This window comes from Marmota flaviventris, chromosome 10 (assembly GCF_047511675.1).
Source record: "Marmota flaviventris isolate mMarFla1 chromosome 10, mMarFla1.hap1, whole genome shotgun sequence".
Taxonomy (NCBI): Eukaryota; Metazoa; Chordata; class Mammalia; order Rodentia; family Sciuridae; genus Marmota; species Marmota flaviventris.
In genome coordinates, this window is record NC_092507.1 from 73,846,318 (window position 1) to 73,918,406 (window position 72,089).

The following is a 72,089-nucleotide window of genomic DNA, read 5'->3' on the forward strand; positions in this document are numbered from 1 at the left end:
GAGATGGCAGATTTCTCAGAAATTATAAGGTGAAGCTCTTGTATGGAACCTTTCTACTCAAGTCATCAAATGAATGGCTTTTTCATAAAGCAGATAGTAGTAAGAACATAGGGGCTGCTCTGTTTTTGTTTTTTTTTTTGATCTGTAGGACGGTGGGGCCAGGGGTAGAAATGTAGCTACCTCTATCACAATCAGCTTAGGAGAAGAGAGAGTGATTGTCTTAACCTTCACTAGCACAGTTTGAATCCACATTCTTAGAGGATGAGCTAAAGGCTGAATTCTGGATCTTTCTGTGTAAGAAGGGGAAGAAATTTGCTGCCAAGTACAGGAGCATTGAAGCTTTGAAATGGAATCCAAATACTGGTTGTGGATTTGGAGCAACGCCTCATATGGCATCACCGTTCAGAGCCACTTTGGGGAGCTGGGGGTTCATCATGGCATTGCTTGTGATAATCGAGGGCTGTCTGAGATTCAGGAGGTGAAGCAAGAAGATATGTGTGCCTAATGTCGAAGAAAAGCATTTTTATGTCTGTTAACATTTATGGTGTCCGATTGAGTGGGTTAGCAAAATAAAGACAGATGGCAGCAGATTAATGCGAACACTTACAATACCTACAATATTGCGCCCACTCCAGCTGAGGCTCTCCAGTTCAACTTCCTCTACAACTCACAGTCAAATGTCACTTAGTGACCCTGAAGAGAAGAGCAATTTATGATGGATCGGGAATCAGGATTAACCATACATTTATCATGGAATGAGGAATCAGAAACTTCATTTAATGTATAACTGTGATGTTTGTCTGGGGCTGGTGGATCATTACTTTGCAATCACTCCTTGTGTTAGGAAGCAGGAATTGATTAGCCCAGGGTCATTAAGTCCATCCCCTGCCTCCAGGCTGTACAGTTTGTGTAAATGGTTCCAGCTGGATATCCCTTTATGCTGTTCTTAAGGAGCTCCTGAAGAGGAAATTACGAGATGTCCCAGAGGAGCCTGTTGTGAGGGTCTCACAACCTTAAGTGCCAAGACGTTCTTTTCCATATTTGAGGAAAACATTGGACTGGGGGGGCCCTGAAGCCTGGGCTCTCCCATCAGTTCTGATAATAAGTAGTGGACAAACCTTGGTAGCCATTCTTTGACTTAGTGTTTTCTTATGTAAGAGAAAAGTAAAAGTAATTCTCTTGACACTCTGCACCAGACTGCTGATAGGGACCGAAGGACACAAGGATATGTACGGCACCTCTGTATTTCTGAATTAAGTCATGATTTGCCAGTTCAGAGGTACAAATTGAGATCAGTTAAGTACAATTAAGGACTTACCAGGCCAAGGAGAAGCAGAGTGATTAAGAGTGAAAAGTCTTGTTGACTTTTGATGGAGAAAAAGGTATAAGATGGAGTCGATTGTGTCTAACATCGAACATTGGGTGCATTTGACTGGATTATGTTCAAGCCTATTTTTCTCAACATGAGATAACAAAGGTTACGTTACATGGTAAGGGGGTTTCAGTTGTCATTGTTGGGTTTAAGTACCATTTGGAATAATTTTTTATTTCTGGCTTTAAGATGCTCTGTGACCCAGGGTGCACCAGCCTGTATTCGGCTGAATCCAATTACCAGTGGGACAATGTGGTTTTGGTGTTGAACCAGACACCCACCCACTCATTGCACATGTGTTTCCATATCACATAATGAAAAATACATTGTAGCTTCAAGCCTCTGATAAATGATGGTAAATTTTTTCCAACATTGGAATTTTTCTAATGTCTGATAAATGTCTTTCATAATTCACTGAAGCTTTTTGAGTACAAGAGAACATCCATTATAAAGCAGAGATATGAATTTTCCCTGTATGTGCCTTCTGACACCACCCACCTTTGCATTGCTGGCATTTGAGTTGGGGTGGTTTAGTTGTCACTGCCCAATGGGCTACGTAGCTGCACTGGAAGAGTTGTGACCCTCTCTCCCTAGGTACTTGGATACAATTTGTCCTGTCTCTTTCACCCTTGGAGAGCCTCACAGCTGGTCTGCATGATACCCAGTATCATTTTTATGATAAATGAAGGCCTTTCTTAAAGTACAGTATCTCTGTCCTGCTACGGCAAACAAAACGCCTCCTCCAAGGACAATAAGGCTCCTGTGAGCTGCAGCTATTCCACAGTCACTCTTGCTCTTTGATTTTTGCCACATCCTAAGTTTCTTTTCCTCATTTTTCTGGCTGATTCCTGGGAATCTACAGCAGAGTGTGTTTGAGGCTCCTGTCTTTCAGAGACATTTTAAAATTTTAATCTTTAAGTAATAAGGGGTATTTATAAATAACAAATTGTGAAGACTAAAAACAATGCAAAGTATAAAACATTTTACAAAAGCACCTTACAGTACTTCCATTCCAAGATCAGACCTTATTTCATTTATCACAACAATACTGTGAGGTAGATAAGGGGAAGGAGCAGAAAACTAGGGCTCAATGAATTTTAGGGTTTTGTCCATTTTCATATTTCTGATAATTGGTAATGCTAGTGTTCAAACTCGAGTCCTTGGTTATTTATCCCATGTCTTAGTATTAAGTAAAAATTACAATGATGTTTATTTGATATACATTTAACAACACACATAACGGTTATAGGGTCATCTTGTCATTAGACTTCCATGGTAATTTACCTAACAGGATGCTTGTATTATAGGCACAGCTGAGGTCAGCATTTGTAGGACTGGATGGGGATTGAACAGAGAAGAAGAGAAAAGATGTGGCTTCCAGCAGAGACAGCTCTCTCTTATAGAGTTGAGGGGCTTCAGGCTTAGAAAGTGGGATAAGGTTGAGGTTGGGAGCACTGACCTTCACTTTCGTTAAGGTTTTTTTTTTTTTTTTTTTTTTTTTAGTGGTGGTAGGGGGAGGATCCTTCAATTCCAGACCCTTCTACTTCTAAAAGGGAAGTAGAAGACTTCAGAGAAGCTTATTTTCAGGTTGGTAGGTGGATATCTGTGATAGTCAACTTTATGCATCAACTTGATTGGGCTGGGGGTTTCAGATATTTGGTCAAACATTATTCTGGGTGTTTCTGTGAGAATATTTTTGGATGAAATCAACATTTAAATTGGCAGCCTGGGTAAAGCAGATTCTCTTTCCTAATGTGGGTGGCTTTGCTATGGTTTGAATGTGTGTCCCAAGGTTCCTAGGCTGGGAACTTAATCCCTGATGCAACAGTGTTGAGAGACGGGTCTTTGAAGAAGTGATTAGGTCCTGTGGGAATGGATAAGTGTCATTATCAAGGGAGTGGGTTTGTTATAAAATTGAGTTTAGCTCCTTCTTCTTCTCTTTTCCATTCAATGCCATCTACCATGTTCTGATGCAGCAAGGAGGGCCTCAAACAGAAGCAGCTTTCTATCTTGGACTTACCAAGCTCCAGAATGATAAGGAATAAGTCTCTGTTCTTTATAAATTGTCTAGTTTTAGGTATTCTGTTATAGCAGCACAAAATGGGCCAAGACAGCCCCCATCCAAACAGTTGAAAATATGACTAGAAGGGGAAGGCTGACCTCCCCACGAGTAAGTGGGAACTCCTTCTGCCTGACTGTTGGAGTTGGAACTTTTTTTTTTTTTTTTCCAGAAGACTGAACTGAAACATTGGCTCTTCTGGAGTCTCATACCTGCTCAATTTCAGACTGGAACTACATCATTGGCTCATGTGAGCCAGTACCTTATGATAAATCTCCTGGTCTCTGGAGAATTCTGACTGATATAACATCCTCCAATAAGATAACAAGTTAGTGGCCAATAAGCCACATGTGGCTGTGATGAGTATACTGTGGTTGTCTTGGGGAGGAAGTTGGGGTCCTGGCAGAGCAGACACTGGAGAAACAGGACACAAAAATGCAAAAACTCCCAAACTCACTATTTGAGGTATGGGTGCTATTTCTCAGCTTGTACTATGACCTCTCAGGGAGGGATGTGTTGATGGGAAGTTTGTGAATGGGAAAAGCTGGAGAGTTAAAGCAATTTGGGATCACGAATAAGAAGGCCTGGGGTAGATTCCAAGTAGAACAATCACAGGACAGTACAGAATATGCCAGAATGAGAAAACAAGAGAACTCTAGAGAGGCAGAGAGGCTGCAGGAGAGCCACCCTGAGAGGGTAAGAGAAGGATATGCAGAGTGAACATTCACAGACTCCGAGATTTGCCTTGAGTGAGCCCTGCTTGCTCTCCTTCTCGAGATGAAAATGACTGCCATTTAACTCTGTCGAATAAAATTTTACAGTTTTTTGAACTTGAGCCGGTAAACATTTACTCATGCATTTATTCAACAAATATTTATGGAGTGCTTAGTATGTGTTAGGCAGTGCTCTAAAGTGCCAGGGATACAGCAGTCTACCAAACAAGCCAAGTTTCTAGCTCCTGGGGCTTCCCTTCCTATATTGTGCCCTGGCTCTGGGTTACCCATTTGAGACAAATAGGCAGCTCCCCTCTGTATTCCAGGTTTGGCTCCTGTTTTATGAAAAGCCCAAATTCTGAACCAATTTATGATAAAATGACAGCTAGTATGTGGGAGACACTTTGGGAGAATGAGAATTATCCTCTCCTAATTTCAGTTAGCCCCCTTTTAGATCTCGCCCTTAAACCATATCATTATATAGTGCTTAAAAGACTCCAAACTGCACTTGACATCTATTATCTCACTGTATGCTCCAAACAATCCTTTCAACTAGATAAAACAGGTCTAATTATTTGCAAGTTTGAGCAAACTACTGCTCAAAGGTGAATTTGGTACTGTCTTCATGCAGAATTTCGTATTTCTCTTTCCATTTCATGTCAGACCACATGTGCTGCCTTCCTTAACCTCTCCCTGCAGGTGGAAGAAAGGAAGTGTTGAGTGCAAGAGGCTGGGTGAGCCAGTGGCAGGGAGCTGCCTCTGAGGGTTACTAATCACAGGAACTGGGTGGGTGCAGAGGGAAGTGTGGCGTGGTGGTGCGGGAGTGGTATTTCATGCGGTAATTGGCCACGCGTGCCCAATCTATGTGTAATGCAATGTGGGGGAGGAGTGTTATAGGATATTAAAATTTTCTAGGGAACATTTTTTTTCCCCTCCACCTACGGACAACCTTTAATGTGCACAGATGTATGGGTTTTTTTTTTTCCCTATCAAGCTGATCCCACAAAGGGGAGGCTGAACATTGGGAAGGCAGGCAGCCAGGGAAAAATGGAAAGCTTCCTTGTAGTCTTCTTCCTCTCTTTCCCAAAATATGGGGGCAGGAGGACTGGCTGTCCCAGGATGCTCACAAGACAGACCCAAGGAACCACAGCAGTCCAAAAATGAGGGAGTCCACTGAAACGAGACTGCCTTCTCCAGTGACATGTGTTTAGAAAAGTTTGCCGGTCCTCTTTAGTCTCACCACAGCGTGAGAGGTGGATGGGGCAGGTCCTATTAGCCCACTTTATGGATGAGAAACCAAAGACAGATTTTAAGTAATCTGTAGAGATTTTTACAAATGGGGTGGATATTTGAATTCATAGTTGTCTGTGATTTAAACCATGGATTTCTTTTTCTGTGCTGGAGTTCTTTTCCCCTATGAATAAAAAGCGAGGAGGAATTAGTGATCAAATTAAACAAGTAACTAGTTACATATGGATGTAAATTTAATTATTTACAAGCCAGCATAGAATTTACTCACAGTGCTATTTTGTCTCTTCTCAAATAATTGAGATTTGCAGAGTCTGGGGCTAAGGGTTCTCAACCTGCTGCCAATTTGGAACTTTTCAACAACATAAGGTTGTGTAGGGTGTGTGTGTGTGTGTGTGTGTGTGTGTGTGTGTTAAGCATAGATAAGGTTAATTCAATATACCTTCTTTTTTTTTAAAGAGAGAGAGAGAGAGAGAGAGAGAGAGAGAAAGAATTTTTTTAATATTTATTTTTTAGTCTTCGGCGGACACAACATTTTTGTTTGTATGTGGTGCTGAGGATTGAACCCGGGCCGCACGCATGCCAGGCGAGCACGCTACCGCTTGAGCCACATCCCCAGCCCAATATACCTTCTATATTGAATTTAGGGGTGGAATTCTCAAGTGCAGTATTCTGCTGGACAACCAGGTTTGGAAAATACTTTTAGGGCTGGTGCTTAAGCAGAGGCTGGTTCTGATGGTGCAGTTCTGATGGTGAAGGTTTCCCCAAATGATATCCAAACAGTGACCATGCTTGTATATGCTCTTGGCTTAGCAAGGCCCTTACCTAGTTGGCACATAGGAACCACCTACTTCTGATAGTGGAATTCTGTAATGACCCCATTGACTCCTGCCCTGAGTGTCCTCTCTACTGGAGTGTGGACTTCACCTATGAATAAGATGCCATAATATTAACTCTCTTGTTTCAGTTCCATGAAGGACAAAGGTGAATAGATTTTTCAGATGTGACCAGTGTCCCTAACCAGTTGTCTTTAAATGAATCAAAAGGAAGATTATCCTGAGTAAGTCTGACTTAATTAGGTGGAACATTTAATAGAGAATCCAGAAGTCAAAATCAGAAGGAACAACAGAGATGCTGTCCTGCTAACCATGAAGACACAAAAGGCCACAAGGTTAGGGAGGGTAGGTGGCCAGTAGGGGCTGGGGCCTGTGATCCTGTAACCTTAAGAAACTGGAGTCCACAAAGAGCCAGTGAACTTGTAAGAGGACTCAGAGCCCCAGATGAGAACTGCAGCTCTGGACAACATCTCAGTTTCAGCCTGGTGAGAACTAAATAGTGGTTCCAACTACCCAGTGCTTGGACCCCTGACCCCAGAGAACTGTGAGATAATAAATTTGTGCTATTTAAAACCTCTAAATTCATAGTAATTTGTTACACCGCAATAAAGAATTCTAACATATTGTGAAATCAAAATAAATATTTTCTACAATAGCTAATAAACTGCAAAAATCTTAGAACTATTTCAGTGCTTCTCTTTTTAAATTTATTCTACATGGAAAAGAAGACAGGGAAAAAAAGGCTCAGAGTCAGACATACATGTATACTTCTTAACTAAGTTTGGGCTGTGTGTGTGTGTGTGTGTATAAAATATGGATAAGCTAAATTTATTATAATTTTAAAAATTGGGATAAATTTTCATATCACAAAATTTGCCCTTTTAAAGAATACAATTCACTGGGTTTGGGCATCCATCATCACTTTCCAATTACAAAATATTTTCATCTTCTCCCAAAGAAAGCCCGTTAGCAATTACTCCCTATTTCCACTTCTCTTTAACCACTGCAACCACTTACCCACTTCCTATCTCTATGAAGTTGCCTATTCAGGACATTTAATATAATTGGAATCATACAGAATGTGGTTTTGGGGGTCTGACATCTTTTACTTAGTAAGTTTTCAAGAATTTTCTAATATAGTAAACAAAATGTTTTATATCCACACAATGGATATTATTCAAACATAAGAAAGAATAAAATCAAATTGCTTCATGAATTTTGTCTCTCTGTTGTTAAATTAACATTTAATTTGTCACAATTTAGTTTATATTAATACCAACTTAATTTCGATAACATGCATAGAATTCGCTCTAATGTAACCCTATTATCTCCCCTCCTTGTCATATTATTGTCTAATGAATGACATATTTATACATTATTTGCCTATTAGCAGTTATAATTGCTTTAACAGTGGTCATTTAAATCTTACAGAAAGAAACAATTGCAAACAGAAGATATGTTTACATTGTCTTTTGTATGTACTTATATCATTATCTTGACCAATGCTTCTCATTTCTTCAAATGAATTGACTTACTTTCTAGTGTGCTTTCATTTCATTAGGAAGGATTCCCTTTAGTAGCCCTTTCAGGACAGGTTGGTTAGCTACAAACTCAGTTTTTGTTCATCTGAGAATGTTTTAATTTTTTCTTTATTTTTTGAAGGATAGTTTTGCTGGATATAGAATTCTTGCTCAATAAGTCTGTCAGCTCTTTGAATATGTCATTCTACTGCCTTCTGGCACCCATGGTTTCTGATAAGAAGTCAGATATTATTCTGAACAATGTCTTCTTGTATGTAGCAAGTCACTTCTTGCTTCTGTTGAGGCCCAGGATTAATGAGAGGTGAGAGCGTAGGGCCTTCTCCAGTCTCACATGGGCATGTGTATAGCCATATACGTATATATGCACATGACTTTCTGGATTTCCAGGAAAGAGCCAGAGATTTTCAAAGCCCTACTTGACATTTCACTCCCTAGCTTTTTCTTTTAAGATTTTTGGTTAGCTTATTTGTCCTGACTGTTATGGTTGCCCCAGGCAACTGCAAAGTTACACAACTGCCATAGATTGTTTTGATACATCCCCTCAGAGAAAAGCCTCATAATATAACCAAACTCCGAATCAGGTCGAATAAAGACACATTTTCACCTGGAGACTGCTCAAAGAATTCAATTCTCTGGGAATTCACCAGTGATTGTTAAGATTCTGGATTTCAAAGTCATTGTGGAGCTGTTTGGTTTCAAGGCTACTGAGTGCAAACTGTGATATCATAAAACTTGCTTTTCTTATGAATATTTAGCTGTTTTTGCTTAAATAAATACTACTTAGTTTGTTGCACTCCATTTGCTTCATTTCCAAAGTTATGAACATTTTGATTTTGACACTTTCTGCCAGTGTTCTTTTTGCTTTTATGAAAGAGCATATTTTTCGAGGTCCTTACTCTGCTATTACTACTGATGACATCCTATTAAGTCATGTTTATCCTTCAACACGTTTCTTAAGATGCCTAACTTTCTCTTTGTGTAAGGTAGAGTGATAATACCTGACCTGCCTCATTTTAGGTTCATGGAAAGAACTAAATGGGATATTATATCTGAAACATAAAGAGTTCAAAATAAGGGCAAGTTGAAATTGAATATACACTACTATAGTTCTTTTGTTAAGATACACATCAGTCAAGTGCTGTGTCAAAGAAGCCTGGCTCATGTCAACTCTTGGGCTGCCTCTTCCAGAGTGTAGAGTTGCAGGGGAATGATTTCCTAGCCATGGACTATATTTTAGCTCCCTACCCCTTATATCTAGGGGTTCATGCAGCTGGTTTTTTTTACCAGTGCTTCGTAAGTAGTATGTTAATGTAAGTTAAAGAGGCTAAAGAATGTTGAAGATAGTGTACTACAAGATGGAGGAACCTCAGATTGTTACTTAGAGAACATCCATGTGGGGTTGGCTTTTTCTTTATTCCTTTTTTAAATAGGAGAAATAAACTTCTATTGTATCTGATCCATGTTTACTATGGTAGATAGGATTAAGTTAATATAAGAGGTAGTCCAATATAAGCACTGGTGTTAGAATAAGGCTAACTTTATTATATAATCAGTATATAATCCTATACGTAGTAGTGCCACTGCTGGTAAAATTTATTTTACCTTATCATGTAGATTTGACTTCTCAGAGTGAGGGTCCTGGGTCAGTCAACTTGGGTGGACCTGATATGTCCTATCTGGGCTGGTGAAATGAGCTGGTCCCACTCTTTGGACAGAGGGGAGAATTCATAGCTATTAAGTTGGGGAAGAAGACTTTTCCCCCCAAAGAGAAGACCCTCCAAGAATAAATGGCTGGCCTTTAACTTCCCAAATAATATGTTAGACGGAGAAAGAATGGGTTTCTTTTATGTAGGTCCAAGAAAGCTTCTCTAGGCCAAGGTCAGACTCTTAAAAGAGACAATGTCAGGGTGAAAATATCTGACTAGAGGATTGATGTCAATTTTAACATCTGGAGAGTCATTCTGGGAGTCAGGAATGACAGAGAAAGTAGAGAAAATGCCATGAGGTGGGAGCAGAGGACACTTGCAGTGATTCGGGACACATGTGAGACACCCCCAGGGACCCCTTGAATCAGAGAGCTAAGGGCCAGGGATTCATGAGATTTTTGCCAGTGAGGGTTTTACATAAGGGACAGCTCTTTTGTTGCTTTCTTATGACACACATTTCTGACTGAAGCATCAGGCTTTTGAAACCTGAGGAAATGCAGCCCATGCATATGCTAGGATGAGCTGGGTTACGCAGCTTATAATGCAGGCAGAAAAAGATACTGTGATTTGCGTCTGTCCTTTGCTCATTCTCTTTCATTGTCTGAAGTCTACCTTTTTTTTTTCCCCCTCTCTAATTGTATGACCACTGGGACTAGAGAAACCACGGATGGAGTTCTGAGAACTCCAGGGGAATGTTGTAATAAGAAACTCATTTCTATTGATCTTCTCTCCTCCCAGTAAGCTCTGTATTTGGATTGCTTTGGATGTGGGGGGAATGGGGCAAGGGCAAACATCCAGTAACTTACATTTTCGGGAGCTTTGTGGTTTATACTCAGAGACTCAGTGAACTGATAATGATGGCAAGCAGAGGTTAAATCCCCATCTCATCTTCAAACTGGGAAGAATAAAGGATTTGTATTCAGTCACACAATGTGGAATGAGGGCAGCTCTTAAAATGATTGCTCAGGGTGCTTTTTTTTCCCACACAGCCTCTGTCTATCGGTATGTGATAAAGTCTGCTCAAAAAGAAACTTTTGACTAGATATATGATAAATGAGAAATGCCCTTGGGAAAAGGGAAACACCTGTTTTCCCCCACTCTGTTCAATTCCTCCCAATTAATTCCTCAGGAATATCTGGGTGATAGACATCAAGAGCATAGCACCCTCCCCCCATCCCAAACCCCCCACCCCAGCACAAGTACCCTGGGCATTTTAAAATTGAGAGTTTTTTTTTAATTATATATATTTTCAGTTGTTGATGGATCTTTATTTTATTCATTTATTTATATCAGTGCTGAGTATTAAACACAGGCCTCACACGTGGTAGGCAAGTGCTCTACCACTGAGCCACAACCCCAGCCTCAGGAGTTATTATTATTATTATTTTTTCTGTTTTGGCAATCTAGTTTGCCCTCATATTGCCTCTGTGGAGCTAAGGAAGTATCCTTCCCCTGAATTTATACACACACAAGTTTGAAAAGCCTAATGTGGAAAAGGTCCATAGAAACAAGGCAATGCCTTTGCTTTTGACCATACATGGATCTCGGCACTGCCATAGGGGGAATTCTCCTGGGTGGTACCCAGCCTCTGCCCTGTGCCCTTGGCAGGCAGGCAGCTGTGCTTTCTTTAGCATGGATGCTTCCAGAGAGTGACTGGTCAAAGCCTCAGATGCTTTCTTCTCACAACAGAAAGGCTTACCCTGGGCTTTTAGCCAGAGCAGAAACGACCCAGAGGGAGATGTTTCTGAATACCAGCTTCCCTGAAATCCACTTCTACTTCTCACCTTAGTGCTACAAGAACCTCTCTTATGGCCACCTCTCACAGAAGTTTGAAATTTTTCTTTCCACTTAATTTAGTTTCCAATGTCTTACTCATACTTGGCTTCTGACTTTATTTTTACTTCAGTGAGAGTTGAAGGCAATAATATCATTTAATAGCCACATATACACCTTCCCACACATAGGCTACACCTTGTTACATTACAAGTCCTCAGCTTCCCATTTTATTCCTCGAAATCAAGAGGAAACCCCCCAATAGAATGTGCTAGACAATTAACTGGGCTACTGTTGGCTGTGGAACACATTTTTGGTTGGCTCTGGTCACTGGGTTCAGTGGAGAGGACAGTCAGAAGGAGCCCTACTGCAGCCAGACCCCAGCTCCCTCGCCAAGAGCCCTTGTTTATGAATCAAGGTTTTTCCAAACAAATCTACACATTGTCTGAGCCCTTCATCCCCACCCTCGGAGGACATTCCAGCCAGCACATGAATGTGCAACATGGGGCTGTGCTCTGAAAAGTCTTATTCTATCCTTGGCAGAGCTGGTTGGAATTTGAACTTTTAAAAAATGAACCTTAATTGGAGCACCAGCTAAATATGGATTGTTTCTGATGGCGTGTAACTGAAGGTACAGGTGTCACTACTGAGAACTTCACTCACATCTCTTTGCTCCCTACTCCAGGGGGACAGTGTCCATTTCTGCTCCACAACTAGTCTTCAGCCCAGGAAGACAGGAAAGCCCCTGTGGAAACTCCTCCTAAACACACACTGGATGGAGCACTCCAGCAGGAATAAGCCAACAGTTGCTGTCTGGTATTTGAACATCATTTAATGAGTGCCCAGAATTCATCTGTAAATGCACATTGTTAATTTAGGGCCTGCTATTCATTAATTAGGGGTTTAGTGGCAAGTGCCATTGAGCTATCTGCAATGTTTAAGGTTACGTCAGGCCCTAGTAAACGGCTTGCTGATAACAAGATGCATCCATCTTCATTACTCGGCCACTCCTGTCTGACTGTGCTCAGCATCTTCGAAGGGCTGTGCCTCTTGGAACTGAAGAATTAAACTTTTATCCAAACCAGATTCTGCTCTTTCACCTCTTCTGATTCCTTGAGTGCTTCTCATTTATTTTGCCCAAATGACATCTGATTACCTAACATGGAATGAAGCAGGGTCTTAACCTAAAACAGTCTGCAGATCTCAGTTCTCAGCTGGAAAGTTCCAGTGGGTTAACGCTAAGGAAGCCCTCACTTTTCCATTTCATCTGATACTGGGCTGGGCGTAAAAGAAATAGTTTCTGATTTTTCTTTTCGTAAGGTGGCAGTTCCAATAGGAATTTTTTTTTTAAAGCCAGAGAAATACAGGAAATTAATTTTAAACCTGAAGAATAAATGTCCCAATTGGTTTGAGTTTACTTTTGCAGTGCTTCTCTAAAAATATGTATTATTTGAGGCAATGGTGGTGCCAAATGAAATAATTCCAACCACCTAAAGAGTCCTACATGTTGAGCCTCAGCTGTACAAACGCAGTCATGTTGGAGGTGCATGCTCAGTTACCAGGGCTCCAAAACCTGCCCTTCTGTTCCTTTTCTAGTCCTGCAGTCAGAGCAGGCAGCGAGAGTTGACATGTAGGGAAACGCTGCCCTTAAAGGAAATTATATAAGTACAAGTTTGTTTATCCTTCAAATGCTAGGTTAGAGGACTTGCATAAAAACGAACTTCTATTGACAGATGGTCTCTCTAAGTAGCTGCTTCTCAGAAGGGAGAGCGCTACCTGGCATGGCTGTTTAACACATTAGGGCGCTTGCAGGGAGAGCCTACTGCTCCCCTGAACCATGGTTCAATTTTAAGCATCACTGGTTGGGCTGGGTTATTGTAACTATGTTGAGAAGTGAGCTTTGAGAGCCTGACGCTCAGTGTGTGCAAGGGAGAGGGGAGGAGCAGGAGGAGGAGGCGCTGCTTACTGGAATGATAGCCCAAGGGAGGGTATCTGAAAACCTTTGCGCCACTGAGCTGGCACACTTATCACAGGGTGACAGTCTATACCGCGGGCCTGCAGTGCGTTGCTGTTTGTGGTGCATGCTGCCAACTGGCTTAGAAAATGCAGATCCCTCTCTAAGATATAGAGAGCAGGAGGCAAAATGTCAGCTGACTGACATTCCCAACAATAGGTCTTCCTCGGCTCAGGATGCTGGAGTGTGGATCCCTGCCCTGTGGGAGTGAGGCAGCTCTTCCCCAGCTCTTCCCACGTACCCACCCACCCATCCAGGCTTGCTTTCTGCTGGAGGGCCCCTATCCCTTCTCACAGGCTGGTGGGAATGTAAAAGCCTTCTTGCTTTTACTCCTTTTAATTTTGTAATTAAATTCTACAAATCTTAAGATTAAAAAAAAAAGTGAGTTGTATTCATAGATCATCTTCTTGTCCTACATCTTACTAAACACAAAATAGATAATGTCCCGCAGACTGTGGTGAAGCGGGGTGGGGCAGGCAAACAAAAGGCTTGGTTTCTTACATTTAGTCATGAAGTTATCTACATTATACGTGATTGAAAGAAACAATCTTAAGCTGAGGATTTCTTAAATTTACCGGGAATGATGCACTGGACACTTGAAGTAAGAGCTTTTTGAAGCTGAGGTGCTGCTGGATAAAATACATTCTTTCTTTGGAAAAGAGAAAGCCAAGATATTGTGGGGGCACAAGGAACAATGGAGCCAATGAAACAGAGGTCAGAGCTGAAGGTTTCTGGTAGAAGCAAGAAGCAAGCTATATACAGGTATTTTATTTTATTTTTTTTTTTAATTCAGAGAGAAACTCTGTTCTAGGACCCGGGAAGCTGCATGCAGATTGATAGTAAGAAAAGCACTCGCTTGTTCAATTTTTATCATTCAATATTATATTAAACATTTTTAGGCTCTTCAGGTCAAGGAGACTTTTAAAAGGTTAAAAGCTATTCAAAAGGGTTACCATATCCATAAAAGCAAATGAGATTAAGCCTAAGGACTGATGGAGGAAAAACAATAATTTAGATAAACTGCCACTGCCTCAAAAATGTTTTGACTTTTACCAGGGAAAAGAAATTCGAAGATTCTTGGATTGGTTGTCATATCAAAGATTCATTAAATATGAAGCAATTATTTTTGTGTCTTACACTGTTGGGTGTATTTTAGACTAGGTTCCACCTTTCTTCAGTTACATTCTTTCTAATGGTTTGGGAGAAGTAATTGCATGGGTCCAACTTCCATCTGTCAACTCTTGACCTTGCTGGTTGTGTGTCTGTAACATCAGACACTGTTGTCATGGAAAGAATTATGATGTTTCAATCGAATGTATTGCAAAGTTAACAAATCCATAACATGATCTGGATCACATGGAAGGGGTTGGAAAATGTGTTTCAGAGACCTTAGAGGAAAGTGACCGGAAGGATATCCACATTAATGTTCATTTCCACCGCTTACTACTAATTGGGAAAATTATTATATTACAACAGAAGAGCTAAATTTGGACCTCAAACTGGAAGTGAGTAAGTACTCAAAATCAAAATGTGGGGTTCAGCAATTGAGACAAAACATTAAACATTCACATCATCATATGACTTGGTGACAACTAGGGAATGTCTGGCCTTATTTGAACTCTTTATTTTTTGCTCACAGTACTTAAAAATATGGTTCAGTCTGGTTTTTGTTCCTAATCTTAGAAAACTAAACTGCTAGGTGGATCTCTTAGAGCAGGTAGGTCAGCCAAACAGGGAAATGCAGCAGTCAGGTCAAGATGATATTTGCTAGAAAAATCTAAGGGTATAGAACAGTGAATTTTCTTGAAAAGAAAGTGAGAAGGGAGTTGATACTAAAATTTAATTTGATCTGTTATGGAAACTGAATCTGGCCTAACAAAATTAAAATGGATAGAAACAATATTCTGGTCATTTGAGGTTTGTTTCCATTGTCCTGTGTCTGAACAAATAAGCATTCCACATTAGTAAAAGAGGCTAAAATTTCCATTTCATAAGAAATAGTCCCTAATAAAGAGTTTTCATTCCACATATCTTTTACTTTTATAAAGTTGAAAAGAAGAATGTTGTGAACACTAAAAATTGGGCTTTGGGATCCAAAAATGGCAAAGCAAAGCTGACACATCTGAGATGAGCTAAAAAAAAAAAAAATTGCAATGTAATTGACCCTGCCTGAAGAAAATCTACTAAATGAAACCCAAAACTTACAGATGAATAAATTAAGTGATGATTATTCATATTGTAAAAGAGTCTTTAAAGAATTCCCCTAGGATTCTTTTAAAGGCTGAGCTCCACTAGTTCATGTAAGTGTTTGTATACAGATCATTAACTATTTGACAGGCAGGCCAGAAACACAGGTAGAGGGAGCCAAGGGAAAGGGAGGGAATGTTCAAGTGCTAGAGGAATCACTGGCACTTGAGGATCACAAGTCTCAAGATAAACGTAGATGAAACAAGAATGAAAGTCAAGCAAAAATATGACATTTACTTACAAGCAGGCTTTACACATCAGAGCTCTTGGATGTAGATTGCTTGGCCCCGCCACCTAGTTGGCTGATTTTGGACAGGTTGCATAACCTTTCTGAATACCAACCTTCTGGGGCTCTATGAGGATGGCATGTGTTAACACATGTAAAGCACCTTACAGTGGCCTGGTATGTAGTACATACCATGTACAGGTTTCTAATATGATCCTGGATCCGTGTGTGTGTGTGTGTGTGTGTGTGTGTGTAATAGCAGGTATTCTTCAAAACAGAAACTATGAGCATGAACAGGAGACCAAAAATGATTTCATAAAAACAAAGTGCCCTCTAGCCCCCCAGAGAAAAATAAGCTCAAAACATCGAGGAGAGAATTCTGCTTTCTGTCAATCTATAATGAACTCTCCTTGAAATAATTGTCTTGTCTTTTGTTTTTTAGGGGGTTGGAAAAATTTGTGTGATTGGAAAGTACATAGAGACAGTCAGCAACTTAGTATCTGTTCATTTTTTTTAATGTTAAAAGACCTAGATGCATCTGTCATTACATCTGTCATTTAAAGACAATAGTATGCTGAAATACAACTTTCTTATTTGTGGGAAAGAAAACTTCTTGCTTGGTTGACTTCACTTGGGTTACACAAGAATGAACTTGTTCTGTGTAAGCTACTCAGTGCATCTGCTTTGTATGGATCTTTTAGCTTGGGATCAACCTTAAACGATACTCTCCAAAGGAACAAACAGTGACAATGTGTTCCAATCTGCTCTCCTGGTTTGACCAAATGGTTGAGTTTCACAGGTTGCCAAACTGGAAGCACCAAAAATGGGTATGAAAGTCAGAGAGTAGGTGTGCAGATTGTATAAAACTAAGAGCCAGGTAGATGTAAGGAAGAGTTCAGGCTCTCTGGGGTTGAGGTAGCCCATTCCGGAGTCCTACAGTCTATTGTTAGATTTACCACATTGATCCTGGCGTGTCTAGCCCGAAGTCCCCACTGTTTGGAGGACCAGAAATGACATTTTCATTAAACGATAAACGAGCTCCTATTTAGTGTATTACCTTGTGTACATGCCCTCTGAAACTTCTCGTCCACTCAGGTTTCCCTGCCTGGCCAGCCTTCTGCTCATGCTATAGGACTGTCTGTTCTCCCATACCCTATCCTTATCAAGGTTGGATACAGGTTGAATAAAAATTTGCTTTTGGCTCCTCACACTTGGTTTCTGTGAGTAAATGCTGATGAAAATGGGTAAGTAAATAGTTTTTAAGTGCGAGAGATCCAATTACTTTCTTTAAAACTTGATGTTCTTGACAGTTCTGGAAATACTATACTTTTTTTTTTTTCCAAATATTAAAGTGGATTGATCTTTCCCTAGCCTCAGAGCAGATTGCCAAATTGCCAGCTTTCAATATATTATTAATTTTTTAAAATTTAAGTGACTTGATTCATTTCTGGGGGGAAATTTTTCAAGTTCAGAAAACTCAAAACCATGAAAATCTATAAATGCTTTTATTTATGACTTGAGTTATAAAGAATAAGGGACAGAACTTTGCTTAGTGGGAGCTGGATTAGTTGCCTTGAACAACTGTCTCTTACTGGGTATTCCCCAGTGTCCAGTGGCTATAACATTAGTACTAAGAAGTTTAACTTAATTAAACTTGCTTTTTCTCACAAAGGAACCTGATCGTCTAGACTTCAGTTCTATCACCTATTCTCACTTACCCATTGCAACACTTAATACAATTGAGCAATTTATGTGTAACTATTTGTTTAATGTCTATCTATGTAGGCATAGAGTAATCTCTCTCATGATAAGGCCATGGGTCTTTCTGATTCATTATTATAGATCCAGAGCACACACATAGTAGGTGCTCAAAAAATGGTGAATAGACAGATACTAGTAAATTTTCTCTACTTACTTTATTACTGGTAATTTATATCATATATATATATATATATATATATATATATATATATATATATATCATATATATACAATTGAAAAAAATAATATCATATTTTACTTTGCTTCACATATCACCATGAATTTGTTTTACTTCTGTATTCTCATGTATATTCCCATCCTCCAATCAACACAGATCAATATTTTTCATAAGTTTCTAATTTCCTTCTCATTTGTACTCATTGCTTTCCTGGATTACTGCTCATTTTAAGACTCCTTTCATTATAGCTCTGTCTCAGCCTAAACTGTTGTTGGATTCCTCTTCTTCCTCTTTCTTGGATTATTTTTCATATTACTGGAAAATATACTCCTAATATTTTCCTTAGCAAAGAGACAAGAAATAGTCACAAGACATGACTTTCATGTCTAATGTCTTTATTTTCTCTTAAGCTTTAGCTAAAATTGCACTTAATATAGAATTATTTGTTTAACATTTCTTTATACTTTTTTTTACATGTTGATTAAAAAACAAATGTTAATCTGATGCTGACTTCTTTTTAGATAATGCTTTTTTTTTCCTTTCTAAAAGTTTTTGTGATTTTTCTCTTCTTGCTTGATGTTCTAAATTTTATAAAGTTATATTTAGGGCATAGTTTTTCCACTTGATATTTGGTGGGGTTTGCCAATTATTGGGTTAATAATTTTTTCCCAGTTGAAAGAAATTTTCATCTATTTTCTTTTGCTATTTCTTTTATTATTTTGATTCCTTCATTATTTTTATTGTTTCCTTCTAATACACATATACAAAGATATAGGGCTTTCTAAACTTATGTTGTGTATCATTGTTTTATGAGTTTTAATGCATAAAAATCCATTTTTTCTAATAACACATAGAAACCTCTTTTTATATTACAAATACAATACATTTTTGAATTTGAATACTGATTAGACATTTCCGATGTTCTCTTTTACATTATCTCTTACATTATTTCTTTAGCTCTAATATTTATTCATGTTTTCTCTCTATACTTAGTTTCTCTTTAGTGTTTAGTAATCTTTGGTCAATCACTAATTTTGTGCAGAAAGAACTATATTTATTAGTATAGATAGGTGGTACGGGCATCCTTTGAGATTAAATGGACCATTTTACCCAAAAGGCCACTATCCCAAGTGGAAGGGCTGCCTCCAGGATTGGTGTCAAAAGCAAACTCTATGAAAAATAGATTTTTATTTCTAGTACTTGAACAGGGTTGGGCACCACAACTGCCAAATAAACCAAATACTCTATAAATGAAGGGAGAAAAGGGGCTATTTAGGCCAGATTTCGAAGGATGGACTTTCCGTTATAGACCCTTGTTGCCACTTCTGCCTGTATCTGGTTGGAGACTCAGGGACCTTTTAAGGAAAATTGTTCCCACCTCTACTACATGGTTTTTCTATGTTTTGAGTTGTGCTTTACTTTACAAAAGTTTATCTAACAATATAGACGTATCTGCATCTTGTCTTCCAAGGACGTCATTGAACTTTCTGGTTTGTTAATGCCACTCCCTTTCTTCTCATTTTTTAAAGGGTTATTTAAAAGTCTGTCAAGGATTTATTTGTTTTATATGTATTTCCTTTCAATGGGAATTTAGAATGGAGAGGAGGTGAATGTGGTTCTGTCCATCCTCTTGAACTAGAAAATTACATAGTTCTATTAGCCTTCCTCAGAAGGGTTATCTGAACTTGACTAAAACTAATCTGGCTGTTCACAAATAGATGGACCTAACTGTAAATAGGTAAAGTCCCACACAAGTTCCCCAGACCTTGCTAATTATTCTTCATGGATCAAGTAGGATTTAATAGTGTTAAGGGATTTGCATGATTCTAAATTGTTCTCTGAGCCTCTTGGCAGTTTCACGTGTGTATAGAAGAGCATGATCAAAAACAAAGTAACTATAGAGATATGCCTAACCAAAAAAGGCTAAGCTAAAAACTGAAGTTGAAGAATTTGAACTGGCTTAGAATTTACTTAGGGGCATTACATATTTTTATGTCAGTTGGGCTTGACCAACTCTACCTTAGATTTGCCAAGAAAATAATTGATGTAATCACAGAGCCAAGAATGATAACATGTGAAGATCTGTGGAGGATTGGCAGGACCCCAGATCACTGGGGAAAAGCCAATGGAGTACCTATTTTTAAAAGGCAATAAAAAGTTGTTTGAGAATGAATGACCTTTTATGTAGAGGGAAAGTAGTGCATACTGATTTCCTTAACCCAGATAAGTTTGAGACAGTCTTATACAGTAATGGTAGTAATGAACAGAGAAAACTGGGACTCTTGTATCACATCAACAGAACATTAAGGATCCAAAACCCAGTCAAAGCTTGTAGTGGAAAAATATTAGATTTTATTCATTTGTTATTACCATTTGATCAGGATTTTAATCTATCTCTTGTTAAGCAATTTAAGACTTCTGGATTTTGGCCACATTTTTCCACTTTTTGTCAGATAAATGTTTTCATCTAGATGCTCCAAATAACACACAAGGATGATATTAAACTGACAAATTTAAAAGAGTCATTATTTAGAGGTCAATTCCTTCCTTAATAGGTACGAAGGCTGTCTGTCACAAGCATGCTGGTAGCTGCCTTACTCTAAAACTTAAAATAGAATGAAAAGATTTCCATAGATGAAGTCACTCTTCTAAAATCAAACCGAATAAAGTGAAACAAGGGTTGGTTTAAGGTGTTTTAATTTGTAAGGCAAAAAAGAACCCCCATAAATTTGAAATGATAGAGAACTATCAGGCAGTGATTGAATGGAAGAAGAAGATTGGGGTCCCTCAGCATGCCCAAAGGATACTACTCACTGATTCTGTAATTCAATGGGATCTTCACTCCTCTGCTCTTTGTATCTAATGCTTCCACCACTGGGATCTATTTTATCTTGCAAATTCTCTATTCATTCTTCAAATCTGAGTCCTGGGAAACCCTCTTGCCTTACGTTTTGAGTCAGTTTCTCTGTCTTCTGTGTTTCTTTGGTGATGTTTTTATTAATGTAATTTAGCTGTACATAATAATATGGTTCATTTTGACATGATTATATATGCATGGAATATTTTTTTTCCATTTCAGTTCCTAGTACCTCCTCCCTTCCTCTGCTTTTCTCCTCAGCATTCTCCTTCCTCTAGTCCACTGGCCTTCTCCCATCTGTTTATTGTTTTTTTATAAACTGGTGCTTCATAGGTACACACGAAGGTGGAATTCACCATGGTACATTCACACATGCACACAGCATGACTTGGTCAACCTCATTTGACTGACTGCTCCTTCCCTTTCTGGTCCTTCTCTGCTTCCTTTCAATCCCCTTCCTTCACTCCACTGATATTTCTTACATTTTCATGGTTGTCCCCACCCACCACATTTCCTTCCTTTATTTCACTCTAACTTTCACATGAGAGTATGCACTCAACCCTTAACTTTCTTCTATGTTTTAAACTCAGGTACAACCCACATTGAGTGTTTATTACCTGTGCTACACCATGAAATAACAGCTATATCATAGGGGCAAAATCTAGATATGAATATCCATATTTACCTAACTGAGGAAGCTGACAAATTTAAAAGAGTCATTATTGGATAAGTCACATATCTGGAGAAGATATGTGACTTATTCAAGGTTACACAACAAAGAAATAGCAAATATAGATTTCAACTATATAATTATTTGCTTACAATTTTTTTCTCCACCACTGGACTTTACACTCTTCAAGGGCAGAAAAAATATGTTATTCATCCCTCAATCCTAGGAGCTGCACAGTGTCTGGGACATGGAGAAGACCTATTTGCTGAACAAATAAATTAATGAATAAACAATGTAGTGAACTTGCATTAAAAATGAGCTGCACTTAAATGTAAATAATTTACTTGTCTCATCTGGTAAAAGTCATCATTCAATAGGTTTTCATTAACATTTCCACCTCCACTTTACTCAGAGTTTGGTTTACGTAGAAGCATTATAAGGAGTGATGACGAAAACATGCACCATAAAAACAGTTAAAGAATAAGGTGTGCTTAAGGAGAAAGCAGCACGTTGATGAGCTGGTCCTAAAGCCCGCACACAGTCATCAGTTCACTCTGTTATGAGATGTTTATTTATATTTTAATGTAGATGAGGTACTTCATCAGTTATTTTAGTGGTAATAAAGTCATAAGGACACAATCCCAGACTCCAGATTCAGAATTTGAGTGTGAGAAGGATATATGTGTTGTTCAGAATGAAAACACAAGGTACTACTTGTCAGTGCTGCTGGAGTTTAAAGTAAGACACCAAGCAATAAGAGAAGATTCTGTAAAGGTTGTGATCTGAGCTAGTCCTCAGAGAGAGGCTGTTAGGTGGTAGGTGCCTGATGTTTGTTGAATATGGAATGGCATTTTGAAGGTTGAAGTTTAGGGGACAGTCTGTTTACTCTTGCATGTAGTCATTCACTTAACATATACTTCGATGCACATAAGATACCAGACATCCTCTCGGCAGACCTTTCTACAAATATATTCATACTGTGCTAGATTCTTAAAGAAGAATCACATTTCAGGTTGGTAAGGACCTTTAGAGGTCATAAGGTCCAGTTTTAACTAGTTGTAACATCTGGAATCCTAATAACTAACAGAGGATTAATATAGATACTGAATTTTAAGCATATATTCTTCACTCAATTTTCATAAATTTTACCAAAATAGCAAAAAAAGAAAAACACAAATATAATCTAGATGCTCTTTTGCATGGTTCCATCTCCATGGCAAACCACCACAAGTGAGAAATTAAAGCTTCACAAAGGTTGTCTGTATATGTGTGTGTATGTATGTATGCACACACACACATACACACACATGCAATTTTGATAACCTAACTGGCAGAACAGTTATTCAACTGTTATATACATTGTTATTCAATGTGTGTGTGTGTGTGTGTGTGTGTGTGTGTGTGTGTGTGTATATATATATATATATATATATATATATATATATATATATATGGAGTAAATTGACAATTAGTGCAGATAAATCTTTCTTATTAATATGAGAGCCTACCTACTAGTGTGACAGGATCCAGGTAAATAAATCTAAAAAGAATTATCTGCCACATAGAATGTGAAAAAATATTACAATGTACCCATTATACTGCCAAAATGATTGTAAGCTAATCACAAGAAGCTCATTCGCTAGTACTCAGCATCCTCCAACTGGAAGTGAGGGTGACTAACTAAATATGAAGAGGTCCCACTTTCTCAGCTACTTTCCATTCCCAGACAGAAAATTTAAAGAGTTAGTAACTCTGGAAAAAGTGGGATAGCAAGTCCCTATTGGTTCTGAGATTCTCAGAAAGAGATCTTGCAAAATTTGGAAAGAATTAAACTTGACATTTATTTAACCATTCTTTGCTTGTAGAGCCACAGTCCCTGATGTTGAGTAGAGAATGAATAGTTTAATTTATTTTTACCACCAGCATTTATAAAAGAAAGAGAATTAGATGCTGCAAAATAAGGCTTATCTAACAAAAATTATTTTGTAGAAATAAATGTTTGCTTCCAGACTGAGAACCTGCCACATTTCATGCTAGCCTAAGAGGCCTTCAAAGCAATACAGTACTTGACAATTGACAAATGATTAACAAGTAGAAAAGCATACGGAAACACTCATCTGCACAGAGCTGTGAAAGGAGGGGTATGGGTGTAGGAAGACCTAGGATGAGATGTTGGTCTTGCCTTTCAGAATAATTATATTGGTCGTTCTGAGGACAGTTGTTGAAGGGAAACACTGGAAGGAGGGTCCAAGTGGCTTCATTTCCCTTTTAACATCATCATAGATCTACACAATGAATCTTCCAGTTCCTTTCTTTGTTCTGTGGTCATTTCTTTTCTACTTTCTCCAAAAGGGCTGGTTCTGAGAGCCACCTTACCCAATGCTCCCCATCCTACCAGTACATCTGGGAGGCGACTTCTTTCCCTACTCCAACACCCAGAAAACAGAAGCTCATTGCTTATGCTGCAATTTTGATAACCTAACTGGCAGAACAGTTATTCAAATTTTAAGCTTCTGAATGCAGCAAGATCAACCTGGCCTATCCACATAAATAATTTTGACACGATAAGTATGCGAGAGCGATGATAACGATAAGTGAAGCAATTACCTTGCTTTTTTGGATTATATTAAATGAAGATTCTGATAGAGTAATGAAAAGAGACAAAGCAGACAAAAAGTCGGCTGCAGAGCTTTTGGGCACTGTGTTATCTCTATTATACCATATTGAAATAGAGAAGCTATCACCAATCATGCATTTCTATGTAACTTCTGGCTTCTAACAGTGAACAATGAATAAATTGTCACAAGACAGTAACTGATAAATTGGGATTGGCAGTGCTTTTTAAAAAGCATAAATAAACTTACTAGTCACCCTTTTCTTTTTTCAAAGCAGTTTTTAGGGGGCTGGGGAGTGGGTAGGTGAGTGGAATCTATTCCGACTATATCCCCTTGTGTTCCCTTCCTCTACCACAGCCCATTCCTTGAACTGTTTTTTTTTTTTTTTTTTAACTAATCAGTTTTAGGGACTCAAGATCATGTTCTGGTGTTGTCACCCAAATGTCACCAATCTGTGGTCCTCCTGATTTGGCATGGAGTGTTTGGATTTCACAGCATCAAGTTAGCTTAAATTTTTTTTGCTTTCGGTAAAGCAAGTCTTACATAAAAGTATAAAATACGGACAATTAGTTTCACGAGCTTTATGTTCTAGCAGAATGAAGTTCTTTAAAATCCACAAATGCTTTAATGATGCCCCAGTCCTGCATTTGTACTCTGTTTGGAAACAACATTCCCCTTAAAAGAGGAGGTAGCAATGGGCACATCTACCATCATAAAACCCTTGAATTTCAGAGGGACTTTTAGGTGTTAGTGAACAAAGTTTTCTGATTTGAATCATTCCTCCGTGATATCCTGGTAAAGTCTGTTTGCCCAGCAGGTTTGCAAGTTTAATGGCGACTTGTTGGTTTATTTATGCTTTCTTTTTCAGATGTTCTGTAGAATGAGAAGGTGGAATTTGGTGATGAAAGGATTCAGTTCTTTTCAGAATTACAGCATGGACTTCTTGGAGTGTAAGTGCCTGAGCTAGTTATTAATACACTACCCACTGTGGTGCAGAGGAGGGAGGGAGCTTGGATGTGGAGGTGGAAGGGCAGGATTCAAGTCTCAGTGTTTCCACTTACTTATGGTTTAAGTTAGTCATACTCAAGTGTCTCATCTGTGAAATGGGAACAATAAAGTTGACAGAAATTCATGTTACAGGAAAGACTTTGTGAACAACTTGGCACAACACAAATGTTGTTAGCATTGATCTGGCAGATGGATGCCTATCTCAAGGTTCAGAGGAAGGAATTGGACCACAGCTGCCTTTGGCTTTACCATGAAGACTGGAGTTTCAGGTGGGTCAGTCCTAATGGCAGGGTGGGCTGACTTTGTTCTGTGAAACAGAGACTATGGGAATAGGCATCATTATTAGTCTTCTGCTTCTATAAGCAGGATTATTTCTCTCCTAGCTCATTAAAAACAAGAAAAGCAAACCATTCACATGGCCACTTTTCAAATGGAAAGGGCCAATAAAGTTATTAAGAGAAAATCACATTTGATTAAATTATTATCATCATGGTGTTTAAAATAACATTCGTTCTGTTTATCAAGCTCCAGTCTGACTGCATTTGTAAAGAATTTGCCTTTAAAGAACAGAAAAACAACAACATGGAAATGAAGCCCAAGGCTTTCACCATAGACAGGATGGTGAATTGTTTTGCTCCAGTTTGTTACAACAGTTTGCACTGCCAGGACTCAAGCCTCCAGACAGCCCATGGTACATGTTAACCACAGTTGTGGGGGAGAGGTGGAAGAAGGAATGCGGTTTTCTGTTAACCCCAGGATCTGTTAACGCCTGGTCTGCATTTATATCTTCTTAGCAGTTGTTTCACTTTTAGAATTCATGTCGTAAGCTGATTCCATGTAATTATTTGTTACCCATCTTGGGATTCTTAAATGTATTGTTTCGCCCCACAACAAAAAGAACTGGTTGTTCTTAAAATAAAAGCAAAGAATATTCATCAATTTTTACATGATGAATGCCAGCCTTACCACCCAATTTGAGAAATCAGCAATCTTAAAATATAGCTCATCCACGATTGGTCCCAACCACAGAGGTAAGGTATCAGATGTGTACCAGGTGTGTGCTTCCATAGCATGGCCCCAATTATAATGATTGATCAAAGGAAGAAGCCAGGAGCCCCCCAAAACACACCCCTTACTCACACTATGCTGGCCATCACAACACCCCACATCTCCAAGACTCCTTTGCCACTCAACAACTAAAGTTTAGTGTCAGGGATACCTGGGGTCTCTGTGTGCTTACTCTGATCAGTGGGTACCTCTCTATCTGACTGTTAGTTATTTAAATATTGTGCACATCTAATTTGTGTTATAAAATCCAGTAGAAAGAATGGAGAGCTACATCTTAGCCCATGGGAATGAACTTCTGTCTGCAGAAGACAAAAGAAGCCTAACAGAATCCAAACAACAAAACTTAGGGATATAGAATACTTTAAATCTGTGTATTCTATATATGCTTTTAAGGGCTCCTATGGTTATATATGATAAGACTTCATAATCTTAGGACTTTGGTCCTACTGACAAAGATTCTTGAATCAGCAAACACCCTGCAAACATCTTATGGCATTATATCTTTGACAACTAATTTTAAAAAATATGGAGTAGATCTAAAAGAATGGAGTCTGGCCCTGCTCACACCATTTAGAAGAGCACTGACATATTTACAAGAACTGCAAAAACTATCCTGGGCTTGTACATGTCCCAGGACATAAACATATTTCCACTAAACCTCAAGAGTATGCTAAGACTCAGATGTGTACCAGGTGTGTGCTTCCATAGCACGGTCCAGAATCTCAGCCAATAACAGTACTTATGGATCGTATCTTTTTTTTGGCACTTTACTTTTAAAAGAATTAAAAATGAAAGCTTCTGATGAGATTGTTAGGGATCTAAACCCTAATTGAAGGAGTGTAGCTCAAAGTTTGAGCTAGAGACCTGAGCTCAGCAGATGCAGTAGAATCACGTCCTTACTGAGTTTGTCAACACCAATTTTGTCCATGAAAGTTGGTAGCTGTGATGATGTTTATAGGGAGATTGTAAATATGGGTATATATTCCCTCCAGCTCCCTCAAGGTCTCCATATTCTTTATTCCTAGTATCTAGCATGTGATGACCATTTAATAAATATTGGTTAAAAATAAATATTTTTGAAGAAGAACTCTTAAATCCTTTTTTCAGTTTTATACTGATTCTTGAAATGATCTTTTCATTCTCTCTCTGCCCTCTTTCTCATTCTTCATTTATTCATCAAATATGTATGGTATGCTTTCTGTAGGCCAGGGACCAAGTAAAGTAAGGCACTGGGAAAAGGCCCTGAACAAGATCTGGCTCAAATTTGCCACTTCTGGCAAAATGTTCCCGAGTCTCTTGAGCAGAAGTTGCTCCATAGCTAGGTCTTATACTCATTTGCTATGATATTGATCACACTGCACTTTAATTAGTTGTGTCTGTTTTTTTCCCCTTACGCTAGATTGACTTTCTTGCAGATGATAAAGGGATCCAGATTCTTGTATCCTCACAGCTGAAGACATGCCTACATACTGCAGTCTGTCAGGACATTATTTATCACTATGGTAGGACTGAATGCAAAAATGACCAGGATTCCTCATTGCTCCCCACAGCCAAGGCTTTTGCCTCATGGCCTGGTGGCTCCTTCCAACAAGAGTAGAATTTCTATATCTCCACTCCTGGAATCTGGGATGGTGTTGTGGCTTGTTCTGGCCAATAAAACATGATGAAAGTGACAGGGACAGTTTTTAGCTTAGGCTGCAACTTATTCTTTGAGCAGAAGGAACAGGTCTGCTCTAGCATAGTTGTTCGTCTTTGTCTCACAACCAGCCAAATGCCACACATGCAATTCAGGTATCCTAAACCATCAGCCCCTGGCCAATTCACCAGCTGAACACAAACAAAGAAGCCTTCCCTGTTAAGATCTGCTGAGCCTGGCCCAGATCAGCCAACTGTCCAGTTAATCTATACACACATGAAAAAGAAAAATGCCTATTTTTTGGAGCCACTGAGTTTTGGTGTGATTTGTTATGTGCGTAATAGCTAACTTATTTGCAGTGACTTTTAAAACTTTTTTCTCTTTTATTCCATCTACCAAAGAAATAAACACAAGATTGCTTATGCTGTGGATTAGAAAGCCTAGCATTCTTGGGGCTGGGGATGTGGCTCAAGCGGTAGTGTTCTCGCCTGGCATGCGCGGGGCGCTGGGTTCGATCCTCAGCACCGCATAAAAATAAAATAAAGATGTTGTGTCTGCCGAGAACTAAAAAATAAATATTGAAAAATTATCTCTCTCTCTTCTCTCTCTCTCTCTCTCTCTCTCTAAAAAAAAAGAAAAGAAAAGAAAAAGAAAGCCTAGCATTCTTTACGGGGATCCACAGTCATTTCTTTGTCTTTCCTAAATTATCCACGGCCAATCTTATTTATAGAAAAGATCACGAATTCACTGAATGTCAGAATTAAGATGACCTGTGGTCATCTTATCAAAACCCCCTATTTTTTTGAAAACAGAAATGGAGTAAAAACAATTGATGTAATTCATTCAAAATGACCCAGCCAGTTAATGAAGTACAGACTCAGCCACACGCAGAACTGTGGGCCCCAGGGCATATTTCTCACCTCTTCACCAAGTTTTGATCACTAAAGTCTTTCATTTATCTTCTTTGTTTTAAAGGTACAGTTGGCACAAAATGTTCATAAACATAGTCAAACTTAATGAGGAGTGCTGTAAGCGTCCAAGAACGAGGTTATCTAATTGCTTCAATTACTAAAGAAATGCAGCATGTATATTTTCTTCTGCACCATTTATAATGTTTTTGGACCCTCAATGCAGATTATGCAGATGCCAAGAGTTCCCCAACAGACAGATATGTGCACATGCATGCCTCCTCATTTTGAAGCTTATTAGTCATACAAAACACCAGTTCCTCAACTGGCTGGATGATTATAAAACTCTGACTTGGAGGGCATGATCACTCCTAAGGCTTATTTGCTAGAGGAATTTGATGGATCATGAGATTGGTAGATGACCAAAATCCAACAGAGCTCAGGCCCAGGGACTTTTCAAGTGAAGAGTGAAAAACATCATCTGAACAATACATTCTGGGGCCTAACACTTTGTATTTGGATTAATAGAAGATAATGTCAATTTTATTTGCTGAGTAGGTAAGAAAGCCATGGTCTAGAGGTTGGGAAGAAAAAGCTGAAAGTCAGAGTCAAAGCATCTGAATGTTGATATATTGTTTTTCTGATGCAAGTCAATAGCTAAGAAATGGATGTGGATCCCAGTCTAAATTTATAATCATCAACAGATATGAAGGAAAAGCATTTGGTATTGATCTTCTCTTAATCAGAAATCAAACTGAACTTTATCTCATGACAAAGTAAAATTAACTATTTTGTTAATTACTATAATTATCTTCCCCACATCTATTTTGACAGAAGTGTCAGTGGTAGAAAACTATCTCCTTAAATTGCCTTGCCTCTTATGAATTACGGATTCATACAATTTTGATAAATGATTTTATTCTCTCCTTTACACTTGCTTTGGGGCTTCTTGTGACATGATTTTTCAGAAAAATGCCTTGGTGACTTAGAAGTAAAGAAATGAGAAGAAAGGTCACACTGAAAAGATTAACTACATGGAGAGACAGCAGGCCTCAGAATGGCCTGCCAATCACAGGGAGTCTCATCTTCCCCTTCCTTTTCACTCAAAGGGTGTTCCAGAACCAGGAATGCTATGAGCAAGAATTAAGAAGTCATTGTGACTGGTGAAGGAGTTCTTAGCCGAGGATTACTGCAAATGTGACTTTTGGCTCAGGCTTTGGTTTTTTCTCAATGTTACATCATAGTTGAAACCCACTCTAAAGGAAGTGAAAGAAAATTCTCAGGTCACCATGAACAGTTAAGCCCAGGAATGAAGGTCCTTGCTTCTTGGTCCTCCAGGCAAATCTCTATCTGTTTCCAGAGACCTCAGAGTTCCCTGACTTTCCCACTGTTCTTTTCTTGGGCTTTTCAAACTGTCTCTGCATCTCTTTTCTGGTTTCTTTAGAAGCCAAAAGAGCTTAGATGAGAGAGAGAGAGAGAACCATTAACTCTGTCAGGACCAAAAGGAAAGATATTATTTGCTAATTTAAACAACTTATCCTTTGTGTAGACATAACTTCTCTCTTGACTGTCAGCATACTCTACAAAAGCACAATGCTTCACTAAAATGCTAAGCCTCAAAATGGCCTTGTTCCACCTGACTTACAAGACAGGGAGGGTGAGGGTGAATGTCAAGTTTAATAGTTGTTTTCATCATGGTAGTCAGAACATAATGAAATACATTCATGCATGCAAGCATTTGTCCACCAAGCAGCTATCAGGCACCTATTGTGTGCCAGGTTTGAGGGGTCCCACATTTTGCCTTTTCATGGTCTCACACCAAATAACATGCCTCAGAGGTGGAAATCTAAGTGGAAGATTACAGAACATAGGTAGGATTTTTTATTATTATTATTATTAAGCTCTTATTTGGTCCCTTTTAGTAAAACTAATTTCGACATCTTACTTGATATTTATAGGAAGATCAAGATTCGAGATTCCTTGCTTAGGAAACCTATGGATTGGAGAGATGGCCAATAAAAAGGCCAAGAGTTGAGCTTGAGGTGAACACATATTGCCACGGAGAACACAGAGGTGTTCCTCACCTATGTTGGGGAGTTGGGGGAGGGAGGAGTTGAGTGATTTGGAAAACACATGATCCCTAGCATGAATCTTGATATAAGAGTGGCTTGATTTCTAAAGCAGTACCACTAACAGAGAGTATTAGAGAGGGGCGAACCCTGCATCTTCTCTGTAGAACCTCAGTATTGAGCAACTCTGCACGAGAGCACTAAGATCCCTGACACATCTTCCAGGGTTGCCCATCTTATATTCTGGCAAGGCAACGAGAATTTTCTACAGATTGTTCAGCTTGTTCATGCTGGCAAGTCAATGAACTCCTCTGGCCGGCTCGACTGGAGGGGCAATGTGGTTTGTACTGTGTTTTGCGGTTAGCGTTCGTTTATGTTATTATTACTGATGTTATCTATTAGGGATGCCAGAAAGAAAAGTTTTTTGTTTTTTTTTATTTCTCCCTGGTGGCTCAAGGCAAAAGAGAGTTTTACAAATAAACAAATAAATTTCAAATTGCCCAACACACAGAAAATGTGGTGAAGCCTGTTCCCCGATAAACACATTGGCATTTTCATCTGGAAGTTTCTTGTTTTCTGAAGAATGGCTTTCTTGTTGTCCCCAAGTAGTTCCATAATACGTTACAATTCTACACCAAAGATTGAAAAGGTAGGTAATTTTCACAGTTAAAATTAGACTTTAAAATTTCTTTGGACTTTTAAAGGGAGTTTTTCTTGCACATTTTGCACATTTTATACATTTTGCATTTAATACACTCGTGAAGGCTGTTCTGGCTTATCTATGAGTAACTAGGCTCTACCTTGGCTCAGACATTCCTAAATCCATCTATTTTAAGAATTTTAAAGTACCTCTTATCATTTCAGAATTCAGATTCAAAGTCAGAGAAAGGAAGAGAGATACTCATTCTTGGCCTAAGTCCCATTCTGAACAATATGAGGTAGATACGGAAGCTTAAAGAATGAATTTAGGATGTGTATAGATTTTATTTTAAAACTACTTACATTTACTTACATCCCCTTTTTCATGAACAAGCAAATGGTAGTTTTGCAACAATCTTTTCCAACTAAGAACACATCTATTGTGAAAGAAACACTCTCTTAGATCTTACTGGGTCTCTTTTAATAAAAATAAAACTGTATCTTGCTTGTTTGTGGGAAGATTAAGATACTTTGCTTAGAAACCCTCTTCTATAGAGGAAGTTCAGTTAAAAAAAAAAAAAAAAAGATGAGACCATCTGTCTCCTGAATTCTTGGAAACTTAGGTACCTAGAGAGGGAAGGTGGAGCTCAGTATCAAGTCCTATTTCCACAGCATAATGAAACTGCTCTGGGCCAACTGAGGCTTCCAGGATCCTGAAAAAATCTAATAGGATTTCTTTAGATCACTTATTTTTCTTTGTGTTTTGGAGTTTTACTATTTCTAAAAATAAGTAGAAATGACTCCACAAGGAGATTCTAAGGCTCCATACAGGTGACTTCTTAAACCACGTTGTTCCATTGCTGAAGCTCTTGTCTACCTAGCGAGATGCAGCTCCAGATAAAGTCCCTATGGCAACCCTCACTTCACTCCTGATGTTATCCTGCCATCTAAAGAGTCAGTTCCACCTGGAAGATGCTGAGTTGTTTCTCAGGTCTCCCTTTGTAGGTCCTGTGGCTGAATCCTGTTGGTCTCACAGGCTTATCTATGAGTTTCCTGGCAAAGCGGCACATGCCAACAGCGTAATAATTTCTTTCATTTTTCTGCCTTTTCTATTTTCTTTCGGCTCTTCTTCCATGGGCTCCTGTTTTCAATAAAGTTTTTCTCCAGTGAGGTGTGAGAAAGTGTCCTTTTGTACTCTCTGTTGTTTGTATTTCCTTTTACCATCCCCATGGGGCCATTTCAAACTATCATTTTTAAAGGTCACTTGTTCTTTATGCAATTGAGCCCGACAATGGGTTAATGACACCCAACAAGCCATATTAAAATTACATCCTGTATGATCATAAACAACCATTGAGTAAAAGGAGAAGAACACGAATATGCACCTTCCAAGAAACTACACTGAAGATATTAGTTAAAATGTTAAAGTATATTAGCCAATTACGTAAAAATCCTTTTATATTGCCTTGCTTCATTTCAAACATGGCATGGGCTATTTTGTCTGTGAACTCAAGTGGAACAAAAAGCTACAGAATGCAATTTGTGTCAGGAGCTGGACTACAGAAGGACAACTAATTCTAATTAGTACGAATTCCCCATAGGCCAGAGGGAGGCCAAGTGCAGGAACCAACTGCCTAATGCTGTTTCTATCTTGCAACAGGTGGGCCAAGGCCTTCTAAAGGTTGTCATGGCAATAGCTAATGGTAGACCTTTAGCCGGACACCAGTAATTAATTGCAGGCATGTCCAGCCTTTGAATGTGATATCTTTTAATACATTTCTGAAATAAAAGAAGACTGGCTCTTCTAATTGCTTAAAATTAAAACAGCAGAAGGCTTTGCCAAGAACTACTGCAATATAATGCAAGTCCGATTTTGGCCTCTCAAACTTGGATTCTTTGCCTATCGCTATATGAAGGAGTAAAGAGAAAGGTATTTAGTTCTGATAACACTAATATTTTATTGAATGTGGACTCAAGAGCCAAATATTTATGCAATGCACTCAGACCATGCTTCAGGCCTGTAAGAAGCATACCTTCAAAATTCTGACAAATTATCAGAAATGCTTATCTGATTTCTCAGGCCTGAGTGTTTACAGCCTATAGGGCAGCTGTCATTCGGTTAGCAGTCATCTTCTGTGATGGCCCTATGCTTGAGGGGTGGCCTTCTGAGCAGTGCTTGGTTTGAGGAAGTGGCCAAAATGTGGGTCGTGGTGGAGGTGCTTAGAGAGTAAGGGGAGTGAGTACGTGCTCCCCAGGAGTGTTCTGGATGCCCAGCCACCAACCCTGGGTACCCATTCCAGCGTCTGCAAGCAGCCCTGAAATCACTTATAGACTTCAAAGAGGGCTATTTGGGAAATAAGGCATGATTCAGTTTTAATTAAAATGCCTGAGAATTGTATAAGAAGAGACATCTTCTTTGCCCTTTGGATCTAACCCAGAGGGGCTTTACCACTGAGCTACATACCCAGAACTTTTGTTTAGGACAGGGTCCTTCTAAGTTGCCAAGGGTCTTCTGAAATTGCTGAGACTAACTTCAAACTTGGGATCCTTCTGCCTCAGCCTCTGGAGTTATGGAGATTACAGGCAAGCACCAACATAACCACCTTCCCTTTGGATTCAAATGTGTGCTGTTGCATATTATGAAATTAAAAGATAAAAGCAATAACCATTCCAGCAATAACAGTTAACATGTATTTAGTCTTACCATGTGCTAGGAACAGTGCTAAGTACTTTGCATGCATTACCTGATTTGATTTTATTAACAATATTAGGAAATAGGTTCTGTTATTATTTCAGTTTTAAGGATTAGAGAAATTGAGGTTTAGGAAAGCTGACTTGCCCACTGTCTTCCAGATAGTTAGAGAAAGAATCAGTAAAACCAGGCCTGACCTCAAGTCATGAGCTGTTAACAAAAATGAAGCCATTAAAACAGTGAGTTGAGTTGTGTTTATTCAGTGTAGAAAAACGGATGCCCTTTTAAGTTATTCAATCCAAAGCACACTATATAATCTTTGACTCAGTTCTGAACCCTGAACCTCGAGTTCTTGAACTACGGCCCCATTTAGTGAAATGATTTTTACAAGAGACCTTTTATTAGATGCTTATATTTTTTATCACAGGTCCATTTTTTCTTCTTCCCTTCCTGTTGAACACATGGGAAATGTGATTTTTCTTTTCCTTGTTCTGATGGTAAAAAAAAAAAAAGTACATAAATTAGGAAGGAGCTGCCCCCCCTCCTCATTGTATCAGCCAAAAACACATATGAAAATTTCCAGCCACTTCTTTTTTATGCCTGGTATTTTTAAACAATAATGTTTTAGTGAAACCGAGTCAGATTCAATCCATCTTAAGAAATAGATTATCTTAAAATATGAGGTTCTAAGCAAAATGATATAGAATTACATATTTATGTGGATGCACTCATTTTTATGGAGAGCACAGATTTTCCTAAGTGAACAATTTCCTCTTGGCTTCATTGGATGAGAAAAACAAAAAATATTTTTTAAAGATATCATAGTTCCTTTGGTGAGCAATCAAGCTGGAGACAATTGCTCTTCCTACTTTCCCAGGGCAAGTGAATAGGAAGGGGGAAGAGGAAGAGCAAAGCTAAGGTGTCTTCAGGAATTCCGTTCCAGAGAAAGTGTCTTCATGCAGTTCTTTGACCATCTTGTTGTGGCATGTTAGGGGACAACAGCTCTGCACCCTGTATGATATATCCCCTATTAGGCAAGTGTTCATTCACATCACCTTTCCCTACACTTGTCCCAAATACTTCCTGATGTTACTCTAGCAATCCAATAAGGTAATGTGTGCAATAAAACAAACAAACAAACAAACAAACATCAACAACAAAAACCAGAGACAGCAATTTTTTTTTTTTAATTCACTGTAATAGAAATTTGGGGCTGTGGATCTCAAAAGGAGAAAGACTTTAGTGTCTTTGCTGTGATACTATACTTTTACCAGCTTGTACTGCACTGTAAATAAGGCAGCCATTGGATTCTCAATGGATTTACTTTTACCAAACAATTGGACTGAACGTACTCCAGAGAGCTGTGACCTCCCCTGCCTGGTTACTAGAGCCGTTTTATTAATGAAATGCTTCCAACATGACCTCCCAAGATTTTTTGACTTATTGCTTGGGTGGCACTAGAGGCTAAAACGGGGCTCCTTTTAATAACACATTTGCATAAGTTGATCTGAAAGATCCCCATGCGAGTTTGTGACTCCAGGGTTGGCCTGTCATCTCAGAGAAGCCTGAGGTACTCGTCCCAAAGAGACCAAAACCAAGAATTAACTAGTCTTCATAAAACGAGAACATCTCTAGGAGCAGTAAAACAAATGATTATCATTTCTTTTTGGCGTTGGACTATGCCAAGCTAGAGAAAAACAGAGCTCTCAAACGTTGACAATCTGGTATATTGAAGTATGACCATTATTTTTTATTTTCCACATTTTTGGTCCAAAGACAGTTCTGAGTAATTGATTCCCATAATGAGCTATGGTTCGTTAGTCAATTTAATTTATAATTGAATTGGATGGATGTAACTCTGTGTAAAATTGTCTCTGAAGAATCTGTTTTGTTCGTCTGTTCAACTTCTGACAGGGATGGAAGAAAATCTAAATTACTCCCTCCTGCAAGGGGGAAAATTCAGAGTCTCAGCCTCCCTGGTGAAATTAAGAGAAAAAATATTTTTAATAGTTGCCATGCAAAAATATTATGGCTTTACTAAAATTTATACAAGCATGTCAATTAACACATTCATGGCAAGGATGGTGGATTCAGGAATCTGAGAAAATGCCTGAGGCAAAGACCTTTTCTGAGTACCAGGAAGCATTTCTCATTATTAGAATGAACACCAGGTCTCTCTGCTTTTATTTTTATCAGTTATTGACAAAGATTGTCTTATTGCTACATAAATATGCCTGGGAAAACAATAGCTCTAATTCTCCAGGTGTTTTGCAATCATCACAACTTGTATTTTCTATACATTTTCAATAATGGTATAATTTGGAGAACAATTATTAAAATAACCATGTAGCATGTAGAGGTGTTTTTTTAAGTTTTGAAAGACTGTCAGGAAATTTTTAACTTTAATTGTTCACAACAGGCTTTCATTTTTGCTCAAAGATTTTCTCTTATTCCCCAAGCCCTTCCCATTTAAAACTTTTACAACCATCTTAGCACACACTCCAAACAAAGCCATAATTATGTAAAAAGAAATGTTTTACAGTTAATGCCATCTAAGACACTCACCAAGTGCCAAAATGCATAGGATTTTGGTAAAAGGCAATCTGTTCTTTGAGGATAATGCATGCAAACTACTCTTGTGCAAAACCTGAGGCAGGAATAGTATCCCGCCTTAGATCACACCTATGGAGCTGACTTTGATACTATGCCCAGAAGTGGGTTACAGGCTGTGATTTGAATGAAGTTTAATCATTTTTAGAAGCGAAGGGCCTTCAGGGTACTCTTGTTCCATAAGACTTATTATATCTAAGAAAGACGAAGGCGTAGGCTTTATTCTTCCTTGTTAACAATGGTAATAGAGTAATGATCTCTAATGATGGACTGTTGCATGAAATAGACTGACTGGGAAGAAAAGCTAGATGAAAACAGCTGTCATTTTACATCGTCAAACCCTGCTCTTATGTGGACAAAGAGATCATGAATTCATGTCCCAGAATCTGATGGAGAAGGCATTATATCACTGTATGTCCACTGCCATTTCTATGGGCTTTAATCTAATCCCTTGCAAATGTTAAAAATATATATTTTAGTTAGTTATAGTGATATGAATAAATGAGGTTGAATTAAGGTGGGTCAGGATATAAAGTTCAAATGTTACAGTTCTCAAGAGACAAATCTTTTGCAGTTTCTCTCTGCTTATATACACCTGGCTATTCTCTTTCCCTGACCTTCTCAGGATTTTAAAATCAGATTTTTTTTTTCTTAACTTCTGACATAAACTAAAAAGATATTTCTTCTGGAAAAATACTCCACAAATGAGCCAGGCTTGACATAAGTGCTGTGGATCTAAACAAAGCAGGAATTAGCCTTATCGGGTAGACAAAATCACCAGAGATCACTTAGATTCATAATTGTTACATTCCTCCTGAAGAATTTTTAGTAGGACTCATCTTTTATGTAAGTCAGCTATGTAAAATGGATTGAAAGGTGAATCTAACAAAATATTCAAACCCATATCAATCATTCATACATAATGCACAGTTCAATGAGGGCCGACTCCAGAGCCCAGATAAGCAGTGTCACAGTAAGTTATGTTCTATGGCAGCAAAATCCTTTGTGATCAATCACCTAGTAACCAGCCTGTTACATTTTTACTTCAATCCTTAAACTCTTTTGAGTGTACTTCGAAAAGTATTGTTTTTATCTAAAGTAGTAGATCAATACCTGTGATCAATAAGCATTCATTTTCAACTAACAAGGACAATGGTGAGTGAATTCCTTGAAACATTTTCATAGCAAAGAATGTTGTGTTGAAATAGGAGATCATTAATATGTCAAATTTTAGGAGAGGGCATCTTAAAAATCTCCTTAAGAATAACTTTCAGAGGCTGTCTCTGTTCTTCTAGATAATTGTTCCCATTTCTAGGATTTCCTGTAAAATCATCAAAATCTTACATATTGATAGGTCTTGAAGTCTCAATCCAGATTGAATAAAACGTAAATCATTATTTGATGGCACTGGCCTTTGTGAAATTTATATGTTTTGTTTTAAAAATATGTTTAAAAGTGTGTAAAAGTCTTGCAATGACAATAATGAATATTACAGTAGGAGATACAGGCTCCTGTTCATGGGCCTCTGCTCTCCTCCAGCCACAGATCATTTTAAGGATTCCACTCCCTAGTCTTAATATCAGGAGAAAGAAGGAAGATTGGACACTAGTGATGTGGACATGAATCAATATTTTATAACTATTCATTAGTTTGCACACAATCTTTTTTAACCAGTTCCTCCAGGGGAGGTACCATAGTTGTACTTCATTGTATTCAGAAATTGTGTTATATATATGGTGTGTGTGTGTGTGTGTGTATTTTTTCCACCATGTATTGATATCCATGGAGATATTTCTCCACTGTCGTGGTTTTGACTGAAAAACCCAACATTCCATTGATTCGGTGGCTTCAGTTCTATATCAACAGAGGGTTGCTCTGGATGAGAAATCCTTGAGAACTGGGCAGCATCACAGAAGCAGATGGACCAGAAAGCAACATCAAGAAGAGTAGCAAGCTCCATGCTTTGGGAGTGTTGGGGGAGATAGGTGGAAAGTGGAATAGAGAAGAAGGAAGGTGCTCATTCCTTCTGGACCAATGGACTTCAGTTCTTTTGACGGAACACCCTTGATAAAAAGTCTTTTAGCAGGTACTTATCCATATTTCTTTACAAAGTACACTGGTATGTGCTACCCTCATCAGTTAACATCTCAAGACACAGCACCCAGAGCAAACTTAAATCATGGATGATAATAAATGTAGTAGTTCTTTAAATTAGGGGTGGGGATCATTTTTAGGTGACTTATCACATAAAATTATATTGTCCTTATTTAGTTAATAACAGGACTATGGAAAAACTCATGATAGGAAGAGTAGATGTGGTAGCTGGAATTATCTCCCTCCCATCTCTATAGCTTTTACAATCCTTATTAATTTCAACATGTAGATTCTGCAGCAATTTTAAAATACAAGGTGCATACTTGGAGAAGCTAGTATAATTAAAATCGTATAGATCCCACAAATCCATTTTGTTGATGCAGGAAACCTGCACTAATTTTGTATTGTTTGTGATGTCAATCCCTGCCCTCAAAACCAAATATGACTGCCCCATTCAAGGCTATCTGATATACACATTAGAGTGGGTATGTGTATAGTCTCTAAAGAAAAGGGGTGCAATAAAACACCAGGTCCTTGAATGCTCCTTTTATGTTCCCCAAAACCTAGTCACCCTAAGGGCATACTGAGAGCCAATGTAGACCAGAAAGTCAAGATACATATTATCTTGAAGGACACTGGCTTTCTCTTACGCACATCAGGAACTAGGACAAGTTAGTGTCATCTGTAAAAAGCTACTTTCTTGCATGTACTCCAGGACAGTTGCTTCTTGGGATGCTGGTCATATAAGCAAACTAAGCAAGCAAGTGTTGCTGATGTCACTGATTCTGCAGCCTAACATATAAAACCTCTCTTTGAGTGGGGAACTGAAGGCACTGTGGAAAGGATACATGTCACTTGTCCAGCCAGCTGCCAGTGGACAAAGGACCATGAGGGATGGAAGCACTGCTTGACAAAATACCGTGAAGGACAAAGGTGGTAGCTGTTAGCCTGTTGCCACCGAACTATACTTGGGGATGTCACTGATCTTTTATAAGTGTTCCCCAAATAAATCATATCCCCTACCTGTCTTTGGGCACTTTCTTTGATATCTCCCAAACCAACTCCACTTCCCTGGCACAACTGGGTTGCCAATGAGACAGTGTGAGTGTCAATCAAAAACTCATAGGGTTTATGTTTTATATGAATATAATTATAAATGAATATGCCAATACTTTTCCTGCATAAGAGAACATCATCTTCTGCATCCATTTTGAAGATTGCTGGGCTAACTTACAGGGAAAACACCCACCCTTTCTCTGGGAGAATTTCACCTGTTATGAATCCTATTGTCCTGTGGGGGAAGTAGGCTTCTATTATAGACAAAGAGCATCACCTCTACTTTCTCACCCTTTAAGGAATTTTTAATCCATTCAGTGAATAGAGTGTCCTAGAAGAATGGAAGGATGTCCCTGAAGGCTGGGCCTGTGGAATGTAACACACCAGGAAATTAGGCTGAAAAAGTTAAAGGAGAGGTTAGATTAAGCAAGGTTGTATATGTTCTCTCAAGTTCTGAACTTTATGCTGGGAGCCATGGGAAGCCATCAAAGACATTTCCACATGAGACAGACATGATTAGAGGAAGTCCAGAATAAAAAGTATTTATGATAATGCCTGGTAAATGCTAAGCAATCAATATGTGTAGTCTCTGATTAACATTATTATCAATATCAATATAATTATCAAATTTGATTTGCTATTACTATTGCTATCCAATTGGATTTGTGGAGTGATCCTTCTACTTGCAGCTTGGAGAAGAGATTGAAGAGGACTAGACATTTTATCTGGGCCCTTTGTTCTTTTTTGGGAGGGTACTGGAGATTGAACTGAGGGGCACTCGACCACTGAGCCACATCCCTAGCCCTATTTGTATTTTATTTAGATACAGGGTCTCACTGAGTTGCTTAGCACCCCACTTTGCTGAGGCTGGCTTTGAACTTATGATTCTCCTGCCTCTCAGCCTCCCCAGCTGCTGGGATTGCAGGTGTGTACCATGGTGCCTGGCTCAGGCCCTTTGTTCTTAATAATTTCTTCTCTTTACTTCCTGAGATTTGCCTGGCCTATTTAGTTCTATGATTTCTGTCTTAAAGATTTTTGACATATTTTTTAAATTTATACATATATTTATTTATTACAGAAGTGGACCAAGTGAGAAAAAGCCAGAGGGGACCCTAGGGAAAGCAGAAAAGGGTAAGAGTTGGAGAAGGGCTACTGCAGAGCTCTCATGGTGGAGGAACACATATTTCATGTGGAAGGCATTTTTCAAGGGGCTGTTAGATATACATAGTTAATAAATGTTAACTGACATAGTTTTTCTTTCAACCTAAAGAACTTCCCATTCTTGAATCACTTACTTTTCTAGCATGAATTACTAGAAATGATGAATTACTTTTTTCTTATATTAAAATAAATGTCTGTCTTTTCCTTTTCCTTTGAGTTGTGTGTGTGTGTGTGTGTGTGTGTATGCCTGTGTGTGCATGCATGTATGTGTTTGGCAATTTTTATATAATTACATGGTCAATTCCTTTGACTTGCCTTCTTGGAGTCATTAAAAACAGTTACTTTATCTTTTAAAAATTATATTGAGCATTATTTGATTATTGTTGTATTAACTTCACAAGTTATATCCCGTGGAGGTAAATTCTTTATTGAGCACTAAGGATTAAATATTTCTTTACATTATGTAAATATTAACAAAGGTATTGCTAAGGGTGCTGCTAATGATTTTGAAGATGATTTCTCTTTATGTCATCAACATCTGTGCAGAAAAATTTAGAGATTGTTTTTCTTTGATGTCCTCAGGCTGTCATCTTGCTAAAGGGAAATAGCTGTAGGACCTTTCTGTTGTGTCAGTCTCAGTAGAAAAAAAATGTCCAAATGGATACAGATGTGGAGTTTTACATTCCCAGTGGGGAAGATGAGCTACAGAAAATCATCTCAGAAATGGTCAAGAGAATCGACAAAAAGTACCACTTTTAAAGGAACAGGCACTGACTATTAAGGGGATAAAGGACTAGATGCAGTAAAAACCTAGCGGTGTTTTAGGCATTTCACCATGCAAGGAAACAGGCAGCTTATTCCCAATTTTGGATACACTAATACCTGCTGTGCTGAAATTAAACATTGCATGAAACAGGTATTTAGAATGCCCATCAGAAAAAAGATTAAAAACAGTAAATCTCAGGCCCATGAGGCCTACACGAAATCTGGCAAGAAGCCTTTTCTGCATCAGACTTCCTACTTTGAAGACAGAAGACTTCAGCCTGGCCAGGCAAAGACCAAGAATAAATACTGCAAGGAAGTCTTTTGTATTTTTCTGGCGTGAAGGGTACTGATGCCTCAGTCCTTCTCTTCTTTAAGATTTATTCCCCAAGGAAAGAGTAGCATTCCCAGAGTGTAGAAGATGTACTGAGGGAAACAATGTGCAGGTTGGAAAAGCACTTCTTCTGATGATTTGGGGGTAAGTCCACATGGAGATGGCTAAGGACCTGCCGTCCATGGGTGGTGGGTCATCTGCACCTGTCCAAGTGTTCATTTTGGGATGCTACACCTCAGTGATTTTCCTGCAATGAGAGATGATTTTCCTCCAAATAAATAGCAGAAAGACATTGGTTTGCGATTCTGCTTAACAGGTCTGAAAATGCACAGGAAAGAGAAACATAATTTAAAGTTGGCATTACAAATCTAAGGGTATATAATTTGGAAGAGATGACTTTTTGTGTACATTGTCAAGTTATAGCTTATCTTTGACTTTTATGTGTGCTTTCCCTTTTGGGTGCGTTTTCATCCAATACTGTTCCAGATTTATATATGTAATATAACCTAGAGAATGATGTACAGTATGCAATACTGGTATTGTTGGTACTATCCATTTACAATAATAAAAAGTTAAAAAGACAAAATATAATGATAATAGTAAACAAAAAAAATCAATGCTTTTCTAGCTTTTCATTTTGTAGAATTTCCTCTGGTGGGTATTTGTTGACTATTTTCAACTTTCTTTTTTTTTATTTTCACTTTCATTTTTTTTTCTTTCTTCTTACTGTACTCTTCTAGGTTCCTAACACCCCAGATATTTCCTCTTATTTTCATAGTCATGATAAGCCTTAACATTTGGCTTTTTTCATTTTTTAATACTCAAATTTCCATATTGTCTTTGCCACCACCTTTAGTTTTTTCTTTACATTTGTAGAATGTACTCAAAGCACCGCTGAACTCCCCACCATTTCTCCCCTCTTCTCATATTCTCTTTCCACCTGATTCTAGTACCTCAACCAATACTCTTCTCTTTACTTTCTTTACTCTTCATTATTCCTTCTTTCTACTTCCTTTTCTCCCTCTCTCCACCCCCTTTTGTTTTTCCCCCTTTTATCAGTTAATCTCTATTCCCTCCTCATCTCCCCACCGCACACATGTGCTTCATTGAAGAAGTTAACCTGAAAATGCTAAAGTGTAACTTGAAAATTTTCTTTGAAATACTAAGGATGCAAGCAAAGTACAGGTGGTAATAATTCACGAGAAATATATTACAGTAGCCACGAGTGTTTTATGCAATGTTGTTAGTACCAGGTTTGGAATTGGGTTCATCAGAGCCTTCTAGAAATGTATGGACTGAACCACAAAAGATGCAGGAATTCTTAGCTTGTAAACCTGTCATTTTATTCAGGAAAGCTATTAGAACCCACCAACTGTTGTGAATTCATCAAATTTGCCTGTTTCACAGGATGTTGTGCTGTGTGATTTTCAGGTTTTCTGCCTGGGTTGCTAATGGCCTTCAGACATTATATAGACACATAGCAAGGGTGGCTGTATGTAAGAGCTCTGAAGTATGTGCAAAAACAATACTTGATTTCAACTCTAGAGTCCCAGATCAGACTGCACCTGGAATATGTGCAGAGACATTAAGCAAATTGTTTGCTTTATCTGGGAGGTAGATATAAAGTTGATCAAGAAGTCACTAATTCTATTTGCTGAATTTTAGAATTAAAAGAAGATATTGGGGAGGGGCACAGAGATTGCTAAGTCAAGGAAAAATTACTGAATTCTTTGTTTTTCTTTTTAACTTGGATTGGTAGATATGCTCAATTGAGCCTTTAAAAACTATTTTTAGGGAGAAAGGGGTTGGGAAGTGTGTCTTCATCTCATATAGAACATGAAGTGTGTGCGTTTGTGAATGTGTGTGTGTGTGTGTATGTGTGGTGTTGTGACCTTTACTGTAGTTCCTTAAACTCACTGTGGCTTCTGACACCCTCTGGGTTTCTCACCCACTGGGCAAGAACCCAAGAGTGGTCCACTCCAAATGCCTGGAGAGCAAGGACCTTAACTTCTTCAACAGCTGGGGCTGGGCTCTGGGATGCCCCTTCACTTCAGCTTCCAGGGGATAGGCTCTCACCACAGAAGCCTGCAGGCTATGGATCTGCTCTGTTCCATATGACCTCTCATTTCAGAATCCAGAATTGGAAGTAGCAGCCCCCATGTGGTATATGCCATCTTCCAAAAGAGAGAAAAGAATAATAGAGAGAGATGAAGGAGACAGTTGTGCAGGCCCTTAGAGCTCTTTGTACCTGACATTAACTCTCATTTCTTTGGCCAAAGCAGGTCGCACGGTCAAGGCTGATCCCTAGGCAGAGTTTGCTCCTCCCAAGGAATGTGCTGTACAAGGTGGCAGGGCAGCAGAGGGGATGGGAATGTTCTTACAGCGAAAGGGCAAGGATTACTAGAAACAACACAATCACCATTCATAATAGATGCCATTGAATGAGAATCAGAAGCAGCTCAATGACCAGTATATTCTATTGAGAATTTGTAGACACAAGTTTTGTTTTAAGAACTATTTTTTCTTTGCAAGGTCCTCCATTGAATAGCATTGTTTATTTTTTATTTTTAGTACTTAGCACTAATCCAAGGGACATATACATGATAATGAAATGTTTGAAGAACAAAAATAATAGAACACAGGAAGAAATTATGTATTTTAAACAACAGAATCAGAGAAAGCTTTTTGGTGTTTTTCAGACCAGAAATTGCCCAATTCCAAACCAGAAGAACCTTCTAGAATTTCATTCACTATAACTACCCTGGAAAGCATGATGTTACAAAGTGCCTTTTCTAAGGAGCATGTCCTTGCACAGGTAAGTGTGGCAATTGATCAAAATATCATTTGATATAAGTGTGATTGAAAAAGGCTTCGGAGCTGAACTTTGAACTTAGTCTCTGACTTCCCTGACAAGGAAAGTCTTCACTTTATAGCACAAGAGCCTCTCTTTCCTTGCACCTAGCACAGTTTGCTCATGTGTTTCCTGGGTTTATCTTTCTACTCTACCTGACTCAAGAGGGCTGGTGCCCTGACACAGGGCAAGCAGGTGCACCACAAGTATTTGTTAAGTAAGTCAATACATGTTGAGCAGTTCCTGACACAGGTTGAAAATCCTCTACCATTAGCAGATCAGACTTTATAAAAGGAAATTACTGATCTGGTCTAAAATCGTGTAGACTATATAAACCAGAAGAGACCAGAAGTGAGATACCAGACAAGCTTAGATTTAACTCAGTTTCCTATGCAAACAAACGTGAGTTCATCTCAGATTCATATTATAATTAGATTTGTATATTTGTAATCTGTTGTCTATAGCCATATCTGTATTTAAATTATTTAGCTTACTCTGTGCATTTCGTGGCACAACAAGCTATGAGCCATTCAAAATTATTTCTCTACTTATACTAAAAAAATTATAAGTACTTAAAAAGTCATTTCCAGTCTGGCAGAGAAGTTCTAATATGAATGGAGCTGAAATGCTATTCATCATGTGTTGAGGTATTCAGAGAGGAAGATCACAAAGTAAATAACATCCCTCCTGGAGTCCACCTAAGCAAGACCTGAGCCCCTTTTGGTGGTCCCCACCTACACAAACACCTTGCCTACAGTAAGCACTCAATAAATATTTGCTGAATTGAATAGGAAAGTTAAGAAATGTGGCGTTAGGAAAGAAAGGTTAACTCACACCCAGCCCAGAAATCCAGACTGATCACCAGCTGAATATGTCTGAACAACTCATTAAAAACCAGGGGAAATGCAGGAGAGCATTTCTTCCCTACCCCATTACTCTGTGGGAAATATAAATGAAATAGATCATTTACATAACGGCATAATGTGCCCAGATATAACAGATTATTTGCATAACTGCATAATGCCACTAATCAGGGAAAAAGCCTTAAATATTTCTGGGATATGAACATACAGAATTATATAAGGTATGCATATCAACCAATAATCAGTGCCATCTCTTTTTGTAACTTGTATCCCAATAAGGAGAAACAAAATCTTCCACCGGAATGAATGAACCACCCCAGCACCATGAGCTGAAGTGAGGCACGCTTGTCAGATACAGGACTGCATGATGTGGGTTCAATTTCACTGAACCACCATTCTTTCCTGCATCATGAGCAGCTAATAGGGACCTGTACTCATTAGAATACAAGAGAAAGGCCTTTTGAAAGTAATTTTAGGGTGAGTAATGAGGGAGGAAAGACGAGACAGTTCTCTTAGGTATCAGTGCCTTACCATTCCTGTTAATAATGATGGCACTTTGAGGCGCTGGCAGGATAAGGGAAGGTAAAAAGAGGCAGCCCAGTTTAGTGAGCTTTCATAGTCTCCCCCCTCCATAATCAGAGTAGGTACACTCTGTTATATATTTACCTTTGTGCAAAAGTTCTTTAGCATGTATAACTCCACCGAGTTCATTATATTTTTTAATGTATCTCAGGCTCATTTCAGATCCTGATTTCCCAGTACAAACTAGAGTAACAAATATATAATTATTCTCATAAATAACTCAGCACCTTATATTTCAAACAAGTTTCCCCACAAGGCACAAGTGCCCTATATTAAATTCTTTTAAGTGTAAGTTGATTAAGGTAAAAATTAGTTGTTATTACCTTATGGACATTTTAGTTTTAGCAGCAATTCAAAGCCAGGTCTATCACAAGTAGATTTGTTGCCGCCCACAGGTATAATCATCAGGAAAATTAATAATCATGTTCAGTATGACTATAAATCATTGTGGTTTAGGCAATTAATTTCCGTAGAAAAATGAAAGATCTATAAGTATTATTAAAGTGCAAACTACATGTTGTGAAAACCCAGATCCAACACAGTCGAATTGCAAATGCAGGGTTTCTAATTTCAGAGTGTGATAATACGGGGTCATCAGAGGCAGGGAAGCTGACGATTCTGAATAAATAATGTGGTAATTTTTAGCAGTTTATGAATGTAGCTTTTAGTGCATACAGTATTCAGAAGCTCTAAACCAGATGCAGTGGAAAGGGTTGTTAATTTCTAGTAAAGGCAGAGAAAGTCACTAGAAAAAAGGGAAAACGGGGATGTTTGAATGAGTCCACCATCCTGACTAAGCAAATATCCCAAGAGCCATGGTATGAGGAATATGGCTTGCAAAATTGTTTCCCCTAAGACTTCCTTTATTCCAGTCTGTTCGGTGTGCAAAGTCAGACTGAGGAGACAAAGTTCCCTAATAAGAAAGATAGTGACATCTACTCATTTGTGAATACTAATGGTGTATCAGGCAATCTCCTAGTCACTAATGTTTTCATTTAATTCTCACAACATAAAGTATGTATGATTATCTATGTTAGTAAATGAGGAAATAAACAGAATGGTTAAATCTTTGTTAAAGATAAAAAAAAAACTGGGAAATGGTAGAGTCCAATTCTAGTTGACCTCCAAAATTGAAGATTTTCTTCTCTAATCTCATCTGATATTTTTCCAGATATTTTTCCTCAATCTTCATTTTTTTTTCTTGTTTATGTTTCAGGTCTCCTATGATGTCCCTGAGCATTTCAAAGCCAATTACACTTAGGCCAATAACCCTTAGGCTTTAAACACTTGGTGCAATTATGACTTTGGTAGATGTGATGATTTAAAGAAAAACAATTTATTTCTCTTTTAGTTTTAGGTATCCTCTCTTTTTCCAATCTGCCTCAGTATATTTATTCTTTAATCCGTCATATCCCACTTTATTAGTTTCTACTCTAGGAAGACACTTTGTTGGTCAGTTTTCTGTTGCTGTGATAAAATTCCTGAGAAAATCAACTTAAGGAAGAAAGCTTTATTTTGGCTCATGATTTCAGAGGTATCAGTGTGTGGTGAGCTGACTCTATTGCTACGGGCCTGTGGTGAGGCAGTTCATCATGGTGGAGTGGTGTGATGGATCAAAGGTACTTACCTCCTGGCAGCTAGAAGCAAAGAGAAAAAGGAGAAAGAGCTGGTGATATAACAGGCCATTTAAGAACACACCCCAATGACCTATATTCTCTAACCAGACCCACCTCCTAAACTTTACACCATCTCCCAATAATGCCATCAAATTCTGAATCCATCCATGGATGAATCCACAGATGAGGGTATAGTTACCATGATCCCCTCACTTTCCCAAAGCCCCACTTCTGAACATTGCTGCATTGGGGACCAAGCGTTCAACACATGAGCCTTTGGGAGGCATTCCAGATCTAAACTACACCAGGTACTCACTAGGTCTTTGCCATATTTGTGTACTGCATTTCCTAAGGCAGGCTCTGACCTAACTTATGGTTTAAGGAAACCTTACAGGTAAAATGGAAGAAAAGAAGAAAAAAGGGGGAAAATTGCATAATGACTCTTCACATTAAAAAAGCTTCGCCACTTTCCAAACATTCGCCATAGGGTTCTTTAAATAGCAAACTAATTTTAAATGCTGAATGCTATTTGATTTGTGCAAATTTTTAGGAAATCACTGATGGCATAAAGTGAGCCAACTCTGTTATTAGTTCAGCAATACCCCATCTTCTATAGAATATAATTTTGGGTTAACAATGCATTGATATACCTAATTCATTTGACTCTCAGAACAACAACATGGACTGGGTACAGAAATGGTCTTGTTTCCATTTTTCACTTGATGATGAGTTGCCTAACCTACACAGAGAAAGACATAGGACAGGAACTCAAGCCCAGTTCCTCTGACTCCATAGCTATGGCTCTTTCAGTTATAGGCAAAAACTTCTTTAAGATTCTTATTCCTTCAGGTTAAAAGTTAAGCCAAGTATTATTCCCATATTTCTGTTGAATTTGCACTGGCTAATTGAACCCAAATTCTCAATTATTCCATTCAAGGGACACTGATTTGTGCTTACCTTACCTCACCCAATATCTATACAACTTTAGCACCCTGAACTAGACCTTCTTCCTGAAATTTCTTTTTTTGAAGAAGATCTTATCTCTCCTCCTTTTCCTCCTACACCTCAGATTGTTTTTTTCTCACTTTCTTTGACTGGTTCATCCTTCTTCTTCAGATAGTTAAATATTAATTTGTTTGGGGTCCATTTTTATGTAAGCACACTCTCTGTACAATCTTCTTTCCTCCTAAAGAGTCAACCATTGCTCATTTGCTGGTGATGACTGTATGTATATTCATACCTCTGGTCCAGACTTCTCCCCTTAGTGCCACATAAACAATTTCAAGTACTAAATGGATATGTTCATTAGAATATCAAACAGGCAACTCAAACTCAATTATATTCCAGACTGAATTTATCATCTTCTTCACCAAATTCATTTTTTCATTTGTTTCCTGCCCTAGTTAAGAGTGCCACCATCCCACAGTCTTTTGCTAGAAGAAACTAACTCTCAACAAAGATGGTTCATCAAGTTCTCTTAGATCTACATTCTTAATTTATCTTGTGTCTTCCTCTTTGTTCTTACTGATACTCCTTTAGTCCAGGTCCTCATGGTGTGTACCTGGGTTTTTGCAATGGCCATTTATTCAGTTATCTTGCAATACATGTCTGTTCACATGATATAATTGAAGCAATAAAGAAAGAGGCCACAGGTTAAGGCTAGTCTCCAAGCACTAGCTACATTTTGATTTTCTACATCCCATCAAGAAAGCATATCAGGAATGTGAGGGAGTGTAACCTGAATAGAAAAAACAACATCAGCTCTGCTCAGGTCTCTAGTCAGAGAGAACTTCCTGTCCAAAGTGTGACACAAGGCAGTCCCTACACCCAACCCCTGTGGTTCCCAACTACTCACTCTTTTCACTTTTCTTTTCAGAAGACAACACCTCTGAGTATCATCTAATATATGGTGTCTGTTCTTATTGGATGTTTCCTCCACACTAAGCTTCAGGTTTCAAGAGACCTTGTAATCTTCACTGTTGTGTCTCAGGACCAAAAGAGTCCCTGGCTCACAGAAAGCAATAGAGAAGTGCATGTGTATCACCTGCATCACTGCAGAAACAAAAGGCACACTTAAACTGGACAATTTCAGGCTTCACAGATGGGGCTATTCACTAAGGTGTCAACAGAACAAACTTATAAAAAGGAACAAAAGAGTCATATGGCACCACAGGAGGTAGCAGCTAAGAGTACTTGCCACCTTTGGCTAAGGTAAGGAAGGGAATAGTGGAGATTGCTGGAAAGGTGCTGGAATTTCGACAAAAAGCTGATGAGAGAACCTCACAGGAGCTGTGGCCTGCAGCCAAGGGATGCTGCCAACCTACTTTGGGGGCCAACTCAGCAAGGAAAGTGGGAGGGAAATGTCCTGATCTCATTGTCATCTGGCCCTTCAATTTCCTGCATATCCCCTCACTGGACTAACTTGTGTGGGAGTCAGATAGCAAGGGAGCATATGAGTGAGGTCTACAATCCACAAAGATCAGCCTCACAAGGCAAAAGTCAAGGTGGAGAAGGTTGGAAGCAGATGTGCAAGAGACACATGGAAGATCTCAGGGTTGTAAAAGTGAATGAACGAATATCAAGGAATGAGTGACCATCTTTTCTCCGATTCATGTGAAAATAGTGCGTCACTCAAAACCATATCCATTTATCTACAAGTAATATGATATAAAATATTTGATGCATCTCTCACCCAGTGCAAATAAGCCATAATTGAGCACCACTGCTATACCTGGAGGCCAGCATGATCTTTCTGTTTTTGGTTTTGTTGTGGTGTTAGGAATCAAACTCAGGGCCTTGTGCATGCTAGGAAAGTGCTTGCTGTACCAACTGAGCTACACTCCAGCCCCAGTATGATCTTTTTAAAAGTGTTAATTTGATCAAATCAGTGTCCTGCTTAAAATCAGTGTCCTGGCAGTAGCTCTTCTTAGCTTAGGAGAGGAGGCTCAGAGCCAGGCACACTCAGTCAGGCTCTTTAGCCTGACGTACTCAGTCCAAAGTGATCTGGTCCAATTCTGTCCTAGGGTTCTGTGCACTTGCCAAGTGCTTTTGGAGAAAGGACCAGCCCTGTCCTTCAGGCACCATGCTTTGTTCCTGTTTTTTTTTTTCTTCCTAAAATTTTCTTGCACTAACTTTATTTCCATCTTACATACTCCTTCTCTTATATAAATCATGACTTGAATACATTGCCTCTGAATCTTTCTATGACACCCTATTCCTGTCTGCTTAATTGTCTTTGTCTATTTAAACCTTACTGCATTCCAAAGAGAGTTCTTACACAATTAACACCTACTTTATTCAGACTCCCATAACACTTTGATATGCCTTTATTTACACTGCCATCTCCTATTGTATTACTTAAAATTCTCTTACAAGATTGTCCTTTAGAGCAAGAACTATGGACTTATCTACTATATCTAGGGTCAAGCCATAATTAATGGACAAAGGAGTAACAAAAAGAACCCTGAAGTACCTAATCATTCAGTGTTACTCCAACTTATTGGATTCCAAGGAGTAAAACAGAATTGATTTTTGAGATTGTTAAAAGCTGAGTGACAGTGATTCTTTTGATTTTTAGATATGACTATATGTATCATCAAATCATTTTTTAATGTTCACTCATTAGCTGAAAATAAAAGTAGTCTAAAAATGTTGGGACAGAGAAGAAAATAAAAAAGTAAGTAGAGGGTGTGAATTTTAATAGAGCATTCGGGCATACCTTCTCTCATGTATCAGAGCACTGCTGATCCTAAATCACTGTACACATATTATGACATCATCACCATAGTGATTATCAATTGGTAAGAGACACAGTTAACTAAATTCATTTTTTATTGTTGTTATTGTTGTTGTTGTGTGGCACTGGGGATTGAACCCAGGGCCTTGTGCATGTGAGGCGAGCACTCTACCAACTGAGCTATATCTCCAGCCCACAGTTAACTAAATTCTGAAAATGTCTAATATTTGCAGTGAGAGTGGATCAGTATTAAATAAGACATTTTTTAAAAAATACTTATCTTGTTTTTTTGTGGCTTTTTCTCTGTGACCTTGATGTTTCATAGTCTGGTTCACCCTTCAAAGACCAGGTAGATTCCTGAAATGGAAAGGGGCAGTGAGTCAAAGAAGAAATGCTTAGTGGGTCTGGAGAATATTTGGAGGACCAAAGTGGGATATTTTGCAAAATCTGCAGCAGTTCAGGTCTCCTCTAGTATACTTATTTATCACTATTTTCCTTTTTTACGTTTCTTTTAAGATAAAATTTACATGCTTTGGAATTTAAGTGAGCAATTGTATGAATTTTGAAAAATATATACACACAAGCAACAAACATTCTTATCAAAATATATTCTGCCAATCCATTTCCATCCTCCATAGGAAACACTGTCCCAATTTCCAATACTATAGATTAATTTTGTCTGTTCTTGAACTTCATACAAATGGAAATGTACACTATATATTCATTTGTGTCTGACTTATGACTCAACAGCTATGAGATGAGATGGATCCATATTGTGTGTATCAGAAGTTTATTCCTTTAAATTGCTGAGTAATATTATAGTGCATAAACATGCCACAATTTGTTTATCCATTCTCCTATTTGATGACATTTAAGTTTTTACAGTTTTTGGTGAGTATGAGTAAAGCAGCTATAAACATTCATGCACAAGTCTTTTTGCATACATCTGCTTTCATTTTGCTTTGGTTAATCCCTAGGAATGAAATTGTTAGATAGGTACATGTTTAACATTATAGGAACTCCCAAACATTTCCCTAAAATTTACATTCTCATCACCAATACAGGAGAATTCCAGTTATATCACATTCTTGCCAACATTTAGTATTACCTGTCTTTTTAATTTTAGCCATTATGTAGGTGTGAAGGAATACCTCACCAAGGTTTAATTTGTATTTCCTTGAGGACTAGTGATGTTGAACACGTTTTCATGTGCTTACTTGATTTTTATAATGTCTGATAAAGTCTTTATTCATCTATTATTTTTAAATGAATGCTTATTATCAAATTGTAGGAATTCTTTACATATGGTGGTTACAAGTCCTTTGCCTAACATATATACATGCATGTGTGCCCACACATACATGCATACATACATGCTATATTGAGGAAACTATTTTCTTAACAACATTTTCTTATGGGCAGGAGTCTTTATTTTTTAATGAAGTTTAATTATTATTTTTTTCTTTTATGATTAGTGATTTTTGGGCCCTCTTTAAAAAATTATTTTCTGCGCATGGTAGTCATGAAAATATTCTCTTATATTTTCTTCTAGCAAATTTATTGTTTTAATTTTCATGGTTGGTATATGAGCCATCTCAAAATACTGTTTGCATATATTCATTTTTCACATGGCTGTTCAGGTGTCCCACCAACAATTTTTTTTTTTTGAACCAGAGATTGAACCCAGGGGCACTTAACAACTGAGCCACATTCCCAGCCCCCTTTTTATTAATTTATAATTTTGAGACAGGGTCTCACTAAGTTGCTTTAGGGCCTCACTAAGTTGATGAGGCTGGATTGAACTCTCAATCTTCCTGCCTCAGCCTTCCAAGCTGCTGGGATTATAGACATATGACACCTGCCTGGCCCCACCACCAATTTTTGGAAAGACTTTCTTTTCTCTCATTGAGTTGTTCTGGCATCTTCGTCAACACTGATTGGTCACATGTATGTAAGGGTCTATTCTGGGCTCCCTATTCTGCTGCATTGACATGTTTGTCTATCATCATTACTACACTGTCTTAATCATTGTAGCTTTAGAAAAAAATTCAAATCAGTAGACAAGTAGAAATCCTTTATCTCCTTTTTTAAATGACGATTTTATTTCTTCTGGGTTCTTTTCTCATATAAATTTTAGCCAACTTGTTAGTTTCTAGAAAAAAAGCCTTTTTCTTGCCAATAAAAACATATTTGATTGTGGTTTCACTGAATCTCTAGATCAGTTTGGGGAGAAATGGCATTCTAATAATATTAATATTCATTATAATAATATTAACACTGTTGATAAAAATATTGAATTTTTAAACCCAAGACTATATTATATCTCTTCACTCATTTAGTTTTCCTCAGCAACATTTTGTAACTTGCAATATTGTGAGTGGTCTTGCACATCTTTTGTTAAATTCATTCCTCAATATGTCAGTTTTACTGTTATTTTAGATACACTATTAACATTGGATTTTCTGGTTTTATGCTTCTAGTTACATAATCCAGCTGATTTTTGTGTTCTTTTTCTTAAAGGGCAATTTTGAATATGGACTTGGTGGTGAAAGTTTGACTTAGAAGAACCAGATGATGTTGAACACATGAGGAAAAACAAAACCGTTGGAGTTGCTAGGCATCTCTTTAGAATCAGGCTGGATTGGCCACATGGTTCTTAATGTTACAATTCCCAGACACAAGGAATAGAGGTCAGGGTCTTCTCTGACATCATTTTCGGGAGGCTCCTGTCCAAGATTGTGCTTCTGATAAACACTTAGGGAAAAAAGGAGGCTGTTATTTCATCAGTCACACATAGCTGTTCGTATGGGCAGCCGTCCAGTCCAGTGGACTAGCCCTTTAACCAAAGATACCATTGTGGTGCTACATGTTTTTGTGACAGATTCCATTTTTAAGCATCAGAAAACACATGGCATGCAGTCGTTTCAAACTTTTCTAGTTCATGTCAGTGGACATAAAGTTTCTAGGAAGCCAATTTATGAAGCTATGCTTTTTAATTTTTTTTAATTGGCTAAATACAGCTTGGATAACCAATGAACCACAATAAGGAGAAAATTAAAAAAAAAAAACCCAAACAACTCTTTATGGAATATTTATTTAATTCTGCGGTCATGGTATTGCTGATATCTTTACCTTGGGCAACTTAGGAACTCCCTTATGGAAGAAAAGTTTTTTATAGGTTATATATGCCTAAAAGATACTTGGGCTTTCAAATGCTTTGTTTGTTTGTTTATTTGTTTCAAATATAAACCTCTGGGTGAGAAAGTAAAATTGTCTACTCCAAACAAGCTTGATTTTTTTTTGTTTTGTTTATTTTTTGGTCACATTCGTCTCTGAAATGTACTTATACAGGTACTTTTGATGCAAAGGAAGACTAAGTTAGGAGCAATCAGAGCTTTCTTGGGCGATATTGAACAGAAGCACTGAATAACCACTGAAAATTGTCATTTGCTGAAAATTCAGTCCTTGAGATTCTCATTCCTTTGACATAAGGACAACTTTTCTATTTAGGTAAACTCACATTATATCATCAAGTAAATTGTCCTTCTAAATACTAAAGACTCTAATTCTCCACATTATATTTGTATGATGTGATTCTTATGGTCATAAAATAACTACATGAACACACCACAGAGGATTTATTACAATCTTCTGTGAAGTAATACCCAGTGATTCACTTCTCATTCTCAGAGTTTGTATTGTTACTAGATACCTCAGTAAACACAGAATTGCAATAGGCCATCCATTTAGTCTGGTGATGTTTATTTAGCTTCTTTTAGTTTATCCTCTGGTGAAGCTTTTGATTCCTAAGAGACAGGGGACATAAATCCATCAGCAGGGATTTAGGCGAATCAGGTTTAATAGCCATAGAGTTGAAATTTTGCCATTGTGCTTTCTAAATATCCATTCTAATTTGTCGATGCAGCATAGATTAGTTTGAGGATAATTTCAGACCCCTCGGTGGAGAGTTTTACATATGTAACATCTCTTTCAGGTCAGAAGTTAAGTGTTCATAGTCCAAAAGGCCTCTGACCTCATAGGATAATAATACAACTTTATGGTCTAGGTTAAGAATCCCCCCAGTTATTACGACTGAAGAATATACCTTGCACCTAAAGAAAACCTGCACTAAGAGTGAGAAATGTGGCTACTGTTCATATCCCAACAGCAGAGCTGTTTCAGAGAAGGCAGAAGATAAAAGGAAGAACAAGAAAACAAAAAAGCTTCCAACAGACAATTCACACATGTCACAAAAATCCACCCTCCTGTGTCTGAAGTCACACATATGTCTCTGTATTTCTATATTTAGGCTTATCTTTGCAATATCTTTGATTGTAGAAACTATAGAGCTGTTTATTCAGATGGGCATTTGAAAATGACATGTTTTCATTTGCAATGCACATCATTTCAAATCATCCCGATAACACAAACCCTTACTTAGTCCAATAATTTATGTGATTTTGGAACTGTCAGATTAAAGCCTAATGTGATGACCAAATTTTCTTGTAAATGTAATTAGAAATACAAGGCACGAAGCAACCATACGGCAGCTCTGAGTTAAAACTATCTACACATCCTAAAACTTTTACTCCTTCTTATTTGAATCATCCATGTCTTATATTTAAATATGCATTTAATTGCCACCAACAATAAAACTATTTTCATGTTGTGCTGGGCTCTCCTTAAAGATAATGTCACAAGCTTATGGCTTTTATCAAGGTTTTTTGAAGAATGTCACATGTTCACTACAGATGGAAGAAAGACACCCAAGCATTTGCAAAATATAAGCATTTGCAAAAATATATATATTGCGCTTCAATTTGTACTTTAGTGAAGGTAACATTAACTGACATAATGCACAGACTTCCCGTATCTCAGTGGCTTATCATAAAGGGAATTTGTTGCTCTTAGGTAAGAAATCTAAACTGAGTGTTCATGTTGACTGAGATGGCCTTCTTCCATGTTGAGGTTCAGGGACCCTGAACCCTTCCATTTTGAGGTTCCAACATCCTCAACTTTTAATTGTTAGGGTCACCGTTCTCATTTACACCTACCTAGTGAATATGGAGAAAATATGGTGGATAGCAAGGGGGAGGCTTTTCTAAGCCTGGTTGTGAACTGGCATGCCTTACTTTTGCTCCCATTTCATTGGTTGGGATCAATCATATGGGCCCATGGTAATGGGAAAAGTCATCTAGATTTGTGCCCAGGAGAACATAATTATTATTAAAGATAGCTATACTAATTTCTAGCTGTGTCAATTTAAATAACTTAACTGTAACTATTTAATGAAAAAAAACTTAAATAGAAAAAAACCAGGATGAACATTTCTCTATTTGTGGTTGCTATGGTTTGAATCTGGATGGCTTGTTCCCCAATTTAGAAATGTTCAGAGGTGGACTTTTAAGAAAGATTGGATCATGAGTGCTATAACCTTGTCAGTGGATTAATTCACTGATGGATTCATAATTTGATGGCATCCTTGGGAGGTGGTGGAAATTTTAGAAGATGGGACCTAGCTGAAGGGAATGAGTCCTTGTGGGTATGCCCTTGGGGACTATATCTTGTCCTTGGTCTCTTCTGCTGTTTCTCTGTTTCTTTCTCTCCTTTCCAGCTGGGATGAGGTTAGCAGCTTTGCTTTGCCATGCCTTTCCTCCATGATGTTTCTATTTCTGCACACACCTAAAAGCAATGGAGCCAGCTGATTATGGAATCTCTGAAACTATGAGTAAAAATAAATGTTTTCTTCTTTATGTTGTTTATCTCAGGCATTTTGTTACAATGTGGAAAGCTGACTAACACAGTAGTCATACCCAAATTTCATAGCTAAGCTTATTTCGTTGTATTTTCTGACTCTTAGAAGGAATGCTCCTTAAAGTGATGGTAGAAAAAGCAATGGATCTAGATTCATGAAATCTGAATTATTTGTCCCTTTCTATTAATCTCTTGAGAGACCTTGGGGAAGTCACTTCCTGGGCTTCATTTTTTTTTTCTCATCCGCAAAATTAGATATTAAATTAGGTAATTGCTAGTTTTCCATCCAAGTAACATTCTGTGACTCATTAACTTTGTTTTGTCTCCCTATTTTTTATGATATACATATATTATATACAAATGATAAATAAAAATTTAGAATGTTACTTTTACTGTATAATTGCTATTTTTTTTCTTTCAACTTGTAGTCCTCTGTGTTTGATCAATGTTTTCTCCCTTTACAGCCTCCTATAATATCTATGAATGTAAATATTTACTCTCTTTCCAAAGTTTCTCACTGCCTATTTTTTTGTGGAAAAAAGGATTAACAAGAACACTACTTTTACCAATATCTACTCATTGAATCATTATAATCTTAGGTTTGCAGGATAAACTGTCCATCATCAGTGAGGACAGGGAGTGAAGAACTGAACTTGGATCTTTTCAGTTCCCAGCTGTCAAATTGCCTTTAGACAATCAACCCAAAGTTGTTTAACATTAAAATGTTTCCCAAAGGTCCTAGCCTTCTATCCCCAAACTTGATAGAAGAGATTTTCACAGATTTCCCCTCTTCCTTAATTTCTTATTTCCCTCTATCTCCGTGGGAATAAATATGCATGTGTGTATATGTATTTAAAATAGCCTACTTACATTCCAACTTTCATTTCCCTCCAGCATATTTTTTTCAGCCCCAATATTCAGTCCCAATATTCTCAACAGGGAAATGTTGAGATTTTCTTTTGTCAACTTAATTTCTCTGGACCTTCTTTATCCAGCCTAAGTCTTTCCAAGAGTCTACATTCCCATGTTAATAAATTTACATAAAAGAAGATCTGGAAAATTTCTCATGGCGTATCAGAAGATGATGTGCTATTGTGCTTCATCTTGAGCAGAGTATAAAATCTTCACTTATTAACCTCAGCATTTTTGTTTTTGCAAGTGGGGAAAAAAACAAAAACAAGAGCACACAAAGATTTAAGGGTCTTTTTTTTTTTTAATAGGCTAAGTAGTATAATAAGAGCCTGGGGGCCCCATCCTTCACGATTCTCCAAGAGTAGATATTTCTTTAATTCCCACTGGGCTCAGGGGAATGTAGATCTGGCCAAATACCCGGTTCCATGTTACCTGTTTTCATCTGAGGATTTGACAACATTTTGACAATACAGACTCATTCCCATCACACTTAAAGGAAATAATATTGTCCTCATTTGCTGATAGGAAAACTAGGGCACCGAGAATGTAAATGACAAATTCAGAGCATGGGGTGCAGCAAGGGATTGTCCCAGGGCTTTGGAGAGCCAGGCTCCTGCCCCAGTGACTACATGACATCCCTCTGAGGCTGTGGACAGCACAGGTTTTATTTTAATTTATTTCAATTTCAAGGTACAGAGAGACTGTTGAAGAGACAGACGGATGAAAAAAAATTTTAATAAGAAGTCTCACTTAGAGGGTTGAATCATGCATATTGTTGGAACTTGGAAATATCTCTCGCCTGGAACAATCCAAGATGCTGAAAAGCTTTGAAACTATTAACAAACAACAAAATAGGAAATGAAAAATATTCATAGGGATTTTTAAAAATAGAAATATCTTGGTCTAAATGATAAATTTGAAAATGAAACCATCCCAGGCTCTTTTAAATACACGTCTTCATTACTAATTCTTGCCAAAGAAAACATATTTGGATGCTTTCAACTAGACACATTCTCTGTGCATCTATCTCTCCATCAGTATATTCCCAGTGTGATCTTTGTCATTTGATACTTTCATTTGGACAAGATAGGCTTGTATATTAAACAAAAACCAAAATATGCCAAATGTGATGAACTGTTTCGGTTTTGAAAACATCAGCTTAGGTAAGCTTTTCAACAATAAGACATTAATAATCTTCTGTGCATGACATGAGGCAACTTTTAATGATTGATTAATAGCTCTCTGATGCAAACAGTGATAACAATAAATGTACATGTTCGTTGTTGTGTAAGAAGATAGAGAGATCGTGATCCAAATAAAAATTACCCTATAATTAATAAACAAGCACATGCAAAAGTTAAATATGATCCTAGTCCTTTAATCCAGTGAAAGTATAAAGTTTCTTAATTATTTTTAATTTTTCTGAGAGAGAAATCACTCATGAGAGAAGAAAGACAAAAGGGTGGCTTTGTCAGGAAAGGATATACTTTTAAAAACTTGTTCAATAAAACCATGCAAATAAGGGAATTTCACGACAGACTGAAAAAAAAATATTCTGGGCTAAAAGAAAATTGGGCAATATACCCAGAAGAAATGTTATATCTTGCTTCTCTGATCTGTCTTCTCATTCAAAGGTCTATGTTGACTGAGAAGTTCTGAGTTAGTCTCCTGAAAGGCTATTTGTGCTCTTTTATTGTAAGAACAGTTAAAGACAGTAATAGTTTCAGCCTGGGTAACCATGAGAAACATGGGGTTCTGAGGGCCATTCAAATATTGGGGGCCAGTTAGACTTTAAGAATGTTTATGGGATTTTTTTTTTCAAATCCACTGAGAAGGAAGAGAATACAAAACACAGCTGTTGGAATGATGTATAGAACTGTAAACCTTTTAGCAATTGTGTCATTGCCAAATTTTATTTTCTCTTTGATTTACTCAGCAAAGTTCTACACAGTTCAGAGAAACTTAATATGTAACAATGATAAAAATGATGAGAAGTTCATGTGGACAATGAGCTGTACTACAATTTTTATAAAGCGGTGGTTCTCAAAGTGTGGTCCCAGGACCAACAGTATGAGTGTGGGAGAACTTATCAGGAATGCCAATTCCTTGGGCTCTACCCCAGAGCTAGTGAATCAGCAATTTTCATTTTTACAAACCTTCCGGGTAGTTCTGACCCTCTTTAAAATTTGAAAACCACTGCTGCAAGAACCAGGCAGGACTCGTGTGGTAAACTGATCTACAGGAGAGCTCAGCTAAATGGAATCTTCTTCAGTGAGCATGTCTTGGGTCTGGGTGAAGGTTCTACATTCGTGAACACCGGCAGAGTCTATGGATCAGGTAGAGTTCTAAACGGTCTTCAACTCAAATACAAGTTTGCATTGAGTCTCCCATCTTGAAAGTTCTCAATGAACCCTCTGGGATTGAGTGGTGGTGGGCCAGGAGCAGCCCTAGCCAACTTCCCAGAGTGTACTATGGAAAGACAACAACAGTGTCCCTGTCAACTTTTCCTTGTTAAGGAGTCTCCTCTGTGTTGGGCGTCTGTGTTGGGCATCTCCTCTATGTTGTGGAAGGATGGCCTGGTGATGCCTCCGAAAGGGGATGGCATGGCCAGGGCACTGGGGGGGATCAGGGAGTGAATTTACCGGTGGTGTGACCATTTGGTACATAGGTGCTTTGTTACAGTCCTAACTAAAGAGGAAGAAAATAGGCACTGTTTTTTAAAATGTAGTGAAGGGAGAAGGGGGTGAGAAAGGGAAAGGGAAGAACAGGTACTGGAGTCTCTACGAGAACATGATATATTCCATGCTTTTATTATTATATCAAACAGATTCTACTGTCATGTGTAACTAAAATAAATAAATAAATAAATAAAGATAAAAAAATACTCTGAGATGAAGAGACTCTATTAACATTGACATTTCAACCCCATAGGTCTCTCTGGACTAGAGTCTGAGTATGGCTTGGATGGTCTTCACATTTGTTTGGCAGGTTGTGTTTTGTATTATCATAGCACTAATTACCTGGTATGACAAACATCTGTGTATTCATCCTTTTTCTCTCCTGGATTATAGAGCACAGGGCTGGCTTTTCCTTTCCCTCCCTTTTATCTTTTACTGTCCTAGCATCTAGAGTGTCTGAGACAGGTAAATAAATGGTTTGAATGAACGAATGCATGAATAAAAATCGCAAACTGACCAACTCTGGCTGCTAAGAGCTGGTAGGCAAGGGTCAGATAAGAGATGCTCTGGTTCCATCACAAGACGGGCTGGCTCTAGGCTCTACATAAAAACATAAAGAAGCTGGGTGTGGTGGCTCAGGCCTATAATCCCAGCAACTCAGGAGGCCGAGACAGGAGTATCTAGAGTTCAAAGCCAGCCTCAGCAACAGTGAGGCGCTAAGCAACTCAGTGAGACCCTGTGTCTAAATTAAAAATACAAAATAGGGCTGGGGATTTGGCTCAGTGGTAAAGTGCCCCTGAGTTCAATCCCCAGTACATCTGGGATATATATATATATATATATATATATATATATATATATATATATATATATATATCTCGCAGGGTCTCTGGGAGTCAGATGCTAGTCACAGAAACCAGAAGAGAATTCCATAAAAGCCAGGACTAGAAATGTCATCTTGTTTGGGATATAAGGACATTTGATAAAGGTGGGGCTCAGTTGAGATGGAACATGAAACTTGGTGAGAGACAGCCAAGTGGTGGGCAGAAGAGCACACCTCTCTTTTCCTTAGGTGCCTTAAAAAGTTTAGGGGAAGCTGGCTTTGGATAAGGGATAGGGTAGTGGTATCACCAAGAAACTTGGGGAGAACCATCCTTGGACCAGGGACTGGCTAGGCTCTGGGGACAGTCAGATGGAATCTAAAACAGAGAGTCTCTGCAAGGGCATTTTAGTTGTAGCTGTATACTATGGACCTGTTAGTCCTTTACACATCTGATACTGGTTGTCTTGGAAATCATAATGTTTGTGATTATATTTTGGTGTTTTATAAACAACAGACCTAAGAGAGAAGTATTCATCAACTTTGAGTAAGAGTGACCCAAAGAGAAGGGAAATTGCATGGTAAAGGAAGGAGACCCTCATTGTTATACAAAATTACATATAAGAGGAAGTGAGGAGAAAGGGGAAAAAAAAACAAGAGAGAGAAATGAATTACAGTAGATGGGGTAGAGAGAGAAGATGGGAGGGGGGGAGGGGAGGGGGGATAGTAGAGGATAGGAAAGGCAGCAGAATACAACATACACTAGTACGGGAGTATGTAAAAAAGTGGATGTGTAACTGATGTGATTCTGCAATCTGTATACGGGGTAAAAATGGGAGTTCATAATCCGCTTGAATCAATTGTATGAAATATGATATGTCAAGAGCTATGTAATGTTTGGAACAACTAATAATAAAAAAAAATTGCAAAAAAAAAAAAAAGAACCTCTCTCAAAATAAAATAAATAAATAAATAAATAGAAAAAGGGTTGGGAAAAAAAAAGAGTGATCCAAATTATTGGGTATTTTTAAAAGAGCATTTAAATCATGGCTAAGGTCATGTGTGTGCTGGGAAGAGCCCAAGAATGTTGGAGTGGGTGTCTGTTTGATCACCTCTCAGAGTCCCTCAATGCCCCAGGTGACTAAGCGAGAGAAAACACAACACTAAAGCAAAGTACTTTTGAAGACAGGAAACCTGTCCTTACCATTAGTTTGATAAAGCATTGAGTCTGACAACTGAGAGGGCTGGTGCCCACTATCTAAGTATATTTTAAAGACAAAGACCTCACTGATTCTGAAGAGTTTTTTTCTAGTGTTGCAGCCTGGAGGCAGGAGGAGGGTGTACTCCACCCGTGAGTCTAGACACTTTCTCAAGACCTCTTGGATCACTCCATGATTCATTCTATGGCTTCTCGTTCTTTGCCTCCTTCCTGGCTGACTTGCCTTCATTTCTGGCACTTTTTCTTCCCTCTTTCCTTCTCAATATTGGGTATGTCTCCGACCTTCAGGTTTCTTTCTCATTGCCACCCTGCTTAAGAAAGGGTCCCCAGGCTTCTTCTTTGGAAGCTATTTTGGAGAATAGGACAACTGGACTGGTTGTGCCCCTATGCCAGCCAGCACTGATGGAGCTCATGACACACACTTCAAAGGGTTTGCTCAGCTTAGGGCTGGAGGGCAACACTGGCTTTGGCTTTGGTAGGTGCAGCCCAAAGCGGGCTGGCAGCACAGGAGGCAACCTGCACTAACCAGCTAGGGAGTGGCTGGGTCACACCCCAAGCAGCAGCCTCCCCAGAAGGGGACTCCTACCAACTCAAACAATCAAATCTGGGTCCAGTCTGCAGAGGCAAACAGGCTGCTTCCATTGTCTGCAAGCACAGTTGAGCAACAGGAATAAAGTGAAGCCCTGGGTAACAGGGGATGCTGGTTTTCAGAGTTAGTTCATTTTCCACTGGTGTTCCTGGGCTCCTGCTGGGTACTCTCCACTCTTAAGAATCCAAGATGGTCCTTTTCTTGGATGTGGATGAGGTCCACATCCCTCCCCATCACTTTGGCTTTACTTCTTGGAAAGCACTTTGTGTTCCGACCGATTCCACTGGTTACTCCTCTCCTTCCCACCCTCACCAGCCCCTGTCCTCTTTCCGTAGTGCCTGACTTTCAGATGAATTACTATGAGGGTCGGGGTTCTGAATATCTCATCTTTTTATTCCTTAGAGTATCTGGAAACTGGGATGCTGAAAGTGCTCAGTATGCGTGCTTGTTAAATTTGAGATTGTTGACATTACATTGCTGTCCTATCCCCAGCTTTCATCTCCTCCATTTTTTCTCTCTGAGATACACAACAAAGATAACTGGCCACACCCTCAGAACCCTGTGGCCCTCATCTTCCATAAATACTACCTGGGAGTTTTTGAGTAAGTGGCCTAACCTCTCTGAATCTGTTTTCTGACTGCAGCATGAGAAATTCTAGCAATTTTCTGTTCTATACTTTCATACTATTGTTAGGATTAAATGAGAAAATGTGGGTGAAAGCATCTTAAGAATTCAAAAGTGTTATATGTTTAGAGTACTTCTCACAGTAAAGTCAGTTTGAGTCAGCGACTGAAGATAAATTAATGCTTTTCTCAGGAAACTTGCCTGTTTGCATTACGAGAGAGGACATTCTGTTCAGTGAGGAATTACTACAATGCCTATTATTTGTCTAGTAATTTCATAGACATCATGGAGATTTAGAAAGAGGTATAAGAAATGGCTGATCTCTGAGAAATTGTGATATGATTGGAAGAGATGCCACTAAACTCAGATAGGCTCCCTACACGGGGTTTAAAAGATGACTCCAAAATTTTGTAACTAGATTTCTCAGAGGAGTAAAATTAAAAAAGGAAAATAAGTTGAGAGATCAACATTGAGCTGTCACTTCTTTGAGCTGTCACTTCTTTACTTTTCTATCTAGTAGTTTTAAAAGTATATGTGGAAGTTGTAAATAATAGCATAGAAAATTATAACACCAATAAAATTCCATGACTCATTTAAGTGTTATGAAAAATACAAGATGCTGCTGTGATTTTTCTCACTTTACTTTGTGTCCCTCTGTACTTTATTGAGAAATAAGAACTGGGTGTCACTGCTTGAGTACAGCCCCTGAGCTCTTATATTATTTATCTTTCATTGAGTGGATGTGAGACTTTGCATAAGGCTCTGAACCTCTCTGGGTTCCCTTTCCTCTTTTGTAAAATAGGAGTTGGACTAGACTCGATGCATCCCAATACAGCAGACGTTAGCTATGTATGATCATTTAAATTAAAATTAATTAAAATTTTAATTTTAATTCCTAAGCTCCAAGTGCCTACTAGCTACAAGTGACTAAGAGCAACCGTATTGGTCAGCACAGATTTAGACCATATCCAGTGTTGCAGAAAGTTCAATGGATAACTGAACTAGATAATTTTAAAAATTATTTTTAGTGTGAATTGTTGTGGTTACATATAGGACTTGCATAGGTTCTGAGTCACAGTGTGGCCCAACTTTATAGCAGAACTATTAAACGGCCCTCCAGCTGTCTCTTAAATCATAATGCTGATGATACTGATGATTCTTAGCTAACTCTGACAAATGACATGAATACCAGTTGCTGGCACCAACATACTGATTTTACTTAAATGTAGTTTGGTTAAACCAAAGTCTCATATTCAAGCTTCTGTATCTATCTGTAAGGTTGGTCTCCATCCAAATATCCACTTTTTCTAACGCATATCAGGTATTTCTTTCTTTCTTTTTTTTTTTTTTCCTTTTGGTCTGAGATTAATCTCCCTTAACATTTTCACAATCTTATGGGAAAAACTAATCTAAATGATAAGTAGTTTCTTTTTTCTTCTTCAATCTACCATAAAATTGCCAATGTGTTTTTTAAACCACTATTTTTATAGAACTTGAGTAAACACTGCTTTGGACTCCATCTGTTGAATCGGTCCCACTCTAACAAGTATTGTCGTGAGATGTGCCATTGTCGTTGATGGGGATGGGGTATGAACTGAGATGGCTTGGCAACAAGCAGGGCCACATAAATGAAGCCATTGTCATTGCTGCTAAAGAGCACCAATGTCATTTCACCTCCATGCCAAGTCAGAGGTGGGGAAATGACCCAGAACTCTATTTCTGAAGAGCAAAATCATTAAAAAATATGTAAGTGATTCAAATTTCCTAGATAAAAAAGTAGTAAGTAAATGAAAGGGAGAAATGAGAGAGAGAGAGAGAGAGAGAGAGAGAGAGAGCCCTAAAAATGACTCCACAAACTCTACCACCACGATAAGGAGAACTTCTGTATATCAGAGCATATCTGTTCAGCATCCTGAGAAAGCAGGGCTTACAGAGCCCAACACTATTCTCTTTTGCACCTTGAAGTAAATATAATAAAACAAGAGCAATCTGCATCCACTGGCCAGCAGAATTGGCAGAAACATTCAGTGAAGTCCAATGACATAATCCATCCCAGCTTCACAAACTCTCAAACTCTGACCTCCAAACCTGCTCAGGGACTCTGCTTCTTGTCAGTTTCAGGTTGCTGCCCTGATTACCATATTGCCCACGTGCTATGCTGAAAGCAGAGAAACTCTGCCCCTGGAGTGGGCTTGTGTCAACATTTTTATTGCAAATTCCCATTTTCTGATCATTAAAAAGCTTTCGGCACAGAAGTAACTTTGTAAAAGTTCAAACTTTGAAAGGATTCGTTTAATGGCTTAAAAATAACACTTGGGCCACACCCATAATTTAAAATGTTCTAGCTGGCTTTGTGGCCTGGGTTTTTTCAAAATGCATAAACTTAAAATATGAAGGGACTCAGGACTTGGAGCAGTTCCAAGGGTTGGTTTTTTAGTGTTTGGTGAACTGGAATGAAGCTCTTTACTGGTAAGCTTTACTTGCAGAAGTGAAATTGTAGGATCAATTTAGTTGGAATGTTGTCTAACTTCAGCTGGAAATTCTCAATAACTTCCTTACAGGGTTATGAGGGAAGAAGGGTTTGGCCTAGGATGGGCTACATAATTTCAGAGGCCCTGTGCAAAGTGAATATGCAGGTTCCCTTGTTCAAAAATTACTAGGCATTTCAAAACGGTGACAGCAGAAGACTGAAACAAATGTAAGCCTGCGTAATACGGGGCCCATGAAGAGGCTGGCTCGAGCTGGACTGTCCCCCAACCCCCTCCACCACCATTTTAGAATTCTCAAGGCATACTAAGGATTTAGCTGTTTCGAAAGCATTATTAATGAGCATCATAGAGTCAAGTGTATTTATACCTAAGTGCTGTTATTTTGGCAGGTTCTGTCTTAATTCTTTCAGAAAATACTAATATCCCCAAATTTCTTTCCAAATGTGGCTTAATAACAAAACATTTAAGATAGTTCTTTAAAGCACATGAAAAGTTTTCACATCTATTTTTAAATGAGTTTGTCAAAGTAATCCCATAACATTATTAGGCAAAAAGAAACCCATTTTTCAGATTAGAGCATTGAGGCTCTACTTTAAGGGTAAGTGATTTTTATAAAGCACTATAAATAGGTATGTATTGGTAGAACTAGGATCAGAAATTCAGCCTCTTGACATTTAATCCTGTTTTAAGTGAAAGAATGCCAGATAACACAAAGCTTAAATACCAAGTGGAAGGAAACCTTGGACCAAGAAATAAAGGAAATATTGTGAACAAAAATTTTTTCCCCCGTAATGCTGGGATTGGATTGAACTAACAGTCCCTGCAAAGAGTCAAAAAAGCCTATTTTTCTGAAGTGTGTGCTGCTTCAAACGACCAGTCCTATAGTTGGGCTGAATTCTTATGATATAAGCTTGTACTATAATTGGGCTTGTTTATGGCTTGGTAAACAAGAGGTGGAAGAGGCTAGCCACAGACTACTATTGAATACAAAGAAAAACTTCAGGAAAGACTAGATGATAGAGACTCTTATTTGTTTATTGAGATTTGGTGGATCCTGCATTTCCCAGTGTATTCCATGGATTGTTGATAATGTGCTACTTAAAGAAAAAAAGAAGAAGAAGAAGCAGCAGCTCTTTTTGGTCAATTAAGTTTGAAAAAACAATGACTTTGACAAAGTTAAACAGCTTCCTAACTGCAGGTCATCTCAAACCTTTAATGAGCCACTGTGATTCGTGACTCCCCAAAGAGGAGTACAGCTTTTCCAAGCTCATTTGGCTAGAGAGCATCTTACCTTTCTCTTGTTTGTTTGGTCCAAGGAATCTCCATGGGCTAGTGCTCAGCAGAACACACTGAGTGAAATGATACCTTGGATTAAAGAAGCAACACTGTTGATTATAGTCCTGTAATGGGATGCATTGGAACTCTCAAAAGCTGCGTCTTTCAGGAACTTTAGAAGGTGACTTTACTTGGAAAGAGGACGCAAATGTAGATGTCATTAAGGTAAGGATCTCAGGATTAGATCATTCTGGATTTGAAACACTTAAGGTGAGATTAAATTCAATGACTGGTGTCCTTAGAAGAGAAAGAAGATTGAGACCCAGAAACTCATGGATAAAAAGGCCATGTGAAGATGGGAACAGAGATTGCAGACACGTGACCACAAGCCAAAGAACGCCAAAAGGCAAAAGAAACTGGGAAAGGAAAGGAAAGACACTCCACCAGACCCCCTGGACTTCTAGTCTCCAGAATACATTCTTTAATTTAAAGCATTATTCAGGCCTTGAACTTTTAGGACTGTGACAATAGATTTCTGTTCTTTGAAGCCAGTAGGTTTGTGGTGATTTGTTACAGTTGTCCCCAGGAAACAAATATAACCCAATAAACAAGCCACAACAGACTAGTACACTCTATCTTAGGTATATGGAAGTGCCGCCATCTTTGCTTGGACTCTTCTGGGGGAATGGGGATCCGCTCACAAGAGAGTTTAAGACCTAGATAAGTTGAAGTCAATGAACTCTATAGAAAAGGCCAAAGCCATCAGCAGTATAGCAGCTGTATAAAGGCAAATGGCAAGATGGGACAAAGAGTCATTGGTGGGGCCCCTAACAATGCCACTCCTGTCCTAAGGGGATTCTCCCACGGGTTGCCAAGTTGCCTGTGGGGTGAGAACCCCAAATGCTCTCAACTGTCTCGCCCCTGCCGCCTGGCTCTCACATAAGACTGGGAAAATTTCCAAGCTTGCTTTGTATTCTGACCCCTGTAAGTATGTTCATGGTTTGTTCTCTCTGCTCTTAGTTGAAGAGGGCATTTCTTTTCTTTGTCTCTCGGCAGCCTTTACCCCACATTGTTGCCTTAGTCATTTATTTCTGACCTATAATTGGGCAGCATCATAAGGGCTTTCTTTGGCTCAGAGCAAGGAGGAGTTGTGTTAAATAAACTAAACTAGTTCTCTAATTACTTGTGTGCTTATTGTGTATTAGCAGAAGTGGCTGAAATGTCAAAGAAACTTTCAGTCAATGGCTTTCACTCAGGAGGTTTAGAGGTTATGGCGGCCTGGGAGGGCCCTTGAATTACACTGGGTTTTGTAACTGTTAGCACAACGTAATGCAAGTGGAAAGCTACAGCTCATACACTCATGGCCCTCCCTTCTGGAGACTCAGAGTAGTGAATCTAACTGGCCCCACCCTTCTCCTAAGGTGAGTAGAAGCTGTGGTCTAGACCTCAAAGACCACTTATCCAATTGCATTTAGCAATTGCTTGCACTTTACTGTCTCAGAGTCTGTCCCCTACCTTTTGTCACACTGGTAGGGGGTGCCCTGGCAGGGACAAAAATGTTGAGTTAAATGACTTTAGGAGCAGATAGAGACCCCAGTTTGCCTGGTCTGTCCTCTGCCCTACTGACAAGAAAGAAACTTGAAAGAGACTGGAACCCAAACAACTTCCTGGTGCCACTGCAAAAGAGCAACCCGATGGCAGTGGGGAAGTGATTAAGAGGTGGTGAAAGGGGGGACTAGTAGAAATTTTCCCCCTGTGACTGACCCATAAATTTTGGAAACCCTGGTGATCACCCCTATTAAAAAAGTAAAAATATGGGCCACAGAGAGGTTATTCCAAGTTCATCCTGAGACATTGGGGCAGAACTGGAAAATAAAGCTCTGCCTCCTGATTCCGGTACTTCGCCACCACTCCTGGAGAACCACATCACCCCCAGGCCTGTCACCCTCCTCATAAATATAAGCAGACGAATCCACTTTCAGAATTCCTTTGCCTACTCCTCCCACTTGAACTAAATGTTCATCCCCAACTTACAGTGCAGAAGCAGATATGTCAGACAGTGAAAGCTCTCAGGGGCTTTGTGTAAGAAAGCAAGAAAGCCAAAACACATAGGTAGAAAAAGACCAGAGAAACATCTGGAAAAAATAACAGGGTGAATAATTATGATAGCAGCTCCCAGAAAGCTGAAGATTGCTAAGGATTCTCTTTCCCTATCTGCTGTGCACCCACCAGCAAAGCAGACCTCCTTGCCTGGGAGCCTCCCTACACCCGCACTCCCAACCCTCTGTGGCTTTAAAGAAGAAGACAACTGCCCTATAAATCTTTCTAGAGTTACCTTCCTATTTTTAATATTTATCTGCCTCCAACATGCAGGCACCATAGACTGTCTTTTAATGATTTAAGATTGAATAATTAGGAAACAGACATATCTGAAAACAGATACCCTTTAAGGTGCAGTTTCTTTCTTTGGAAATGGCCAGGAGAATCTTCTCTCGCTGCTTTTAAACAAGACAGCCCCTCTTGAGGGGGTTGCTAGCACTGATTTTGCCCCTCTTCAGCCAGCATTTGCTAAAACGCTGCCAAAGTGAAACTGCCCATACTTAGATTAAACATCCAAGTTAAAATCTGAAGGAATGGAGGCTAACCAGGGAATGTAAGATCCATTAAACTATGCAAGTATGCATGAACTGGAAAAAGTGGATCCCATACATAGCGCTATAGCCCTTAGCTGTTAGCAGGTGTGAGTCAGTCAGTTGTACAATTCATTTGTCTACCTAATTGCACTGAAGATAGGCTTTTACTTTGCCTATAACATCTCTAATGAGTAGGTTTTCAGTTCGATCTAACTAATTAATTCTTGTTAACTTCCTTTGCATTGCTGTTCTTTTAATTTAACCAGAGACAGCCCAGAGTTGCGACTAGTGTTTAGTCTCAACTAGATTACTCCAATTCATTAAGGGCTGTAATTGTTGGTCATACCCTTCCAAGCGGTCATTACAACCTCTGGCTTGCATATTGAATAACAGCAATTTCCTGACTCCAACAGACTCTTGTGTGAGGGAGGAGAAAATGCTAATAAAGAAAGAATAAATGATTCTCGACTCCATTCAGGGCTGTGTAGATTTCTTTTGCAGCAGAAATTGTACCGAGGTGGTGAAACGGGCCCCCTACCTCCACCCTGAGCGAAAACAATAAGAACCAAGTGAAGCATTCCCTGCTACTGTGATTACAGCATCCGTAAAAGTGATTATATGGCTGCTGTAATCAACTTCAATGAAAGCTGCCTGTTAGAGCTTCAATAATTACTCATTTCTGTTAACAGCTTGCTTTCAGTTTAGCACTTTGAGGCCAAGAGGAAAAAAAAAAAAACAAAAAACAAAACAAAACAAAAAAAATCTTGGGGCATTTTAATAAAGGATCCTACTCGCATGGTATTTTTGGGGGGTAAGTGCTTGTGTGTGGGCAAAAAAAAAAATGCACATGTAAGTTTTTGTCCCTTTCTCAATAGCGGCCCCCTTTCATTTTAAGCTTAGATTCTATTTAACCAGCAAAAGCACAAGTTCATACAGGGTTCAATCATGTACTGAATGTTTACTGAAGGAGGCACAATAGTTTAAATAAAGTGGTGGTTTTAAATATTTTACCCATTTCTTTAAACAAATTGCCTATCCTTAAAGTCTGTGCTAAACACATTTCAAAAGCAAAATACCACAAGGATCTTTCAATAAAACCTCCACACTGAGTGCTTTATTTGCTCTCATACACTCCCTCCTTCTCCCTTGCTTTGGATGGATGGATGGATGGATAGATGGATGGATGATTTATTTATTTATTTACTTTAGAAAAGGCTAAGTTTAGGAGAGTAAATTTTTTTAAAAAGTGCTTCAAATAGTTGTTCTAAATGCTTTGGTTGAGTAAGATAACGCAAAAGAAGAGATTTTTCTAAGCTCAGCAACGCCTGTGATTCAGGTGGTCTGGTCAAGTTTTGGTGATTTTTGAACAAGATGTGATTAGATAGACAAAGAAATAAATTAGACCACTAGAACATGACCCAGATGCTTCTCAAAGGCCTCATTTTCAGCATTTCTAAAAGGCAAACCAGTCACATAAGCATAATATTTAAAAACTAACAACAATAAAGATCTTGTTTTCATCAAAGACAGAAAGCAAGACTACTAATGTTCAAAAGTTCTTTGAGCTCAGTTCCCATGGAGTAAACCTGCCCTCC